Here is a 60,948-nt window from a genome sequence, read left to right on the forward strand (position 1 = left end):
AGCCTTGAGTGGGGCAAAGGCATTGGCCGGGGTCCCATCCAAGGTCCACTCTTATGGAGTCAAATGGCCTTAGGCAAATCTTTTCTCTCTCTTTGCGTCTGGAAGTCTCCATTTATAAAGGAAGGTAATTGGACTAGAACACTTTTAAAACCCCATCTATGCAAATATTCCATTATTCTATACATTCAAAGGCCACAGATGTACCTAAACAGATGATTATATGAAAAACATATTTTGGTAGAAGATGCAACTGTTTATCCAGTGAACCATTTACAAAGCAATGTTTTTCCTAGAGCGATCAAAGCAACATGATCCAGAAACATCAAAACAGCACATATTCTGAGAAATGGTTCTGTTTATACCATTCTGATCACACTGGTCATTAGAGTTTACAAATTATGTTTCGAGCTACATTAAACTGTCAGCCTTCACTATAAATCAGCGTGCTTCTCATTAGGATAAACAGAGGCATGGCATGGATGACAGCTCCCTAATTGCCTTGACTAGTCCAAGAGAATAAAGTTGGATCAAATTACTGTGTTATTAATCCTCTTAAATTTTTTATTTGGGAAAATTACTATGAACCACTATGATGATGCTTCACCAGAGTCTGAGAGCAAATCAGTGCTTCACATTAGCAATGTTAGGTTGGTCACATATGGCAGTTAGATGCTTCTGTTGCTGTCATAAATTTGGAGTCATCTGTATTCTTTGAACAAGACTTCCACCAGGGATAAGGAGAGGAGTGTTGATTACACTTAATCTTAAAAACACAAGATTCATTATGGTTCTGAGAGGCTCCTCCAAAATCATCATCATCTAAGTGTACAGTGACTAGAACGAGGCATATCGCTGGTATGCAGTTTGAAGACAGCAGTGGTATTTTTGAACTATGTATATAATAAGTCTAAAACACTTACCTCTGAAATTTAAATCTCAACCTTTTCAGCCTTCTCTCCTGCTACCCCACTTCCTTCTCTCCTCAAGCTTTAGTTCCTCTGAAAAATCCACCATTTCCAGAAAAAAAGACTCCATCTGCCCCAGTGCTCTTTGTCATGCTGACCCCTTAGTCTGCCTTTGTTCACCTTGTCTCATGATTAGGCCTATACATATCTTTCTCCTCTACTGGATTATAAGCTATCTGCAGGCAGGAACCGTTAATCTGTTTCATCTCTCTCTTCCCCAGTGTGCCATTGCGCTTAGAGCAAAAAGCCCGCCATGGCTTATTGCACATAAACTCTCAATGATATGTGAATTGCATTGTTGAATGTGGGTAATACATACCCACAAGCTTACTGTGAGTATTTATTTATTTATTTATTATTTCTGTCTGTGTTGGGTCTTTGTTGCTGCACGCGGGCTTTCTCTAGTTGTGGCGAGCAGGGGCTACTCTTCCTTGCAGTCGCGGGCTTCTCATTGCGAGGGCTTCTCTTGTTGCAGAACATGGGCTCTAGGCATGCAGGCTTCAGTAGTTGTGGCACACAGGCTCAGTAGTTGTGGCTCGCGGGCTCTAGAGTGCAGGCTTAATAGTTGTGGTGCACAGGCTTAGTTGCTCCGCAGCATGTGGGATCTTCCCAGACCAGGGCTCGAACCCATGTCCCATGCATTGGCAGGCAGATTCTTAACCACTGTGCCACCAGGGAAGTCCCTTATTGTGGGTATTAAATGACAATTATATCCCTGACATACAATAAATAATAAATGGGGGCTATTAGATAGAATTCTGCCAGAAATTAGTGAGGACTCTCTGTTCCCTATCTAATAGGGTATTATTCAATACAAAGCTAAGCAGATGATACTTTGAAGGCGTTCTGACTTAATCCAAATATTATATCATATGAATTTTTTCATTTAACTATATCATGGGAAAGCTACTGTGCCCTTAAAGAGTTCATAGCCACTGGAGGAAGAAGACACAGTAGATGCATGAATGCAAAGCAATGTTAGCAATGTTTTTGTTAGTTTCTTCAAACCAACGGATATTTATCCCAGACGATGTATGCAAAAAGCTGTGCTAACCACCAAACTAAAGCACATTTATTGTTAGTTGTTTGAAATGTACTTAATATTCATGTAACTGTACACTGAAAAAGTAAGCTTTCCAATTTTTCTTATACTTATCTTTTCTTCTGCTTTCGTTATTGACCAAATCTAGGGTCCTTCGCCTGGGACAGAAGTCAGGGGATTCAAGAACTTGATAGGGAAAAAAGTTACAAATTTATTTTCACTAGTATCTAACTGAAATTTAGCATTTCTTCCAGTTATGAATGTAAGTCACAGACCACAGTAGGAGAAGCAGTACCTGTGACTTTGTCACTAATAGAAATCACAGGTATTTTCATGTTACAATTGTTGCAGATATGTTGACATAACTGATATACCCATCGCAACTTTGAAATTAACTGTAGTTATTTGATCTGCTGTTAGGCTTGATATTTAATGCATGAATAAAGTACATGCCTTACTATATCACATTTAAAAAATATATTTTAATGGCTGTATTTCAGTGTGTTTTAAATTTTGTAATCCTACACATTTTATGGGATTTTTTTAAGGAATCCATAGGCTTCATTAAACTGCCCAAAAGATCTGTGGTACCAAAAAAAAAAAAAAAAAAGGTTTAAGGACCTTGATCAATGCCCTGATAGTAGTTATTCTTAGCACACATCTGAGATCTTTCTCTGAGGTAACGTCCAAAGGCAGGGCTGAGCTTTGGGGCGTAACTGCACGTGGACTGTTCTCCTGCTGCGGAGCAGTGATGGGAGCAGGTGTGAGAGCACAGTCTCTGCCTCCACCCACCCCCCTCCCACCGTGTGACTGTCCTGCTCTGATCACCCATGAGAGGAAGTGGACCCATCTGCAAGTGAGTCTGGGCCTGTCTGTGTGTGACTTGGCTTCAGTAACAGAGAATGGAGTTTAAACATAAGCTGCACCATTTGAATCAAAACCAAACCATACACATTGCAGGAAGAAACTGACTCAGCAGACGCAGCTGTAGCCAGAACCACCTGGGAATCTAGGTGAACCATAAGGCAAATGTGAGTCATCGATGAAAATTGGTTAGTTCCCAGAAATAAATGTCGATAAAATATAAAATAACATCATCACGTAAGAGCTGGAAAAAAATCTCTTCTTGCATGAACCTAGAGAGACGGGATTACTATTCCATTTTACAGATGAACACTTCAGAATGAACAAGGGGACTTTACCAAGTCGCACAGCTAGTAAATGAAGCAGCCTGTCAAACATAATTAGGGAAGTGACTCTATAGTACAGTATTTCCACCTCTAGTAACAATATTTCTCATTACAAAGAGCATCTCCTTGCCTAAAAGTAATGAAACACTCTAACCATCAACGAGAGGAGTTTCTTAACCCTTGTGGGGGGGTGGATTTTTAAAATGTGGGTCCAATTGTAATGGAGAACACTTACCTCTGAGTTCACACACCTGGACACTAGGCTAAACTAGATGACTGCTGAACTTCAGAATTCTGTGCTTTGGGGTTGCTCTGTATCTCCCAGCAAGGTATGAAAAAGCCAAATATAAATTAGTCTAGATCATACTCAGGTGGCCCCTGAAGGCTGGAAGTTCAATTACTTTCCAAAGATCATATACGAAGAGTTTCCAAAGGCAAAAATCAGTGACAGGTATAAATGGGTTCCTTTCCCAAGAGGAAAGTGGTAATTTACTTCTGCCTGGTGAGGGCAAGGTCTGCATCCATGAAACAGCAAAGAACAAGGGCATCTGGCTGGTGAAGGAACCAGCTCTTCACAAGAGTTCTACACACTGACTGTTCCCATTCTCATACCACTAGTCTCTTAGTGTGTCTTTGCTCTTTTCACTTCTGAAATAGCTTCCCTCTAATCTGGTACATCTACAGAATGAAAGCATTTTCATTTAAAGTAGTGCTGTCAACAGGATGCCTTCCACAGCCACAGCTTGGTCATGTGCAGTCTGGAACACTCGCAGGAAGAATCCCCAACAGAAAGCTGACTGGAACACTCGCAGGAAGAATCCCCAACAGAAAGCTGACTGGAGCTGACACAGAGGTCTCCAGTAACACAGACCCAGCCCTTGAAGGACTTTTTGGTGCCTGGAGATTTCTAAAATGATGTTCCAGAGGTGAGGAGGGGCTTCTGTAAATCAGATCTATCAGGGCAGATCTAAGCCCTAAACAGGAATCTGCCTTTCCCATAGTGCCTTTATCAGAATTCTTGCCTCAAAAAGCTTTCACATTGAATCTTACACTTAGATAAAAGATTTCAAAGCAAACATGTTATTACTTGCTGGAAAAAAAATATATTGATTCCCAGCCACCTCTGACTTAGTAACCATTACACTCATCAAGCCAAACCATCAGCAGTATAATTAAATTCTGGCTTACCTCTAGCCAGGAAAAAAAAAAAAATAGGGCTACTATAACATTTAGGCCAACAGTGATATCCTCTTCCCAGAACTTTAATTTCCTCTGTCTATACCTTGTCTCTGCTGGACACTAGGAAGGCCCAGAGATTATCTCTGCTAGATAAGTATGTGCCCTGAGAATTGGTATCTATTTGAAAATCTTAATGACTTTCAAATAGATGAAAACCAACATTATCAGCTCTCAGTACCAAGTGCTTTTTTGCTTCTCTTAGATTGAGTGTAAAGCACAGTCAACAATGAGAAAGGGAACTGAAACAGATCATTTTTTTCATCCATTCTGAAATGAAATGTGGACCATGTTTATCTCAGGGGTTGGAAAGGGTGTGAAAATTAAGGGTGAAACCCTGGACAGAGGTTATGTGAGGAACTACTGCAGTGTAAGTAATAGGACCTATGAAAGTAGTTGGAATCTTTTAAGTATTTAGTACCTATTAAATGCCCCTCACTGACACTTCTTTCTGTAAAAGGTAATGCATATGGTTGTTCTGTCATCCACTTTCAGTGAGGGGCACTGCAAGGAAATTCCTGTGGGTTTAATGTGGGAACATTGAGCATTCATGACAGAAATTTCTCTCAAGCCTTGGACATAAGAAAAACTGTTTTCTCCTTAATAACTAGTTTTTTTTGTTTATTTTTCATTTAGGCATTCTGAATCTTGTAACCAATTGCTTTCCATCTTTGTTCTGGCCACAGGCAAGCCTAGTGCCAAATGTGCGGTCCACCTTCAGCAAGTGAACAGAACCATGTGACATGCATTTGCTGTGTCCTAATCCTGCTCAGCCTTAATCTATATTCCCAAACCTAATTTTCCTATTGTCTTGATTTTATCACCCATTTCTTTTTATCCAATTGTATTATTAAAATAAAAATCTATTAAATCACCTCAAACCTTTTTAGAATGAACCTGTTTTTACAAGTTTGTTCTGTTAATGTTATTAATGTTAATGAGTGCCTGCTATAGTTTGGGGGCCTGAGGTAGAAGAGACCTCTTTCTTAAAATGAAGGACAAAGCCAACATCATCCTTAGTCTGGAAAGAATTTTATGGCCAAGTCAGACCTTATGTTAAAGTCCTCTATGATCTCTGCAGCAGCATAATTTCACTTAAGAACTAAGGGATCCAAAAAAAATCTCTGATTTGGGTCCTGTGAACCACAGAGTAAGTGGTTTGCCAATAAATTTGCCTGTTCCTCTGTAGGTCCACCTCTAGGAACTAGCTCATCATTCTCTCTCCCATATTGATCTCACTTGCTTCCTTCCCTTAAGAATATAAATGTATTCAAGTCTTGCTCATGAACAAAAGAATCCTCCTTTGATCCTACATAACCTTCTAGCTACTGTCCATTAGCTTTACTTTCAAAGTCAAATTTCTAGAAAGACTTTTGTGACCCTTACTTTTTCCCTCTCATTCACTCAGCCCATGGAAATCTCACTTCTACCCCCATCATTCCTCCAAAATTTCTTTGCCGAAAATAACCAGTGGATACTAGTACTCAATTCCAGCAATCGAGTTTCGACATTCATCTTACTCAATCTTACTTAATACATACATTCAGTTTACATACTTATGACTTACCTAATCTGAAACATTTGACACTGTGAACTGTTTTCTCTTACTTGAAGCACTTTACTTCCTTAGATTCTGAGATACCACTCTTTCTGCGACATCTTTCCATCTCTCCTTGCGTGTTCCTTTTCCTTAGCCTGAACTTAAAATGTTGGTGCCCCTTGGGGATTTATCCAGGGTCCTTTTCTTTCATCCATATCCTTGACTTCAACTACTCTATGTTTTCCAAGCCCATATCACTTCTGGCTTACTCCAATCACTTGGCCAAATTTCTACCAGTTATTCCCTTGGATCTATCTGAAAACTCTTAATGATTATAATTAAATCTAAAAGTACCTCACATGTTAATGATCTTAATAAAACACAGGAGCCTCAAACTCAGCAAGTATAAAACTGAACTCATCATCTGTTGTCTAAATCTACTCTTGCCTCCTGCTTCCCTATCTTAATGATACCAATATTCACCCAATTATCTCTTCCGTGTCTTGCAGTACGTTTCTCATTAGCTACACTCCAAGATTACAGTGGACGAACACTAATTCCTCTCTGTTTCCTTCCCCATTTTCCTGACACAGAAGGCATTGAATATATGCCTTGAAATGAACAGAGGTAAAGCTGCCTGATCTTCGGACTGCACAGTCAATCAGGCAGAGAGTGAGGGAGGGGGAAAAACTCTCTCGACCTTGTTTTGGGGATGTGAGGCTACTCCCTTTCCAGAGGCAAAGCATAGGTAGGACACTGAATGCTGTCCTCTTCCCATTTCCATTGGCTTCATAATTAGTGGAAATTCCTTCCAGCGGGTGACAATATGACCCTTTCCAGAGGGTCATTTGTCTCAATTTGGGGTGTTGAAATTTTTTATCTTTTTAGTATCTTCTAGATACTTCAGTAAGAAATTTTGTAGAGCAGATTGCCTTAGGAGGTGCTAGGCAGATACCACGTAATGTGGGCGTCCTCTATCATCATTTCAATAACTTCTGTAAGCACCATGAAAGTGAAGACAATGTGAACTGGAGTCATGAAGAAAAAAACAGTCAACTGAAACAGGCCCACAGAAGACCCAGATACTGGAATTAGAAGATAGGGACTTTAGAATAACTATGGTAAATCTGTCAAAGGAGCTACAGGAAAATGTGGGTATAACAGGTGAAAAGATAAGAAAATTCACAGACATATGGAAATTAACAAAGAACCAAAAACAAATCCTGGAACTGAAAAAGAAGATATCTGAAATTTTAAAATTCACTGGATGTGATTAACAGCAAATAGGACAATGCAGGGAAAAGACAATGAATGTGAAGGTGGATCAAGAGAAATTATCAAAAGGGAAGAAAGATACAAAGAAAAAGATTTAGAAAATCATGATCATTGCCTCAATGACTCATGGGACAATACCAAGCACTCTAAAATGTGGATAATTGGGGTCCTAGAAGAAGAGGATAAAGAATGGGGTAGGAAAAGTATATATGCTGGGAGTCCCAAACCTTTCAGAAGAAATATCAAGAAAACTATATTTAGGCATATCATAGTCAACCTAAGAAAGATCCCAATAACAAAAACAGAAAATTGTGAACAAAATAATAACATAGCATTGGATAATAACCTAAAGTATGAAATAAATATCCATGCTGGTATGTATAAATGATTGAATAAATAAATAAATGGTGGGGAAAGGATAAGCCTCCCTATAGAAGAATTCCAAATAAATTATCCAGTACCCCTCCCTCAAGGAGGTGGAGCTTAACTCCCTACACCTTGGAAAAGGTAGAAAAGTAAATTTACAAAGAAGAAACTTGACAAACACTACCTCGGCCAGGTGACCAAGGTTAACATCATCACTGATGAGTCATGTTGACTGTTCATACCCCTGAGATGATGTGATGAGACTGGCACTTCACCTCTGTAGTCTTCCTCCAAAAAGCCATAATCCCACTCTAACCATGAGAAAAACATGAGACAAAACTAAATTGAGATAAATTCTATAAAATACACGACTAGTACCCCTTGAAACTGTCATGGTGATTAAAAAAACATAGGAAGTCTGAGAAACTGTTACAGAATGGAGGAGGGTAAGGAGACATTATGACTAACCGTAATGTGGTATCCTAGGTGGGATCTTGGAACAGAAAGGGGATATTAGGTGAAAACTAGTGAAATCTTTATCAAGTGTGGAGTATAGATAATAATAATATTCCAATGTTTGTCCTTTAGTTGTGACAAATGTACACTAGTAATATAAGATGTTAACAACATAAGAAACTAGGTGAGGAAATATATGAATTCTAAACTATCTTTAAAACTTTTATATAAATCTAAACCTATTTTTAAATAAAAAATTTATTTAAATTTAAAAAGGGCAAAAACATAAGCAGGGTCTCAATGATTTATGGGATAGCATCAAGCACTCTGCTACGTGAATAACTGTTGTTCCAAAACGAAAGAATAGAGAATGGGTTTGGAAAAGTATCTGAAAAACTACATACTGAGAACTCTCCAGAACTCCAAATAGGAACTATCACAAGAAAATTACATCTAGGCACGCTATCACCAAACTACTGAAAACCAAAGAAAATCCTAAAAGCAACCACAGTAAAAATGACATTACATATAGGGTAACAAAGATAAAAATGACTGACTTGACAGAAATATTGCAAGTAAGAGACAACACAAGGAAATCTTTGAAGTACTGAAGAAAAGAAAAAAAAAAAACCCTGTCAACCTAGAATTCTATATCCAGCAAAAATGTTCTTTAAAAATGAAGTTAAGGGGTTTCCCTGGTGGCGCAGTGGTTGAGAGTCTGCCTGCTGATGCAGGGGGACACGAGTTCGTGCCCTGGCCTGGGAGGATCCCACATGCCGCGGAGCGGCTAAGCCCGTGAGCCATGGCCGCTGAGCCTGCGCGTCTGGAGCCTGTGCTCCACAACGGGAGAGGCCACAACAGTGAGAGGCCCGCATACCACAAAAAAATAATGAAGTTAAAATAAAAACGCAGGAGAATTTGTAACCAGTGTAAACACATTACATTAAAACCTGCTAGAGGAATTTCTTCAGGCTGAAGGAAAATGACACTAGATGGTATCTCATGAGCTAAAAAGGGAATCACAGAGTAATTAGAAAATATTTCAAACTAAATGATAGTGAAAATACAGCAAGTCCAAATTTGTGGCAAGCAGCTGTTTATGAGGAAATTTTTAACTTAAAATATTTATATTAGAAAAGGAGTTTTCATTTTAATATGTTGGAAAAAGAACAAAATAAACTCAAAGCACATAGCGTAAAAGAAATTAAAAAGGAATGGAAATCAATGAAATGGAAAGCAAACAATATACAACACAATAAACCAAAAGATGATACTTTGAAAAAATTATCAAAATTGATAGTTTTTTCTTTTTTTTTTCCTAATCAAGAAAAAAGAGAGAAAACACAAATGATATCAGAAACACCACTACAAATTCCTAGGCACGTTAAAAAGATAATAAAAAAAATTAAAAAAATAAAGAACAGGGGCTTCCCTGGTGGCGCAGTGGTTGAGAGTCTGCCTGCCGATGCAGGGGACACGGGTTCGTGCCCCAGCCTGGGAAGATCCCACATGCCGTGGAGCGGCTGGGCCCGTGAGCCATGGCCGCTGAGCCTGCACGTCCAGAGCCTGTGCTCCGCAACGGGAGAGGCCACGGCAGTGAGAGGCCCAAGTACCGCAAAAAAAATTAAAAAAATAAAGAACAAACAAACAAAAAAGATAATGAGAGCCATAAAAAAAATGAAATTTTGCCACATGCAACAACATGGATGGACTTGGGAGGGTATTATGTTAAGTGAAATAACTCAGGCAGAGAAAGACAAATACTATATTATATGACTTATAAGTGGAATCTAAAAAATAAAATAAATTAGTGACTATAACAAAAAAGAAACAGACACTGATATAGAGCACAAACAAGTGGGGAGAGGGAGGGGGAGGGGCATGACAGCAGTAGGGAATTAAGAGGTACAAACTATTATACATAAAATAAATAAGCTACAAGGATATATTGTACAAAAAGAGTTCATAAGAGAATATTATGAAAGACTTTATGTCTATAGATTTAATGACTTAGATGATATGGATAAATTCCTTGGAAAATGCAACTTGCTGAAAATAACACACAAAGAAATTTAAAATATGAATAGTCCTTTATCTATCAAAGAAATGGAATTTGTGGGACTTCCCTGGTGGTGCAGTGGTTAAGAATCTGCCTGCCAATGTAGGGTACATGGGTTCAAACCCTGGTCTGGGAAGATCCCACATGCCACAGAGCAACTAAGCCCATGCACCATAACTACTGAGCCTGCGCTCTATAGCCTGCGAGCCACAACTACTGAGCCTGCGTGCCACAACTACTGAAGCCCATGCGCCTAGAGCCCATGCTCCGCAACAAGAGAAGCCACCGCAAGGAGAAGCCCACGCACTGCGACAAAGAGTAGACCTCGCTCGTTACAACTAGAGAAAGCCTGTGTGCAACAACGAAAACCAAACGCAGTCAAAAATCAAATAAATAAATTTTAAAAAAAAGAATAAAACTTCATTAAAAAGAAAAAAGAAATGGAATTTGTAATTTAAAGCCTTCCAATCAAGAAAAATTCACCCCAAAAACTTCCACCAGTGAATTCTACCAAATATTTAAGGAAGAAATAGTATTAGTACTTCATAAATTCTTCCAGAAAATAGAGGAGGAAGACACCCTGCCCTGCTAGTTTTATGATGTTAACATAACACTGACACCAAAACCTGACAAGGGCATTACAAGAAAAGAAAATTAGGGATTAATATAGGGGGCCCGGGTTTGATCCCTGATCAGGGAACTAGATCCTGCATGCCGCAACTAAAGATCCCTCACGCCACAACTAAGACTGGTGCAGCCAAATAAATAAATATTTTTTTAAAAAATAAGAATTCCATGGGGCTTCCCTGGTGGTGCAGTGGTTGAGAGTCCGCTTGCCGATTCAGGGCACACAGGTTCGGAGCGGCTGGGCCCATGAGCCATGGCCGCTGAGCCTGCGTGTCCGGAGCCTGTGCTCCGCAACGGGAGAGACCACAGCAGAGAGAGGCCTGCGTACCGCAAAAAAAAAAAAAAAAAAGAATTCCATTGTAAAAAAAAAAGAAAAGAAAATTACAAGCAATATCCTTCATGAATATAGGTGCAAAAACCTTAACAAAATACTAGCAAAAGGAATCCATATGATTGTCTCATTAGATGTAGAAAAAAGTATTTGACAAATGTAATAGCTGTTCATTAAAAAACAACAATAACAACAACAAAAACACTGTCAGCACTCTAGAGAAAGAAAATAACATCCTGATTTTGATAAAGGGCATCTATGAAACGCTAATAACTAATATTTAATGGTGGAAAGGACTCCAAATGTAGACCTATTCATAAGCTTATCAACTAAGTGTAGGTGAGTTTCCTTCATCAATTGCAAACCTAAGCTTCCACTACAGTATAGGCAGACATTAGGTAATGATATTACCTCTGATCTCTGCTTTATGCTTATCCACCCTACAGATCTTTTATTCTATGAATCAAAAGCAGTGACAACCTGAGCTTTGAGAGTATCAACACAGGCCCCTAGCTACTGATGTATACCTGCATCAATAGCTATTGATGGTACCTGCATCTTAGTACCACCTATAATGTCAGGGTCTAGGGATACAGCCTTAGACATGATGAGAGGCAGGTGTGTGCTTTGGAAACAGAATAGAGCTCCATTTGGTTCCAGGGTGATGTCACCAAGATAGAAGCATGGGAGACCTGAGCCTCTGTCTCCCAACAAAGATCAACAATTAGCTATCTATGAACACATAGCTCTGGGAAAGGTCAGGAGTCTACTTAAGAAACTTCAGTAACAAAGTGGAACAAAAATAGCCAAACAAAAGGGAAGAAAGAGCAGCTTCATCTTGTCTGCATTGTCTCTTCCCCAGGCTTGCACCGCTCGGCACCAAGGGAACTTCCCAGCTAGACAGAGTTCCTCTCACTGGGAAAGAGATATTACAATGAACTACCAATTTCCCCACCCTTTCAGGGCACTACGTGAAGGACCCATTTGGTTTTCAGCCCAAGCTGAGATGTACAGAGACAGGAACAAGGAAGAAAAGCAGGGGCTACCAGGCAGTGGGAGTGACCGCAGTTCCCAGTGACCTGCTCTGCAGATGACCCAAGCCGCCTTCCCTACTGAAGCAAACCAACAGGCACCAAGGATCTCCTGTAGATTTCGCCCTACATGTTTCTACATCACAGATTGTCTGAGTCCCTCCCCAATCCCTCTCCCACACTTTCTCCTTTAACCTCCCCACCCCTGCCAGAGCCCAGGATGTGCACAGGCATCCGGCCCCTGCCTCTGTGGCTGTGGAGTGCAAGATGCCAGCCTATACCCCCAAGGATGACCAACCTCCTGATGCAGGCAAATTTGGGCAGTGGGTGACAAGGGCCAAAGCTCTTCCATCAGCCTGAGGGTTTTGGTCTTAGGAATCCTTATCATTCCCAAGGTAAAGATGGATGGGGGAAAAGGGAAAGTATCAAAATAAGACACAAATACACATTTTAGAAGGAGGCCTTAAAAAGAGAGTTACACACACACACACACACACACACACACACACACTCTCCTAATCTTTGCTTTTCCAGAGCATAACACTCCTACTTCTCTTGCACTGAAGCCACATGCACATCAACATAATATAACAAACACTTGTAATTTCAAGACCTGGAGTGAAACTAACAGGAAGGCTCATTGTGCAGCTGACACAGGCTGGGGAAGACAAATAGAGAGCCATTAAGCACTGTGCTTTAATTCGTGCAAATGTAATTAGGTTTGGAGAGTCATCATTTTATTAAGCAATCAAGAATCCATAACTAAACTTTATTCTGCATAGTTTAATTCTCAAATATGTACTGTCCTTAGAATATTTAGCTCCCATAACAAGGAAAGAGTTTTGGGGATAATTCTCACCTCACATAAATGAAAACCCAACTTAACTAACATGTTTAAATTATTCTTTATGAAATATATCACTCTTCCCTGGCTTTCAAAAGTAAGGATCCCTAAGTGTGTTGATCTTGTTCAGAAAACATAATACCACAAGCTTCTTGGTTTGAACATTTCATATTCATATTAACATGACTATCATATTTATAGAATCATAACTTGACATTTACACCAAGATGTTACTGATTTGCAGATATTTAAGGTAATTAGATTCACTAGTTATTTTTTAAATACTAAGGAAATGGCCAAAGAAAAATACTTTTAAATTTTAAATTATTTATGACCCCAAAACTTTTCAAATTCGTATTTAAAAAAAAAGATTACGTTTATTTACCTCCTAGACACTTTTATCACAACCCCCTATCCTGCCCTGACTGTCCAAAAAATAAAGACTTTATCTACATGGAACTGCCAAGTTATGCCAACTAAAATGAAGAGCCTGGTTTTTGCTCTGTAGATTGGCCTGTTTCACAGATTGCTGAACTCTTGTTCATGGGAGCAATCCCCTACCAGAAGGGTTGTCTGGGGGGAGGAAGTGTAAAAGGACGAGACCCTCACTTCCTGCATTATACACAGCCCTGTGCTGTGTTTGTGTGTTGTGAACACTGCTACTCAAAGTGTGGTCTCCAGACCAGCAGCATCATTATCATCTCCTAGGAAGCTTGTTGGGAATGTAGACTCTCCAATCCCACCCCAGACCCACAGAATCAGGATTTGCCTTTTAATGCTATTCCCAGGGGACAGTGTGAGTCTCTGAGGAAATAAGGCTTTATTGTTGGTGTCATCAACTTTAAATAACTGGATACCTCTGTCTTGGAAGACAAGGAAAGCACTGTAAGGATAGAGAACTTTCAAATTCTTTCTAGACCAACTTCTTTAGTACTTCCCTGTATGACTCATAGCCACACTTCAGCAGATCTTAATGCTTTTCAAAAGTTGGAGGCTTTGGACATGATTTCAACAAAGGTGGCTAAAACAAGTCAAGTATCCAAAAAGGTTTGGCAGTGCTTGGCAAATCTTCATGTGTTTTGCCTGTTTGTTTGTTTGTTTCAATTTGTTTGCTTTTTGTTCCTTGTTTTGTTTTGCTTTGCTACCTTAGTGAACCGTCCTCCCACGGTCATCTGAAAACAGTTTCTGATTCCTCAAGGGCTGAAAACCAGAGTTTCTGATTCCTCAAGGGGGCAGACGTTTACCACGATTCTGTAGCATGAAGGGTCTTGAAGGGCACCTCAGCCATAGGCTCAGCAGTGCAAACAAAAATATCTGAAGACTATCAATTATTCAATCTAGTTTTAATATTGGAATTGGCTTGGCTAATTTTTTTAGGAAGTGACTTAAGCAGTTGTAAGATGACTAGCCCAGACATTAAAAAACAAAGTGTTTTTATGCTAAATTAATTTCAGGGGCTAAGAATCAGGCTTGGATTTTGGCCCCATGTAGGATCTCTGAATTCCTTAGATTCATTTAGACTCTTGTCCCCTTGCTATGTGCTTCAGACAGTATCTCATCGAACCTTCCCCTAGCATAACACTTAGCACACTTTCTCATAATTACTTTTTCCTCATAGACTGTGGCCTCCGTGAACGCAGGAACCATGACATATTCATATTTGTATCACAGGGACCAAGAATAATACCTAGGCACATAGTAGGTACCTTATAATTATGAGTTGAACGAATGAATAAATGAACATAATTGACAGAGAAATGGCGGTACTGAAAGCAAGATAAGCAGTCTAAACAACTTACTTTCTAAGTATAAAATACTTATAAAAATAGATGGAGTATAATATCTTTAATTTAGAGCCCATTCATTCAGAATTTGTAAAATATATCTTTTGATTAGCCTATATTTTACGCTCTTGTGCTATCTGTGAAGAAGAAGAACAAGCAAGATGGGACAGATTTTATTGATTTGGCAGAATTTAGGAAGCATTCACTTATACGCTATTGATTAGTTAAATTATCACTTATGTTTAAACAGTAGGTCAAATACTATGAAGTTCTATGCACAAAAACAGAACTTTGACTAGTAAAGTTCCTTCCTCTAATGAGAAGAAATAAAATTTCATTTCTTTCAATACAACAAAATTCTAATTAAGCCTCCCCATAACTGAGATTGTTCTTCCTCTGAGCTGTCAAATGTGGGGAATGTTTATTGTAAGTCGTAGGAAAAACAACATTTTCAATGTGAAGCAAACCAACACTTTGGTTCCTTGTGGAATTGAAGCTTCTCCTTTGCAAGTTCATAACAATTGTCAACGTCTGTTTCATATTTTGGAGCCTTGAGCTCCAATAACCTGAATATGTAGACAAAGAAAAGTTGTCAGTTTCCATACATACCAGTAATGTGAAGTGTGTTTTTGTTAGACTTCAAACACTTCTATCCTTTGTGAGTTAGAATCCCAGCTGAAAATAGACGGCACACTCAAACTGGATAACTGAGGAGAGCTTAATAAAGGGACTGCTTTACAAAGACATGGTCAGAGTGAAGAAAAACCAAAGGGGATGGTGAAGCACCAGAGGCTAACAAAGTGGGGAGGCCAGCCACTGACACACCTTGTCCTGAAGGAGCAAAGGCAGGGGGCGGGGTAGGGGGGCAGTGATTCTCAGCACCGGGAGAGAACTAGAGCTATAGCTGTGGGTCAAGGCTGCAGGCAGGGGCCGTGGCCTTCACAGAAGGAACGCAGCCACTGCCAACCCACTCCCCTGCAAGAAAGGAGGTGATACAATAAATGTCTGACCTCACTTTCTTTCCACCCTTGGGTCTCCTGCTGGCGCCTCCCCTTGATCTAACCCAACAGGAAGCCAAAGGGCAAGAGAGCCTAGTTGATGCAGACACAGGGGCCAGCCTCCTCGGGCACAGAGAGAGCAGTGGGGGAAGGGGAGAGAGCGGATTTGATGGGTGAGACAGAGACTGTCCACTATGCATACCCTTTCCAAAACTCTTCCACTGCAAAGTACTTATAATCTTATTCATGAACTTATTTTGCCATACACATTCCTAAGAATTGATTGAAAAAAGATATGTATAACAACGAATTTTCCAATAACAATGACATCTGGCAGTTCCTAACATTATTTTCATAGGAGCACAAGATTCATTGATTCATTCACTCAAAGATACGGTAAAGGCAAGTTTTCTATCTCCCTGAAACCTGCTGAAATGAACTAAAAGAATGAAAAATTGGAAAGAAATATTGATCTACTATGAAACTAGCAAAGAGCTAAGATTCTCAAATCACAGACTATAAGAATTATCTGCCAAAAAGAGTATAAGTTTTATTAAATCCATGGACAACCCTAAAAGGTGATCTATACCTCTACACATCTCAGTAGGTTTTCAAATTTCTCTATAAGTAAGGAGAAAGTTCAGAGAGGCCCAGGGTTGCAATGGTGGGGCATGGCATGGGCAAGTGACATGGGGGACATGGGGAACATCTGTGTGGAGGGGCTGGTTCCTCACCAGAGTGGTGCAGGAAGTGACACGGAGTCTTCTATCTTCATTATCTATGAAAGCTTGAAAACTTAAACACTAAACATAGATAACTAGTCTGGAGGCAAGAGATGTAGGAAAGAGAAGAGAATAACAATTACCTTTGCAGATGAATTGCCCCCTCCCCTTTGTTTGGGATGCTAAACAGAGTCAACCATGTAGTGATAAATAAGCACCAAGTAGCTGTCTGTCTCCCCAACTCAACCCACATACACACACACACACACACACACACACACACACACACACACACACACACACACACACAAAGTGAGCTGGGATGTCTGACCTGTCCGAGTGATCTGCTCACTCATCACGAGGTATTTTTAGAGCAGAAGACATTGTAGAGTTGTAAGAAATTTTTATGAGACAAAATATCTAATCAGAAGTCACTGTCCTCCCCAAACACTGCCCTTATCCTTGACACTTACTCTTGAGCAAATAGCAGTTTTGGCTAGAATTACCTCCATTTGGAAATGAGTAATAAATGCAAAGTTGTCAACATGCACGGATTCTATATACTTAACTATTATTTTTAAAAAGGAGAGGAGAGATTTACAAGCAAAAGGCAGATAAATATATTTCAGAAAAATGACACAAGAAATCAATGAAATTTTCAGATAAACTCTTCTCCACACGTTCAAAGAAATTAAGGAAAATATAAACCCTTTAAAAAATCAGTGCAAAATGAACTGGCAGAGTTAGAAAACAAATTGAAGATTTGTTTTCAACAAAAATAAATAACAACAAAACCATTACAGAAGTGAAAGCTACATTAGAATGAGCAAGGACTAAACAAATACTGCCAAGAAACAGCTACCTAGGGGATAGATTTTAAAATGTAACAAGAGCTCATGGAAAAGTCAGGAAAAAATGAAAACAATTCAAAATAGTTATGGTGGGGGAGTGAGTAATAGATGTACCTGTAGCAGATAACAAAAAAAAATAAAATTCTTAATTGAAGGCTAGTAAGAAAACACCTTTATAAAAAATAAAGGAAAATATGAATCTTCAGTTCAAAGGAACATACCATTTTCCAGGAAAAACTGACACAATGATTTACAGTGAGAAATATCACAAAAAAGTTGCTAAACTTTGATGTTTAAAAATATTCTATCAGCATCAAGGCAAAAAAAAATGCCAGAGGAATTAATTAGGCTAGCTCCGGACCAGAGCAACAGTCAAGGCTGGAACACGATGGAACAATGTCTTATAGAATTATGGGGGGGGGGGGTGACATAAGTCTATAATTTTATACACATTCAATTTGTTTGTTCATAAAAGCAACAGAAAGGTATTCAGAATATAACATCCTTGGGCTCCACTTGAAAACAAAACCTTCAAACTGAACACTAAATCAACACAAAATGCTCAGGAAAGAGGGGGCCATTGGTGAAAGGGCTGGTGGTGACCTGGACTCCCTTTAGATCCAAGATGAAAACTAAGCCCACAAAGCATATTCCTGCCTCAGGACCTTTGCAACTGCTCTTCTTCTGCAATGGGTCACCCTCTCAGTTTGTTCAAGTCTCTATCCAAACTCTCAAACTCACCAACTCAGAAACATGTTTCCTGACTACTCTATCAAAAGTATCCCTCCCTTGGGGGTGGGAAGGGATGGATTGGGAGTTGGGGGTTAGCAAATGCAAACTATTATATATAGAATGGATAAACAACAAGGTCCTGCTGTATAGCACAGGGAACTATATTCAGTGTCCTGTGATAAAACATAATGGAAAAGAATATTGAAAAGAATATATATATATATGTATAACTGAGTCACTTTGCTGTACAGCAGCAATTAACACAACAGTATAAATCAACTATACTTCATTTTTTTAAAAAGTAACCCTCTCTCATCACCCTCCAGTGTCCTATTGGGTTTTACTTTTATTCTTAACATTTATCACTTCCTGACATTAACATATATATATAAAATATGTTCTCCACTATTAAATAGAAGCTCTGTGAGGACAGGACTTGTTTCAAATTTGTTCACTGCTGTAATCTCAGTGCTTAGAACAGTGCCTAGTACATAAAGGGCACTCGATTGAATGAACTGTGAGAATTATGTTTACAGTTCAAAACTGCAAATGTTAAAAACTTTGAAAATGTAAAACTCACAATATAACTGCAACAAATGGTAAATGGAAGGCTAAGCGATGCTCTCTCATTTCCTCAGCTGTCAGAATTAAGGAATCAATCAAGTCTAAATTGGACACACTCTACAATTTAAAGAGTTCCCATGCTATGTTCTCTTTGCTTTTTGGCTCCCAGCCTGTTCTAGAGAAGTGTCTGGCAAAGCCTTTAGGTGTGGTATCAAGTTAGTAACTGCATGTACTACAGTTCATGCTCACAAACATACGCTCTCACTCAACCCAACAAGGAGGGTAGCCAACTACAATCACCTAGGACCCTCTTGGCTTGTGATCTAGATTTTTTTTCTCATTTTAAGTAAGATGCTATTGTTTTATTAAAACCAAACATTCTCAGGAATAAATGACTGTGTTTTTATTTTAACTCAGTGTCATTTTAAATTAGTGATGTTGGCTTATTCAAAATGATCAGATATTGGCACACAACAGTCTGGCTTTTTAAACTGATAATCTCACACTTGGCTATGACACATTCATTTTAAATACCTGCAGAAGGAAAGGTGCAGAAAGCTCTTTGGTGGCTCCATGCACTTAGCCATCTCTGAACCACCATCCCCTCACTGCCAAAACTCCAGCCACACCTCCCTTCCTCCAGTTCTTCCAACTCTCCTGCCTCAGGGCTTTAGCACATGCTGCAGTCTCAGCCCAGAGTGCTTCTTCCCTCTACTTCTTACCTAGCCAACTCCTATTCATCCTTTAGATGTCACATTAGAACTCAGTCCCCCAAAGGGGGGCTTTGCTGACCCCTTAATCTAACCTATATCCCTTTTCTGTCATTTTCTCTGTGTTTTTTCCTTCCATGGCATTTATTGCACTATGTATTTACAGATTCACTTGTGTTTACTGGTTTAACATCTATCCCTTCATTAGACTACAAACTCCAGGTGATGAGACTCATGACTGTTTTCTTGACCAGTGCTAACCTCCACAAACACTTGTTGGTTACATGAAAAAATAAAAGAAGGAAGTGAATTTTATTCCCCTTTTTAATTTTTTCATAAACATAAGTTGGACAGAGTAAGTAAGGAGAATTGAGTCCCTAACCCACGCACATTTAAGGAGTGTCCTATCTAGGATGAGATTTGGGGAGGGTTTAGATTGAGGGGAAGAACAGGATGTGGCATATGGGAAATTTCAAGGTAGGACAGAAAAAGGTGCTATTCTGAAAGGGGATATAAAGAGTTAAAAAGTTAACTATATTAATGAAGCAAAGGGAGTGGGACAGAGAATAGATAGACAGTTGGAAACTCAGGAGGTTAAATGGAAGGTGAGGAAGGCTTTGGAATGTCACACGGGAATGGGAAAGCCAGGGCCAGGTCCGTTAGGGGAGAAGGAGGCTGGCTGAGGAACCAACTGGGATCCTGTGGAGGGAGCAGAAGGGTGTGATGGGAAAGACCTTTGTTCACAAGGAGTTCCAGGTGGGAGACGGGCACACCTGAAATAAAAGCTTAGCAGGGGATGGAGAGGAAAGGTCTGAGGAAGTAAACGTACAAATACTATACACTGTTACACAATTATTGAACTCTCACACTCTAAGTCTGGCAGACAGGTTATACATTAGAATATTAATATTAATGCGAGACCGTAAAGATGGAAATTACTGCCCCAGCAAACAACCAGGGTACCCTTTAACCTTACACAGGGGGATAACTAGACCTACATTCAATCTCTTATGACAGTTTCCACATCAAAATGGCAATGAGGAATGGGAATGGAGTGGGCCAGAGGCAAGTTGGCCAGCTTCTGCTATGTATTCCTCAAGGCTGCTGTGTCTTCTGGTTAAGTCTCTGCACCTTCAATGGTATCTTAAGAATTGTGCTAGTCCTGTGCCCTTGGGGAATTGAGTTTCTGTATCAATTGTCTGAAAAAAAGATAGCTTGCTGCCAACCTGAGACCCCATAAAATGTCAATGGGAAATGCTGGAGACCATAGTAATAATAATAGATAATAGATACTATTTATAGACTATTGATGCTAGTTATTGAGTTTAGTTTGTGCTAGGTTGTCCCAAAAACCTTGCATGTATCAACTGGTTTAATCTTCGCAAAAATCACATGAAAGAGCTGTTATTATTACTATTTCTGTTTCCAGAAATGAGGCCCAGACAGACTGACGTTATGCAGCAAAGTGTAGAAGGACTCAAACCCAGCAAACTGACTCCGGAACCTTAATCATTAGCTCCTTAAATTTGTACATACCTTACAATTTACAAATCTCTTTAGAAGAGATAGAAAGATTATCTAATCCTCTCAACATTTAAAAATGAGTAAGGGGGCTTCCCTGGTGGCACAGTGGTTGAGAATCTGCCTGCCAATGCAGGGGACACGGGGTCGAGCCCTGGTCTGGGAAGATCCCACATGCCGCTGAGCAACTAGGCCCGTGAGCCGCAACTACTGAGCCTATGCACCTGGAGCTTGTGCTCCGCAACAAGAGAGGCCGCAACAGTGAGAGGCACACGCACGGCGATGAAGAGTGGCCCCCGCTCGCCACAACTAGAGAAAGCCCTCGCACAGAAACGAAGACCCAACACAGCCAAAAATAAAAATAAACAAATAAATAAAATTTTAAAACATTAAAAAAAATGAGTAAGGAACATCTTTATCTCCATTGTATAAATAGGGAAACTGAGGCTCAGAGATATCAAATTACTGGTGTAGGAAATCAATAGCACTAGGACCAGCCAAGGCAGAGGTTGAAAGCTACAACTTCTCAATGCTAAAATGCCACACCATCTCTCACTTCTGTTTTAGTAGTCTTGTTGGGGAGGATTAAATTGCATCTACACAATCAGATATGGGGGGGGAATAAAAGCTGCATCTAGGGTTTATGGGGTTGGCATGAAAGTCCTGATACCTGAAAACAGGGCATTATCTCCAGGCTGAAATATGATTTCATACAGCGTCAGTGTCAGGGAGTATCCGTGGGAAGAGAAAGGAGGAGGAGAAGCTGACCAAGTGAGCAGGTATCTAATAGCTGGCTCCCAAAATGACCCCTTCTTGGAGCCTGTCGCCTGTCAGAGTGGCTTTGCTGCGGCAGCAACCTGGGAGAGTGACCAAAAAGCAACGCAGGGATGCAAAGGCAGAGGAGAGAGGAACACTAGTCCGAACCTGCAAGGGAGCCCTTTATTGTGTCTTTTCTGGTTAACGCCCCTCTTGCCTTCATGCCCTCTCCTCCACCCCTCCCATGCGGTGCCCACCGTACCAAACGTTGTAATTCAACCCCCGGCTGCCAGTCCTAGGGTTCTGTCTCTTTTCTCAATTACCCCAGGAACAAATCAATTATTTGGAGGTCCTCATGGTTTCTAGTAGCCAGGGCATTGCAGCTCTGGCTCATATTACCCACTAACTCATCATCCTTCCATTACACGCTTCACACCCAGCCACATTTGCTTCTGATCCGCAGTGACACCCGCCCCCCACACTCCTTTTTTTTTTTAACTGCAGTCCAATAGCGCTGACATGGTTAGGAATCGGAAGTAATGGCTATTGCGGTCAACTCCCTGAGTAGCGGAAGCTTGAGGCAGGGACGGGGAAGCCTAGAACGTGCCTCTCTCCTTAGCAACATCGTCCCCTCCCGAGGCCCTGCTGGCCAAGGGGCAGCGGCCAAAACCACGCATCCCGGGGCTCCTACCCCTTGGCTTCTGCCACCGCGGCTGCTGCTATGGAAACGCCAGGCGTACACACCGGACTGAAATTAAACACTCATCCGGGACCGGGACCGGAGCCGGGGTCAGCCTGCTGCCTCGGTCGCCATAGCAACATACGGAGAGGAAGGCAGCGAACCGAGCGCGCTGCGCGGGATACTCACTCCATCGCGGGGCTCCGGGCGGCCGGGCGCGCTGCTGCGGGGCTCTACGGCGCTGCTCGCTTCTGCCGGAGCCGGGCGCTCTGGTCGCGCCGCGCGCGAGGTGGAGCCGGGAGCGTCTCCCCTCCCCGCCCGAACCCCCTCCTCCCCTTGAGGGTTGAAAGTGAAAGCTCAGGCTCTCTCAGCTCCCAGCCTGCGAATAAAACGGGAAGCAATTGGATAATGTTGTTCGCTGGGCACTAGACAAGCCACTCCACTTAAGTGTTTGGGGAGGGAGCGCGCTGGCAGCTGCGCGCCGGGCGATGTGGCCACCAGCGCGCAGGGCCCCGGCGCCCGAGGCGCCAGGTGCGCTGGCGGCTCCCCTGGGACGGGCGGCGCGGCCCTGAGACGCCGGGGACTGGTGGGAGAGGGAGGTGCGCGGCTGCGGCGGGTGGCACAGCCCACAGGGCGCAGGAAAACGATTGAGTCATTGGCAAGGTTGCAGCTCGGAAGTTGCAAGAGGAAGAAGCATCTGGCCTCTGCAAAAAGCAAGTACTGCCCCCAACAGGCTGGGCACAGGTTCGGAAACGCAGCTGAGCCAGCTAAGTGGGCATCCATCTGAGTTTCCCAAGGTAAACTCCAGCTGCGCTGCGGCGCGTTAATGCGGTGTTCCATCTCTTTGGCTACCTCACGCCCTTCTTATCACTCCACGTTCTGCGTATTCCCGCCTGCCAGAAAGATACTGCCCAGCGTTATTTTCCCCAATTGGTTCCTTGAAAACAAGACATACTGAATATGGTTTCCCAAATTACCACTGCCCCACCCCACGGTTATAAGCCTCCCTGGGGCATATATTCCCTCCCTACACCCGCTCTGAGAATCCTCTACTCCTAACGGTTTCCCGAGTGGGAACCTGGCTCCCCATCCAGGGGCCCTGCACCTGCTGCAGTGAAGAGTAGATGGGACAAGCTTCAGGCTTTCACTGTATCTTACTGCCCGGCCCCTCTGTGAGGAGGTATCTGCTAGGTGCTGAGGATGCAACCCTAAGCATAGGCATCACAGTCCCTGTTTTGGTGGAGCTCACAGCCTAATGCAGAAGGACAAAGCACAGAGAAAGAAAAAAAATAAACATCATCACAGGCTGACGATACTGCTATAAAAATTAAGTAGTAAAATGCTGTGATGAATGTTTTTAAATTAACTTGTGATGATTACACAACCCTTGAATTTACTGTAAAGTATTAAATTGTACATTCTGGATAAACATAATATAATAATTGTATTTCATTATGGCAGTTAAAAAAATATGGAGAATCAAAGGGAAGAGGACCAGCTAAGGAAAGGTGTTCAGGAAAGCCCCCCTGAAGGGACTGGCATGAGAGGGGGAATGGCTAAGACATGCAAGCCACAGGGCAAAGGGCATTCCAACCAGCCATCAGCTTGTCTGGTGGCTCTAGATGGGGAAGAGCTCTACACACTCAAGGGACTGAAAGGAAACCAGCGCAAAGCGTTCTGGGTAGATTCATTCCCTTCCTTTCTCTCTGGAAAGTGAGCCACAAAGTCAAACCCAGTGAAGATTCACAGAGATATTTTGTGGAAAGAGATTATAGATCTTCTCCAGGTTTCCATTCAGAGAATCCAGTGTGAATTTGGAGATCAGAAAACCCTCCCTCAGGCCATGTCCCTCTGCAGCTACCATCCTATCTTTACTCTTCCCCTTCATAGTCAAGCCTCTTTAAAGGATTGCCAATACTCACCATCTCTACACCCTTACCTCCTATTTACTCCTTGCAGCATATATAATTAAGTTCAGCTGTGAGTAATCAAGAGCCTTAACCAGGAAACAGGTTTGTCTTTCTACCTCTTGTAAGTTCAGAGTCCTGGACCAGTTTAGCAGCTCTCAAAGAGCTAAGAGACCCAGACTCCTCCAAAATGTTGCTCTTTTATTTGTGGTGTCCCTTCCTAAAGTCATTTCATGATCCAAGTTAGCTGCTTAGGCTCCAGCCACCGTGTCTGCATCCCAACCAGCACAAAGGTGGAAGAAGCAAAGCAGAAGAGACAAAGGAAGCGTACCAGCTGCCTTTTAAGGAAGGCTCCCAGAAGCTGCCTCAGGACACTTTCACTTACATCTCTTTGGCCAGAATTAATTCACATGACCATGTGAATAGTCAGAAGCATAGCACAGCCAAAAGTCAGGGGCTCCATTCCCATGAAAGAAGGGGAAATGGATACTGGGGGGACAACCAGCAATATTTGCCATATTCCTTGATCCTTAGCCTTCTAGCTTCTGCCTCCTGGGTACCACTGACCCTGCTCACCATAGAGTCACCAATGCTGAATGCAATGGGCATCTCTCAGTCCTCTTCCTGTGTGACTTAAGACCAGCATTTGACATTCTGACCACTCCTTTTTGTATTTTTTACTTTAAGTTGGGTTTATTGAGGCAGAAGTTACAAACAGTAGAATTCATCCTTTGCAGGTGTACAGGTCTGTGAGTTCAGATACATTATACAGTCGTGTAACTACCTAGTAGTTACAATACAGTCACAATACAGAACATTACCATCACCCTAAGCAGTTCCTTTGAGTCTCCTGATAGCAATCCCCTCCTCTCATCTCCAGCCCCTGGCAACCACTGACTTGATTTTTGTCCCCATGGTGTTGCTTTTTTCCAGAATATCATATAAATGGAATCAAACTGTATGTAGCCTTTTGTGTTTGGCTTCTCTCACTTTGCAAACACTTTTGAGTCTCCTCCATGTTGTTGTGTGTATAGGCAGTTCCTTTTCATTGCTGAATTGTATTCCACTGTACAGAGGCGCCACAATTTATTTATCCATTCACCAGTTGATGGATATTTACATTGTTTCCACTTTGTGTCAAATACTAACAGAACTGCTACATACATTTGTGTACGGGTCTTTGTGTGAACATATGTTTTCATTTCTTTTGGGTCAATACTAGGGTCACTCCTGTTTTGAAGCACTTGTTCTATGACACCACACTGCCTCGACTCTAGCTACCCCTTATCTGCTACCTGTCTCTTAAATGTCGGTGTTCTGCTGGGTCTGTCCTCAACTCGCTGCACTTCTCACTGTGCATACCGTCCCTGTGCATTTCATCTCCTGCTGTGGCTTTATTTACCCACTGACATGGTGCTCACTTCCAAAACTAAATCTCTAGTCCACATCACTCTCAAATTTCAAAACTGAATATCCGAAGGCCACTGTAACATCTTCACAAACACCTCAAACCTAATATGTCTGAAATTCACTCATCATTTTCACCTGTAAATCTCCTCCTAATACCCTGCCTACCTATCCTAACAACAGAGAGGGAAGTGTCCTCACAGAAACCTGGGCATTGTCTTTGATTCCTAACCGTCCTGACTTGCTGTACGCCATCAGTCAGCAAGATTGATCCAGGCTACCTCCTGAATAGCCACAGAGCCATTCACTTCTCCCTATCCTCATGCTGTAGATTAAAAAGCCTCCCTCCTGGCCTCCTGGCCTCCAGTCCCATCTTGTTCCAACCCATTCAACTGAACAGCCAGAGCAATCTTCCAAGAACACAAATCTAATCATATAATCCCCTTGCCTAAAACCTTTCAATGGGCATCTTTTAACTTTAAGATAAAGGTTAAATTGAATTGTAGGTGCATCTAAGTTCTTTGAAGTTAGTAGATTGACTATTACAATTTTAAAATGCACTAGAGAAACAAGATTTAATATATGTTATAGGGCTGGCTTAGACTTTGTTAAGAGTTACAAATACATCATTTGCTATGTCTAATTTTAGGAAAAAAATAACAGGCTTTAGAGTCAAACAGACTGATTAAAATTCCAGCTTGGTCATTCACTAGCTTTGTGATTTTGAACCTATTACTTAACTTTAGTCTCAGGTTTCTTCACCTATAAAATGAGGACAATAATACTTATCTTTAAAGGTTAGTTTGAAAGTTAGATACAATATGTATACATTGCCTAGCACAGTGCCTGGTACTTAGTAGATTCTCAGTAAACAGTAGCTATAGTAAGTTATCTCATCATCATCATCATTACATTGTAACTTTCCTCTGAAATCTCATATATTTTAACAGCCATCTTTATGTGTCTTCACAATATCCCTTTGAAGAGGTGAAACCAATACAGATATAGATACTTCGATGATCAATTTGTTTATTCTCATTGATTAAATGAGAATGTTACACTAGATAATATATTTATTTATTCATTAAAAATTTACATATATATGCATATATATAATATATATATATAGTATAGCTACAAAGTAGCAGGCTATGGCTAGGTGGATCCATTGATACACATTCTCTAATAGTTTATTCATTTAAGCTGAGCTCACCAGGTACTGTCAACACACCAAATACATATTAACTGACTTGGAAGTCAATAACTTAACAGATCCAAAGTCTTCAGCCTCCTGGTCTAAAAACAGAATGACCAGCTCTGAGAGAGTATCTACCAGGATTTTTATATAGGTATAATCAATAAACTTTAGAACAGGAATTTTTAAACTGGGGATCATGGTGGGCTTTAGAAATCTGCCTGAGATTATAGGCAGAATTATGAATTGGGGAGTGTGTGAGGGATAGAGGGTAGGGTGTCCATAACCTACATTGGGATCTCAGTGTTTCCTAATTCAAAACAAACTCTTAATATGACTACTTTAGATATAATTCTGAGCATATTTGGTTAAATGGTTTTCTGGTTTACTAAAAATAAAAACACACAATTAGAAGGGGTTGGAGAGAAACAGGAAAAAGTGTTACCTCAGGCAGTTTAGCTAACAGTGAGGAAGAAAAGTGTGAAAATGGGCACAAGACAACAAAACAAAATAACAAAAATGTCAGTATGGAATCCTTCAGTGTAGGACAAGCAACCCTACACACCACAGTAGCTCCTGAGACCATCACAGGATAATCATATTCAGCGATTTGTGTTAAAGACTAAATGGACTTTCAAATTTTTCCATGTATATTAGGTTGTTAATTTTATACCTCACCTAGGCTGAAAGTTTAGTTACTTGGAAAGTATATTCAGTGCTCATGTTCACTTTCCTTCCTTGTCAATGTTGGATAAATGGAGATATTATTATCATTTTAAGTCTATCTGGGGAGGAAGAAAATAAAAATAAGCACAGTCACTTTGTCAAGTTCTAGGTACCATTCCAATACATTCACAAACCCAAAGCAAACCATTAGATTAATAATTAAAATATAAAAACATCAGTCTTTTAATTTGCTTGGCATTACTGGATTTCAACTATACTCCTAGAAGTATTATGTCCTGTGGAGCTTTACGTACTTTTTATATTTTATAACAAGGATCATTCTACCCTTTTACTTTCATGTCAATAATGTTACTATTAGAGAGATGTAGGAAAGAAAGCTATCTCTCACAGAAGTTGGGTACTTGTTCATCTGGAGCTGCTCATGTGTGTGGGGCGGGTATAATTAAACAGTTTACAGAGCTGCATTGATCTGCAGACCCACCCCCCCACTTGGTTTACAGAGCTGGAATTAACATGGTGGACTCACTGTTAGCCTTCATTTCTCAATCTTCTTCCACCATTAATAAGTTCTCTCTGAAAATATGGCACTTCCAATAGCTTCTCGTGATCCTACTGATGCTGGGTAAAATTAGCCCACAGATCGTGACAGGAAGGATGTCACGCAAAGAGCTCTTTTCTTTGGTTAAACATGGGCAAAGGTAATCTCTCTTTTTCATAGTCTTCTACTGATTTCTCTCTATATTTATGAGTCTGCTCCGACAAGACACCGATAGCATTGACTTCTGAGTCACGGATGATTCTTGCAATCACAGTCTATTGATGATGGGAGGGGTTCTGGGGGTTACCTAGTCCAACAGCCAACACAAACTTCTATGATTGACCTGGGATCATCTTCCTTGTTGAAACGCATTTATTGTTTTCTTTTAGCTCAAAAAACTGAAAAGCCCTGTTTGTTTTTTGTTTTTAGAATCCTCTCATCCACTCACAAGATGACGTATGTGTTCAGAACAGCCCATGATTATGCGTGTACAGATGTAGCAAGAAAACTTATTTCACCACTGCCAAGTCTGACCTATGATGGAAGATGAACAATGACCTCTCAGAGATAACCCAGTGCCACCACGGACTCATCAAGGGGACTTTGCCAAGGAAAAACCGCCCCTTAACCACACATGGGAGAGAAACCAATCCAGTGTCACCCAGACACACTGCACACTGGTTAAGCTGAGAGCCAGAAGAGCTAGATGAAGTTCAATTGCTATAAGGCTATTAATACTAAATTTAGTATAATCTTATCAGCTCTCCTTTGCTGAATAAAGCTGGAGAAGCTAATTGGTTACTTGGTGGTATCTTTAAAGGCAGGCTTACGTATATCGTCATTAAATACTTTCATCTCCTGATACAGACATTAAACGTCAACATTAAAAGTAGCACTACCTAAGATAGACCTCAAGTTTTTTTGGAATATGCTTTGCTGAGGCTCATTAGAAAGATGGAAACCATCTCTCTCTTCTGAGAGCTGGAAACCTGGATTTATCTTTGAAGTAGAATGTTCTTTTGCTCTAGGAAAAATGTGAGGAGAACATTTACTTATGCAAGTGCAATCAAGTACCCATTAGACTGTAAGTCCTATGGGGACAGGGATTTATTTTTCCATTTTGTTCACTCATATGTCCCCTAGAACAGTGCCTAGCACATGGTAGGCTCTTAATAAATATTTGTTGAATTAAAATAATGAGAAAATTCCTCTTAAGCAAGACCTCAAGAAGTTGTACTTTCTTGGATATATCTTTTGTCAGATCCAGGTCTTTACAGTTGACGGTTCCCAAAGAAATGCATCTTTCTCTAAGTATGCATTGACTGCCCTCTGCCTGTATAGTACTGTTTGTGTATGTATGTTGCCATCTAAGGAATCAGAGACATGGTGCAGATCTGTCTTCTCTTCCTTTGATGCTGGAGAAGTTTTGTAAAGGAACTAGATAATGCTCTAGGCAGTACAACTTGGTCTAGATTTCGATGATTCCCCTATGATATCAATACTCAATAAACCTAGACTTTGGGAATATGTGTGGGGCCACATATTATGTTTAGTATCTTTCAGGGGTCCACAGGACAGAATTCCATTCCTGTAAGTAGGGCAGGGTTTCCAGTGAAGGAAGGAGGTAGTCCCACTGTCAGTCACCCTGGGAATGGGTCAGCCTTAGGATGGGAAATCTGACCTGCAGAGAGCAGTGTTAACAAGGGTTAGGGGAAAGACACTGTGGTAGGAACTGGGACTACAGCAATGCATGAGACATGGTGTCTGCCCCTTAAAGAGCTCACAATTTCATAGAGGAAAGGCATATATATAATCAAAATTGAAATACAATGTTTTAAGTGTGATTACAAAGGTGAGGCGTAGTAGAGAAATAGGAAAATCTTGCTGGAGACGTTGATGCTTGGGCTATGTCTTTAAGGATGAATAACATTTAACCAGAAGTGTGCATGTGTGCACATGTTTGTGTATATCTTGGTGTGTCTGTGTGTCCAAAGAGGTAAGGAAAAGTAGAAAGAAGATGTTCCAGAAAGAGGGACCAGCAAAATCAAAGACAAAGAAACAGGAATCAGCAGGGTGATGTCTACATATTTCTGGCATTTGCTGGAGTAGGAGGCAAAGAGAAGGACCACAATATCACTCCACTCCAGAGGCCCCATTTACATATAACACAGTATAATGGTGCCCCCTGGAGTTGTGGTCCTGAAGGAGGAGAGGCCTGAGGCTGGAGAAGGTCACTAGAGGACTTTGCCTGCAGAAGCTTAAGTAAGGGACAGGATGACGTTGGCAAACACAGCATCCCTTCTTACCTCCAAATCACAAGCAGGGCACTGTAACTGGAGACACTCAGGGTCTCTTAGTTTAGGATGGACAGCTAGTTAGAAGCCTAATGCCACAGTTCAGACAAGAGATGATAAGGTCTTAAATTAGGGCAGCCATAGTTGGCATGGAAAGGAAAGAGAGTCAAGAAATACGCCAGGACACAGAATGTGTGGGTAAGAGAAAGGCACCAAGCCTCATTCTCACGGCTCGAATGACTCACTGAAAGATAAGACCAACTGAGACAGAGCATTCAAGAGCAGCCTAGAGGTGCCACCAGGGGATTCTGACCTCAACAAACGAGCGGCTGATCCTCATTTCCCTCTGGGCTGGGACCACCTTGTACTTTGTTGTGTGACCTATGAAACACATTAAGCTGCTCCCAGGAGGGCTATGCAGAGAGGTCAGGAGAGAAGTAATATCTGAGGAACCAATGGAATTTAATTCTCTGCCAATCTGGATTGCTGTGAAAGTACGGTATCAGAAGACTCAGGGGAAAAATAAGTGATACAACTGATTATTCAAACGTTGTATTTTTGGTTATATGTTAATCTAAAGAACTAGGTAAGATACTCCCAATAAGAAATCATTTGATTTTCAGGTAGCAAACTTTCCATCATTAGAAAGATCAGTAAGTTAGTCCAGGCATCCTCCCAGCTACCAGTCGCCATTTGTCCCCTGTTAAATCTCCATTCGCAGATAGTTTTTTTTTTTTTTTTTTCGCAGATAGTTTTTAAATGTTCTCCTTTGAACCAAGTGAACTGCACCAACCTTTCCCTCCCATCACCTTTGTCAGTTACACTCACTGACACGCCTCAAACCTCTGTAGGCCGGTATCATCCTCATATCATGTGAATGTTTTATACAAACCGTTTCATCATAGCTTCTTGACCTCCTCAAACCCAACAAATTTACTTCCATTCCACTGAAGGCAGCTACACCCACCAGATTTCACGTTGAAAAGCCAAACATGAACGTAGCCTATTTTTAAAGAAAAGGTAAGTAACAGTCTTGTTTTACTTTCTCGGATTTCCAGAATCCACATTCTTCCATATCCACTTTTTTCCCCTCTACCCCTACAAACATACTGCACCATGAAATTAGCAGGGGGTACTGCTGGGTTGAGGTCCAAAGCTCAGGAAAGAGACAGTGCAGTGGCACCTCCACACTCTTCTGGCTGTCTCTCTCCCAGCCATGCTGGATGTGTGAGCCGTCCCTGGGGGCACAGATTTGGGGAGCAGAAGCTGAGGAAAAGTATGGGACCACAACAGTTTCCCTTCTTGCTTCCCAGACCTACTATTCTTGGTCCTGCACCTCTCAGACTGTTTAGGAAAAATGGAAGTACACCCTGGCCTCTTTCTAATGAGTAAGAGAGAATGCTTCCACTTACATCTCCAATGTTTGCCCAATGAGTATGACACCAATGAAATGCCGACCTGGGCAGTGAACCTGAGTCAGTGAGAAGGTCCAAGTCTGGGTCAGGCTAAGATTTGTGGCCTCCAGGGAGATAGTGTCTCAGTTAACCATTTGAAATAGGGTAATCTTTTTTTTTTTTACAGCCCCCCCCACTCCTTTTCTATCTTCTGTGCCATTTTATCTAAGATGCTAGCCAAGGATAGTTTCAGGTGAGTTTTTCAACTCAGCTCACAAAAGACCAGGCATGTATTTTAAATGAGTAAAGAGGGCTGGGTAGAGGGACAATAGGGAACCGTGGGGACTATGACCGACCGTGGGGACCATACTCCATGTGGAAGTGGTACCCTCTACTCAGCCCCAGCCAGCTACCACCATGTACAAATATAGGTCTGGTATGCCTAGAACTTCTCAATTTTCTCAAGGGAAACAAACACAAAACCTTTATTTTTGTATAAAATCTCCCCCAAGAAAGTGGTGAATGACTACTAAAAATTTTTAAATAATCCTATGGCTCAGAGGGCCATATTTGGCCCTTTCCAAGCCCTGGTTTAAGGGACCAGCTGCGATGAGTCTGAATTTCACAAACCACATGGATATTTCACAGTTTCCCTGTAGAGTCACACACTTGGCTACATGGCTATCTAGTGGTCAATGGGCAGCAGAGGAGGCCTCTGGACTTCTGTGAAAGATGTTGGTTGATATGAAGGAGGAGAGGTCAGGGCATACACAAGTTTTCTTGAGGGAGTTATGGGTTTCAGGACAAGTCAGAACAAGCCACTTAATGCAGATAAGTGACAGGAGGGGAGTAAGAATACTTCTTACCAAACTCAGGGGCAGCAGCAGTCCTCGAATATCCCACCCACCGCCATCCCCCACTCCTTCCATGGAGATGACTGGCTCGAAGCCCACTCTCTTTGGACTGTATGTACCTCTGACGTACAAGACGGCAGCCAGAAGCCCATATGTCCCAACTGTCAGACCCTCTGCCTAGGGTGGTATTTCTGCCTCCCAAGTTGTCCTTGAGGCCTCTCTGACCTACTCCCCTGTTCTCCAGGATCCCTGCCTTGACTCGTGGTTCCAGGTAATGTTACAGGTAACTTTTCCCCTGGGCATTCTGTTCAACTTGACCTACAGCCCTCTGTGCCAGCATCTTGAGCAACTTACAAAGAACTTGAGCTAAGTGTGTTTGTCTCCAACACCACAAATGACTTCCTCCCTTTTAATCTTCCATATTCATAAGCATCATTTCCACAGCTCTCCAAAACCATTAGAAAGTGTTTAAGTTAAAACAAAAATAGTGACCAGGGGAAAGGATGGATCTAAAAAGTGAAATTGATCTCAAGAACCTCAGAACCTTTCCCAGCCTCACAATCCTCCCACAGAGATTCCTGTTTCCATGGAGGGCACTTAAGGACAAAAAATATTTTAAAGTTCCTTTCCTCATCAAATGAATCTCTGATGCTCGGATTTCAGACACTGTGACTGGTCTTGGGAAAAATATTTGGGTACCGGGGTAGTCTTTCAAATAATACTGATTTTTGAATGAATATTAAAGTTCCAGTATAAAGGAACAGATGGACCAGATCAAATACAACATTGTGCAAATCACAGGATTCTCCCATCCAAATAAAATGCTAACAATCAATGCTTTTTAGACTACTTCTGGGCTTGGACTTCCTGTGCTACAAAGCAAAAGTGTTCTAGAATATGTCTTGCTTCTGTGCCATGTGTCTTTCAATTTCCTTATGAAAACGAAAAGAGGTCTGTGCCCCCATCAGCCCCGCAGGAGCCAGGTCAAGCACCAAACCAAGTGCAGACTGCCAATCTTAAGAGGGGTGAGGGGAGGACACAGACTCGGGGGCAATCTGAGGTCAGAACCAGCAAACTTGACGAGTGGCAGGGTGAGGATACCAAGAAACCCAAGAAAAAATGTGTAATCTTATAAGTGGCTGGATCTGAGTACAAGGAAGTAGAGATGGTTAGATGGAGGGACAAGCAAGTCTCAGGGGTCCTCCTGTAAACATTTCACATAGTGAGACCACAGGAGGAGTTTTCAGGTGTGAACTGTGTTGCTATTATTAGAGTTAAGTGTAAAGAGTAAGCGCTTCTGGGGCTTCCCTGGTGGCGCAGTGGTTAGGAATCCACCTGCCAATGCAGGGGACACGGGTTCAAGCCCTGGCCCGGGAAGATCCCACATGCCGCGGAGCAACTAAGCCCGTGCGCCACAACTATTGAGCCTGCGCTCTAGAGCCCGCGAGCCACAACTACTGAGCCCACGTGCCACACTACTGAAGGCCGTACACCTAGAGCGTGTGCTCCACAAGGAGAGAAGCCACCACAATGAGAAGCCCGCGCACCGCAACGAAGAGTAGCCCCTGCTCGCTGCAACTACAGAAAAGCCCACGTGCAGCAACGAAGACCCAAACAAAGCAGCCAAAAATAAATCAATTTATTAAAGTAAGCGCTTCTGAAAATTTGGACAGTTTTGGTTTTTAACACACCCATAACCCATTCTGCCTTGCCAGAATCCTGGAGCCCATAGGGACAATGGTTACTTGTTGGCATATCACATATTTGGGGCATTTTCTTTAGTTTTGACTTTAATCTTAATTACTAAGGTTTTCTTCAGTTGTTGAAGTGCCTCTAATAAGTCATCACCTTTTTTTTTCTTTTATTTTGATACCATATCAAAATCTCAACCAATAAAGAAGATGTGGTATATATTGATACATACAATGGAATATTAGCCACAAAAAAAGAAAGAAATCTTGCCATTTGCAGCAACATGGATGGACCTAGAGAATATCATTCCAAGGGAAGTAAGTCAGAAAAAGAAAGACAAATATTATAAGATATAACTTATATGTGGAATCTAAAAAAAAAAAATACAAATGAATCTAAAAAAAAAATACAAATGAATCTAAAAAAAAAAATACAAATGAAAAAGACAAAAAAAAAAAAAAAAGGGCTTCCCTCGTGGCACAGTGGTTGAAAGTCCGCCTGCCGATGCGGGGGACACGGGTTCGTGCCCTGGTCCGGGGAGATCCCACATGCCGTGGAGCAGCTGGGCCCGTAAGCCATGGCCGCTGAGCCTGTGCGTCCGGAGCCTGTGCTCCGCAACGGGAGAGGTCACAACAGTGAGAGGCCAGTGTACCGCCAAAAAAAAAAACAGAAAGAGACACACAGACACAGAAAAGAAACTTATGGTTACCAAAGGGGAAAGGTACGAGGGATAAATTAGGAGTATAGGATTAACAGGTATATACACTATGTATAAAATAGAGAAGCAACAAGGATTTACTATATGGCACAGGGAACAATATTGAATATCTTGTAATAACCTATATGGAAAATAATCTGAAAAAATTTATATATATATATATAAATATATATATAACTGAATCACTCTGCTGTACACTTGAAACTAACACAATATTGTAAATCAACTATACTTCAAAAAAAATCTCAACCAACCCTGAAGACATATCCACTATTGGCAGAGATGCTAATTCTCGAGCTTCTAATAGGTGGCTGCCTGAATAGAATGAGCTACAGTTAACTATATATATAATAAAATATTTTAAAATTATAGTATTGATATATCAGAACAAGCTACACCTTGGTTGTTTTCAATATATGAGGCTTTATCAAGTAATACCATATTAGGATTACCATCAGGGTTGAATACAAGGCAGGTCAAAAATGAAGATGGTGGCACAGACTGGAGATTGGTCACTTATAGGAAGATTGAACAAATAAGGAGATACATGTGGATAATAGGTTTCTCAGTATCAGAGAATGAAGTAATAAATATAGAAAGGAAAAAAAACAGAATAAAATCTGTGGTGTTGGACTGAAATTAGAGGTACTGGTGCTACCTCATAGTTTTCAATTTACATAGAGTTATATGTAGAGATAAATATAGATACAAATGTGTGCACATGTAATATATACACACAAACATATATTCCCTACCTCCACCCACTGTGTGGGAACAGTGACACCCCAATAAAAATGAGGACATCTAGTCCTCAGGTCTGGGTTTCTAGATATCATTCTCCACTATAAGGACCAGTGCTTCTTGGAGAAATGTCTTGTTCTAAAACTGGGACTGGAAAAGTACAAGATGAGCCTGAAACAACTTATGGCAGAAAGCAAAGAAGTACTCAAAGAACTATGGAACATATTGAAAGGACCCAGGCACCAACCTGAACTGATTTGGTCTCAGGGGCCATGTTGGGGGCAATAGAAATAATGATAGAAACAGATTATAACCCACTGAATAAAAGAGAAATCCATGAGTCAATAGTGGTGGAAAGGACAGAGGGAGGGAAAGAGAGAGAAAGCAGCTTAGCTGAATGATAAATGGGCTATTGAGAAGAGAATTTTATAGAGGAGAAGCCTTAAAGACACCGCTTCAACCAAGTGATCAAAGTAAACATCCCCAGTAATGGGACCAAATGACACCCTTCTCCACCTGATAGGATGCTGTGAGAAAAGTAAGCATCACTTCTGTGCTATTCCTGCCAAAGATGCATAACCTGTGTTAGTCATAAGGAAGCATCAGGCCAATTCAGATTGAGGGACACTCTATGAAATAAATGACCTATAATCTTCCAAGGTGTCAAGGTCATGAAAGTCAAGGGAAGTGTGAGGAACTGTTCCAGACAAAAGAGACATGACAACCAAATGCAACTCTTGATTCCGAACTGGGTCTTTTTCCTACACAGGATATTATTAGAAAGCTTGAGTGTGGTCTGAGGATTGTACAGTAATAACATATCAAAGTTAATTTCCCAATTTTGATAGTTGTATTGTGGTTTTAGGAAATATCATACACATTAGACAGTGATAGGACATCGGGTTTGCAAATTACTCTCAAATAGCTCAGGAAATAAGAGGTTTTGGCAGTATTTCCAACTTTTTTGTGAGTTTATGATTGTTTCATCTGTTAAATATATACGACTATGCATAAAATATATAAAGTTTGTGATGTTAATAAACTGTAACAATTCCCTTGATAAACAGACAAAATATATCCATTATCTTGTGTACATATATTTATTTTTTAATAATTATACCAGTATAATCTCAGGATTTTTAGTAATTGCTGTCTTTAACCAGAGCAATCAAGTTTTTTCTCTAGACACAGAAAACGTGAAGCAGAAAAGCAAGAACTATATAGCTATTTTTGTCCACAAGTCTCTTTGGATAAAGAAATTACCTTTTATAATTTAACTCAGGTGAAGACACGATTTTGTGATTTTGTAATCTTTTTTAAAATTTTTACTGAAATATATAGTTGATTTACAATATTGTGTTAGTTTCAGGTGTGCAGTAGAGTGATATATATATATATATATATATATAAAATTTTTTTACATTCTCTTCCATATAGGTTATTACAAGATATTGAGTATAGTTCCCTTGATTTTGTAATCTTAAACAAAGTGATTTTAGGTAATCTAACTAGCTGAACTAAGAGAGAATTTAGGAAATTCAAATTAATTAGGCTTTCCATGAAAAAAATCTATCCAAGACTGGCATAGAGGGAAGAGACAAAGTTGTTTTTAAACTAATTTATTAAGTCAGTTTAATTTTCAGAGTCATCTTGATGATGAATATTTCAAAAAGCTGTTTTCCATACCTTTACATTATGATATGTTAAAATCTCCAACATGTTTTTTTTTTTTGCTGTACGCGGGCCTCTCACTGTTGTGGCCTCTCCCGTTGCAGAGCACAGGCTCCGGATGCGCAGGCTCAGCGGCCATGGCTCACGGGCCTAGCCACTTCATGGCATGTGGGATCTTCCCGGACCAGGACACGAACCTGTGTCCCCTGCATCGGCAGGCAGACCCTCAACCACTGCGCCACCAGGGAAGCCCTCCAACATGTTTTAAAGCAAATTTTTCCATTTGACTTTCTAATCTAGTATCCAAGGCTGTAAATGAAACTCACACTTAAGCCTTTTTTTTCCTAGGTTACAGCTTTAGCAAAAAAAATTTCTTATATAGTCAACATATTTAAATCATATTTCGAATTTTTAGTTTCTCTTATTTTAAATTTATACAAGCACTTAATATATTGAAATTTTTATAGAAGTTAACCAGAAAAGGTATTTGCTCCTGATGGAGCAAAACCTATGATTTTGAGATCTTATAATCTAACTTATCAACTCTCTCTAGAGGTAGACAAAGTATCTCTATTTGCTCAAAAACTATTTCATATTTATAAACTGGCAATTTTTATCAACTCTTATACAAGGTAGAGGAGTTTAAGAATTTAAGGTAAAAATATAGGCACTAATATTTATTAAGGATATTGATCAGCTGAAGAATAAAAACGTGTAATTAATCACCATTTGTTCTTCTTGGGAAACACAGTGTTGAAAATCTGTGTAATTTTGTGATTTTTCCCTCTGAATTTACCAAAATAGTCTTTCTCTTTTTTTTCTAGGTCCATTATTTTTTCTTTTCTTTTTTTTAACAATAGTGATAATCTCCTTTCTTTTGCCTTATTTTATAAATCCTGAAGAAAGTAATTTTGGCATTATTCAATTGTTAAGAAAAACAAAAGCAGACGGTTGAATACTAAGGATTCAGCTTCCTTTTAATTTTGGTGCAGGAATTTTAACCTAGCAGATTTTGGCACAATTGGGACCACAATAAATGCACATGAAAAATCACCAGAATTCTGAAAGAAGTAAAAAGGCTCTGAGCTTGAGGGTCAGAGGAAGCCAAATTGACACAAACCGAAATACATAAACAGAGAGAATCTAGGAAGAAAAACACCAAAAACTTTTCAAACTTGCATTCAAGTGCCAGGAACAATCAGAATCCTCAGGCATACAACCAAAAAAAGGTCATAGAAGTCAGATTACAGAGTCTTATCAACTGCCACTTGACAGAAATCACTCAATGGCCAGGCCACAGAATTAAAACCCAGATGCCACCGCTGTTGTCACCAGGGTAGATTCAACCCACCCTATTCACCTAGAGCAAGAACCAGAAGCAGAAACAAATGTGACCAAGAATCAGTTTAGTGTGTGAGAGCCAGAGAACCCAATCGCCACATAAGCATTATGACAGGAGCCAAGAGAAGATGAGCCAAGGACCCAAGGGGTCCAGGACCAGAAAAGATCCAGGTTCGCTTTAATCTACACATTCACAGTGGAGCCTTCAGAATAAGAGTCAAAGAATAACTCAAAGACATATGGTAAAATTATTAGCATACTATTTAATTATGCACAAGGGAAAACAATACATTAATTTCCTCTAAAAATAAAATAAAATAATACAAAATAAAATGACTTAAATATGAGAAAGAGAACTAGAGGAGACAAAAAAACAAAGCCACTTTGATTTCTTGCTTCGGTGGTAAAACGCTGATCTGCCTGCAGCCAGCAAAAAGGCCTGTCAGGTGATTTTTGCCCTCAGGCAGCCAAATGGGTCATCAAAGGAAGCCATTTCAGTTGTTTATTCTGCAGAAGACCTGGGGGGTTAACTTGGACACATACAAAACAGGCAGTCTCTGCATTATGTCCTGCAGTGTATCCTTTGCCAGCACCCACAACTTTAGGTCTGCACCATTTTCTTATTCAAATTGTTCACTGATAATCGAAAAGGTAAATTAAAAGAAGTCAAAGCAATTCAGATTTCAAATGAAATTGAAGAAAGAAAAAAGCATCTCTATTACTGTAGGTGCAGGAAGCCTTGATTGGTCTTGCTTTCCCCCATCAAGACTCTGCCTCACCACCCACTACTTCGCCTTGTTCTCCACTGTTAACAATCTTGCCATCCTGTTGTTTTTCTTCCAAGCACACAAGGTGTGCTTGTGGTGGCTACTGTTCAAGTGACCAACTTGCTCTGGGTTTCCTGGGACTTTCTGATTTAGCACTGAAAGTCCTGTATCCAGAGAAGCCCCTCAGTTCCAGGCACAGTGGGACAGTTGGTCACCTCAGTACTTTCCCCTTGAATTGTAAGAATTAGGTCCACACTGCAAGGGTAATAAGATCCAAGAAAGCTGCACTTTGAAGAGGTTTCTGGAAGTATCTTGCATTTTCTATCTTTTTTAATTGTGGCAAAACATACATAACATAAAATTTACCATTTTAACCATTCTCAAGTGTACAGTTCTGTGGCATTAAGCACATTCACATTGCTGCGCAACTATCTATCTCCAGAACTTTTTTATCCTCCCCAACTGAAACTCCATACCCATTAGACACTAACTTCCCTTTCTCCTCCCCCAGCCCTTGGCAACAAGCATCCTATTTTCTGTCTATGAATTTGACTACTCGAGGTACCTCATATAAGTGGAATCACATAATATTTATCCTTTTGTGCTTTTGGTAATTTCTTAAATTATAAATTGAATTTTACCGATTTTCAATTATAATAGCTAAAATAACCAGCTGTTGACCGAGCGCTACTAGCAGATGAAATCAATATCCAACTTTTTTTGGCCCTCTACTCACCTTTAAAAATTTATTTAGTGAATGAATGAATGAATGAATTGGTTTCCCTACCTCTGCCTCAAAACTTGGGCAGGGCCCAGGACTTTTGCTGGTCACTCTTAAGGAGTAAGCAGTTGGTCACTTTCAGTAACAAACAAAAATCTCAACTCCAAAATCTGGGCACATGGGATGTCTTCTCAGAAATCCTGCCATCTTCTTACTCATTTGGTGGGTGTTTTGTGTTTGTATGTTGATACCCACTTGGCCTCTTGGTAAGAGTGAAACCCCTTGTAGCATGCACACATTGAGGAAAGAAGAAAGCAAACAGTCCATCATCTCAAATCATTAGCAAATCTAATCTAAAAGACATTGAGCACAGGCATTTGATGGGAGGCCAGTTGGAGTCCATCTACCTCCATACCTAGCCTCTTCCTTTAACTTTAAAATACCAGAGACTCTGGTCCTGAAAGCTGGAATTTCCTTGCACTTATTACATACTGTAATATTCTTTAATTTTTATACCAAAAAATTATAGGTTCACTGTTAACAGGTAGAATACTACACAGATATAAAAAATTAAGTTCATAATTTCCCACACCAATCTAATCTCCAATTCCCCAAAGGGGGAAAAAATATTAACAGGGTAGAGTCTATCTTCACCTCTTTTTCCTCATAAAAATATTGCAGCACAGTATTTCATAAAAATCATTAAAATTTTGCATCATAAAAATATTACATATCTATGTACATATAGATGGATGTTATATTATAGTAATTATATTATATTCTCATCTTGTATCTTGCTCTTTTTTCCTAAGCAGATCATAGACTTCCCCCTCTGAGTCTCTGTAATTCCAAACTTCGGTTTGTTTTCCTCAAGAGAGAACAACAGTGGCTACTCAGGGTGTGATTTAAAGGCATAAATATAGAGGAGACATTGTCTGGTTGTCCCAAGCTGGCTTTGTCTAGCTATGAAAGGCTGCTGACTTTCATTCATAAAGCATAGGTGACTATGTTCTTGAATCAAAGAAAAGAAAGGAAATGAATGCTCCTTCGATGGAGGAGATGAATGACCAAATTAAGTAGCCAGTTGGTTTAATTACAGCTTTCAGTTTTCCCTCATTTAATAAGCATTGCAACCATTCCACCTCTGGTCAAAAATAACAAGTAGGTGGTATTGTGTTTGTGATTATATATCTGAAATCTATGAAGGCAAAAACAAATAGTAAATTCATTCTCTGCATTTTTCTTCTTATGGTTTACATGTGATCTACCTATTTTGCTAAAGTCTCACTGTTTCTAAACGGTGCTTTTTAGACCTTCAGCATCTGTAATGTGAGGAATGCTAAGTGTAAATTCAGATTCCTAGGCCATGTTTTGACCTCTCCTGGATCAAAATATCTGCAAATAGAATTTGTATCCAAAAAAATTTCCGCAGGTAATTCTAGCATATGCTAACTTGTTTGAAAACTACCCCTAGGCCTCACCACAGGCTCAGAGATTTGCTGATCTCATCTTTTAAAAGACTCTAATCATCTTCTCTAGACTTCAGATACCTAGCATCCCCCCACCTCCTCCCCTTTTCTGTCCACCACCCCCAAGCATGTTACGAAAACAGGAAGCTTGCATACTCTTGGGTCCAGCTCTATGCAGGCAGGCTCTGAATAGCCCCTGGGTCCCCAGAAGAACATGAAGAAGGAGCTGCTGATTTAACTGGGCCTAAGAATTGCCCTTGACTCTTTGTGTTCAGACCTAGGAAACAGTAGTTCTGAGTCTGCTGGGACCCTAACAAGCATTGGAGATAAAACGTTTTCTGTCTCTAGGAGAGGCTAGAGCAGCATGCAAACACCTTTGTGGATGCTAAGAAGAAAGCCAAGAAGGGAAAGAAGAGCGAGGATTAATAAAGGTAGTGACTGCCTTTTGCATCTTGTCATTCTCAATACCAACAGTCAATGACAGTTCTCGAATGGTCAACATGTGAATGAGTGACTGGATGAATTTGTTTCATACTTTTTGGTGACCGAAAACAACAACAGCAACAACAATTTCCTAATCCCTGAGATTATTGCCCACTTGAAAAAGACACGTGGGTGCTTCATATTGGTCTACAGTCAGAATGTCATCTGTAACTTTTACTAATGTCTACAAGGAACACTGGTGGGAACCGATTCAATAGGCTTTAAAACTCCAGAGAATAAAGCATGGAATCCCCTGGAAATGCTTTGTCATGAAGACACTGCTAGGAAGCAGCTCTGGAGCTCTGTGGGTGCCTGATTCAGAGCCTCATAAACATAAAAGAGAAATAGTAAAACTGAGAAAAGCCAAGGTCAGAAAGCTGCCTTGAGCCAACACATTACTGCCCACCTGCTAAATTCTAGGCTATTCTGCCCAGCCTCAAGGACCCTGAGCTCTTTCTAGGTTCTAATTTGACCAGGCATTTATTAGGTTATAATAAAAGGAGCAATGAAAGAAAACAGATTCTTTGGAGAGAATGGACAACAACATTTCATGGGAAAAATGAGAAAATTAGCCAGAAGAAAGACATAAATTTGCCACCAAGACATCACAGTTTCTTCAAAGATACAATTCGCCTGCTGAACCTATCCACAAATATTTTTGAAACTCAGAAACATTGCAGCACATTCTCTATAAGAGGATATTACTGTGACTCGCTCAACCAGGGACCCTGTCCTGCTGGTGGACTGACACTATGATAGCTCCCAGTGTTCACCTCCTGGTATTCACACTCTGTGTAATCCCCTCCCTTTGAGAGTGAGAAGGCCAACAGAATACAGCAGAAGTGATGGGATGTCACCTCCATAATTATGTTATAATCTCTGTCTTGCTAGATTTTCCATATTGCTTTCTCTGCTTGCATACTTTGATGAAAAAAGTGGCCACGCTGGAGAGGTCCACATGGCAAAGATTGGAGAGCAATCTCCAGCCAATAGCTAGGAAGGACCTGCAACCCTCAGTCAAACAGTCCTCTGGGAACTGAATTCTGCCAGCAACCTGGATGAGCTTAGAAGTGGATCCTTCCCAGCTGAGCTTTCAAATGAGACCACAGCTTCAGCTGGCAACTTTATTTCAGTCTTGCAAGGAACCCTAAAACAAAGGAATCAGCTAAGCTATGCCAAACTCTTGACCACAGAAACTGTGAGTTAATAAATGTATATCATTTTAAGCCACTAAATATGGGGTAATTTGTTACACAGCAATAGATAACTAATGCAATCCTGATCCAAGCTGAAATATCGAGGAAAGAGTGTCTGGTTTTCACAGTTCTGAACAATTACTCTTGCTGCCCTTGCCTTGCTGGAGTCTGTGAAATAAGACACACTCTTCCAAGCTGCCTGTATCCAGCACATATATGACAACCTCTGCAGCCAGGGGGGTAGGGGGTGGGGGGAGGGGCGTGCTCTGAGAGGTGCCGAATGGGAAAGTCATTTAGCCCATGAAAAGATACTGATTTGTTAAAACAGAAACTTGTATTAGCTTGTGTTCTAAAGAGCTTTTAAATCTCAGAGAAGAGGATGATAAATTGAGTGCTACGTCCACATTTTCAATCAAAGGCTTTAGTTGTAAGTAATTCCACATGCTGTAACCATCAGCAGTATGCAAGGAGGCTGCCATATGAAATAAACCTTCATTTGCCTGAAGCCAGAATTTATATTTTCTTTGAGATTCACATCAACACAGACACACGCACACGTGTGCGTGCGCGCGACTGTTTTTGTGGGAGGATGGACTAACTGAACTCACTTTTCAATTGCATCAGCTTCTTTTTTAATGTAGTGATGAATGGATTCAATTAGATGAAAACCATACTTGTGGTTGACATATCAGGAGTGTTATTTCTTCCCACAGATTTCATCATGCACAATGACTAAAGGCACTGCCTCTCTTTGCTGTCTTTCCAGGTTACACTTATAGGCAGCTCTCTGACCAGAAGAGTGTAGATGATTCTTAATGTGACACTGGCATAAAGGAAAAGAGAAATCCTCTGAGACACTGGTCAAGAGACAACAGGTTCTTTATTCTCTGTTTACTCTTCAGGTCTCCCTGGACTCAGCTGACCAATAGAGTATAAGACCTGAGTCACATAGAGCTTCTCTTTGTTGAATTTGTATATACCCTCAATGCAAAGTTCGGGGGTCTACAAGGCCATCTTTACCTCTGTTATCAACTGCAAGTTAGAGAGCCCCCAAGATCACCCTCGAGTTTGATAATTTGCTAGAAGGACTCACAAAACCCACTGGAAGCTGCTGTACTCACAGTTACAGTTTATGACAGCACAGGGACACAGATTAAAAGCAGCTAAGGGAAGAGGTACACAGAGAAGGGTCCAGGAGAGTCCCAAGCATGGGACCTCTAGCACGGGACTCTAGTGGAGTTATGCAGACACTGTTTATTTCTCACAGGTGCAATGTGTGACAATATGCATGAGCTACTGCCATCCAGACAAGCTCACGTGAACCTTGGTGTCTAGAGGTTTTATTGGGGCTCAGTCACATAGATATGGCTGACTGCCCATGTGGACAACCTTAGTCTCCAGAGGTCAAGTTCACGCCTCATGACCCAAGGATTCCTACTATAAATCACACTGCTAGTATAGACTAGCTGGCATGGCCAAAGGTCCCCAGGTTAAACAAATCAGGCAGGACATTCCAAGATCTTAGAGGTTACCTCCCAGAAGCCAAGGGCAAAGGCCAGGCCTCTCTGGGGGAAAGGTTAATCCTTTACTAGGTACCATACCAAAGCCTATGCAGACTTTCCCGTTCCACTTGGCAGAACTTCCCTGCAACAGCTCTCCAAACTTACACCTCCCCTAATCTCCTCCGTCCTCAAGAACGGCACCAACAACCGCCCAGGTGATCAAGCCACTACCACCCTAATCCATGGAGTGTTTCTGGTGAGCGCAGCCGCGTAGGTGAGGGTAGCGCGGGCCGGGGACTGCCGGGTGCCGCCGGGATGCTGAACCCCGGCCCTCCTCCCCTGAGTAGGACCCCAAGCGAGCCCCGCCCGACCGCCGAGCCTCCAGCCATGGCTCCTCTGCTCACGAAGTATGCTTACCTGCAGGGCCTGGCCAAGAAGATCTGCTCCCAGCCCAGAACCGAGCCGCAGAAGCGCAAGTCGGCTGGCAAAACTCGAGTCTTAGAAGCTGCTGGGCTCCTAAAAAAGGAGAGGAAGAAAGCACTGAAGAAATCCCAGGAACGGGAGGAGAAGGCTGCCGAGGCCAAGGCCCGGGCCCCTGCGGAGAGTCTCAGGTCAGGAAGCCGGTGACAGCCGAGGAGGAGGAGGCCTCCAGCTCCACCGGGGCCCCTGCGCACGGCCTGGACAAAGAGCCTCTTTACCTGCCTTGGACGTCCTGCGGCAGCGCCTGCCTGAAAAGATACTGGAGGCGCGGGGCCAGGGCGGCGCCAAGGAGCTGTCTCCCGCCGTTTTAGAGAAAAGACGTCGGAGGAAGTGGAGGAAGCAGGAGCGCGACCGGGAGGAGAAGCAGCAGCAGGAGCTGAGGGCAAAGCGGAAGGCGCCAGAGGCCCCCGAGGGCGCGGAGCACGCTGAGCGGCCCTGAGGCGGCCCTCGAGGAGGCGCAGGGCCGGCCGGGGCTGCTCTTCAACAAGGTGGAGGTAACCGAAGAGAAGCCGTCCCGCAAGGCTCAGCGCAGGAAGGAGAAGAGGCAGAAGGGGAAGGGCAACCTGACGCCGCTAACAGGCAGGACCTAGGCAGCAGGTGAAGCGCCTGCGGGCGCGGCGGGCCCGGCTGGAGGAGCTGCGGGCCGCGGACGCGGGCCAGGCCCAGGAGCTCGAGGCAAAGATGCAGTGTGCGAACCTGCTGGACAAGGCCGAGAGCGTGAAGATCCGCGACGACGAGCACCTGCTGCAGGAGGCCCCGAAGCGCAAGAAGAGAGGGGTGCAGCGCCAGCGCGCGTGGGAGAAGCGCACTGCGCGTGTGGCGGACAAGACGCAACAACTGCAGGACCCGTGGCGGCAGAACTCGCGCGAGAACAAGGAAGCCGAAGCTGAGCGGCGCCTGGAGAAAACCCGGAAGAGGGGCCGCATCCTGCCCCAGGACCTGGAGCCGGCTGGCCTGGCCTGAGGGCCCGACTGCCCGACCCCGACCCCGGCAGGCTCAGGCTCCCAGCGGAAATCGGACGCTGCCCCGCTGCCCTCACCGACTTTTCGGGGCTCAGGCCGCACGTGCAGAAGAGCCTTCAGATCCGGGTAAGGGGTGACCCAGATCCGGGCTCCAGCCCCCTCTGGTGAGGCCAGAACGCTCCCTGAAAATTCCGGGGTGGGGGACGAGGGAGTGGTGAGGAGTGAGTGGCATGGGGAGGGGCTGGGTCTTCACTGGCCCCCTCCTCCTCTCCCGAGTTCACAGGAGCAGGAAGGGAATGGCCTGTGTGGCTGCTGTGTCAGCCCCAAAGTCTCTTGGACAAAAACCCAACTCCTGTAGCCAAAGCTGAAGGCGGAATTGACAGGCTTGGTAACTGGGGAAAGGCGGGGCCATCCTCAGGCTGCCTGGAATTGAATTATTCTAAATTTATTTGTAAGATGGATAAAGATTATCATTTAAGATAAACATGCACATTAAAAATCCTAAAATAACCGCTAGAAGATAGAAACAGTGTTACTAAACTAGAAAGAAGAAAAATGGAGTGGGGTGGACAGTGTCAGTCTAGGAGGAGGTGGGAGAGAAAGTAAAACCTAAAACTAAGCCGGGTGAATGGAGGATACACAGAGGCAGAGTTAAGTCCAAGCCCACAGGCAGCCAGAACGAATGCACGTCGACAAAACTCAGATGAATTTTATGGTATGTGGATTATATTTCCAAAAAACTGTTAATAAAATTCTTTTGACTAAACTCCAGTTAAGAAACAGATGGTAACCAAAAGGAAGCTGGTGTTGGCTGTATTATAAGATGAAGTCGACCTTAAGATAAAAGGCACTGCTAAGGAGGACTATCACCACGTAACGAAAAGGGGTTCAAATCACCTGGAAGGTAGAACAGTCGTGCACCAGGAACATAGCTTCAAATCTGTCTAGCAGAAACGGACACAACTACAAGGAGAAATCAATTCACAAACCAAAGTGGGAGATTTTTAACATCTTTGTTAGGAATTGATAAACCAGGCAGACAAAATCAGATGGATATGGAAGGTCTGGATGAGAGTATTTATAAGCTTGATCTGTTGGACACACAGAACAGTGTATCTGAAAACAGTATGTACTTCAAGCACACATGGAACAGTGGTGAAAACCAACCATCTCCTAGTCCATAAAGCAAGTCATATTTCAAAGCGTCAGTGTCATACAAAGTATATGATCTGGCCACAGAAAAATGAAAAAACTTAAGAGGTAATTGTTAAAGTTTTCTGTTTGGAAGCTTAGAAACACTCTTCTAAATTACCTGTGAGTCAAAGAATCATCCCTGATGGATGTTAGCGAATATTTAGGACTGAAAGATAATGAAAATGCTATGCCTCACAACCCTTTCACAATGACATCCAACGCACTTAGCAACAGCTATTATTTTTCTGGTTTGTTTGCCTCCCACCCATAAAAATATAATCTCCATGCAAGCAGGCACCAGTCTGCCTTTTTCATACCTGTATTACATGCTCTTAGAAGAAAGTCTAACATATAGTAGGTACTCAATAAATATTTGCCTGACAAATGAACGTATGCCTTTTTCTTGAAAGTCAACTGGTAACCACTGGTTTATTCAACAAGTATATGAGCACCTTCTCAACAAAAGGCCAGACACAGGTGAGTCTAGGCAAAGCCCGCCCTCGAGAGCATAAAAGAGCCTAACAGTAGTATCAGTAGAATAAATAGCGATCATCTTTGTACCTTCCACAGCATAGAGACAGTCTTGGAGCTCATTAAAGAGTGAAAGGACAAAAGAGGACTCTGCTAAAATGGTATTAGAAATTCAAAGGGAGAAAAGAGTTCTTAAAAATGAAAGGGGGCTTCCCAGGTGGCACAGTGGTTGAGAGTCCGCCTGCCGATGCAGGGGACGCGGGTTCGTGCCCCGGTCTGGGAATATCCCACATGCCGCAGAGCGACTGGGCCCGTGAGCCATGGCCGCTGAGCCTGCGCATCCGGAGCCTGTGCTCTGCAACGGGAGAGGCCCCAACAGTGAGAGGCCCGCGTACCGCAAAAAAAAAAAAAAAAAAAGATGAAAGGATCCCACCTGAAGCTTAACACAATATTGCAAATCAACTATACTTCAATAAAAAAAAATTTTTTTAATGAAAGGATCAGGAAAGATTTCACATAGGATTTGAGATGATGGGAAACGAGGCTCGTCTTTCTAAGTAATGGGAGCAGTACAAATAAGGCACAGAGGTAGGAAGGGATACCTTCTGGGCAAGATTAAGTAGTTCCATTTGGAAGAAGTATAGGGTGTATAAAGAGGAATTCTAGGGGATAAAGCTGGGAAGGTTGGTTGGGATCAAAATTGATAAAAGTCCCTATAATTACAACTCTAGACAACATGGAACCTCTGAAAGTTTTTGAAAAAGGACTTACCATGACTGAAACCGTGCCTTAAAAGGGTTGAACTCAGGCAGGATCAGCTTCATGAATATGCAGACTCTGCCGTCACCGAGGACCCTGAGCACAGAAGGGCCCTGTGCTTGGTGTGATGTCCTGCTGCCAAGGTGTTGAAAGTTTAAGTAATTTTGAATTAGGGGCCCTGCGTTTTTCATCTTGCACTGGGACCTTCAAACTATGTGGCTAGTCCTGAAGTCAGGAGAGAGTGATTATGAATGATTAAAATGAGGGGGAGTCAGGAGGCAAGGAGACCAGATAAGAAACCATAATAATGGTTCAAGGAAAAGCTAATGAGGACATGAGGTGGGGAAGCCTTCCTACTCTTAGTAGATACTCTAAGTATTTAGAGGTAATAAAGAAACTTGGGTCATAGTTTGGGTCACAGACCCAAAGATATTCTTCGAAACTCTCAGCTCCAAACTACACAGAATGATTCTTAAAATGTAAGTCAGGCAGAAGTTGAAAGTTTATAGGAAGCCATTGGAAGTTTTTGAGCAGGGATTTTATATAAGATTTATTTAACAAATATTTATTGAACACTTGCTATGTGCCAGGCATAGTGGTGGAATTAGAAACCTACTGGGTGCCAGAGATTAGTGTTACCAAACGAAAGCTCACTGCCCAAGGCATACAGAAGCCCATACTCTGGCATCGGCTTTTGAGAAAAGAAAGCTTTATTGCGAGGTCGACCTGCAGAGCTCAAATCTGTCTCCCAGATCCAAGGTTCAGGGCGAAATTTAAGGAATTAGGAGAATTTCAGACCTGGAAGCTGACTGGCTCATCTTGAATCAGTCCATGTATGGTAATCAAGCTACTCTTGCTGCTGGAAGCTGGATTTTCCTCACTGAAGGAGTTCTTGCTTTGTAAAGAGCTCTGGTGGCAACATTTCTATTCTTTGAATTCCGTAGACTGAAGATCCTTGGTTCCGGGGTCATCCTGGAGACACAGGTTTCCGTGTTGCACATGCGCAGTGATGTCTCTGCAAAATACATTCAGGTTTCATTAATCAACAGCCTGTTTTTATTTTTTTTTATTTTTGGGGGTTTTTTGAGGGGAGGTTGCCAACCTTTTATTTTTCTTTTTTAACAGCTTTATTGGAGTATAACTGCTTTACAATGGTGTGTTAGTTTCTGCTTTATAACAAAGTGAATCAGTTATACATATATATATGTCCCCATATCTCCTCCCTCTTGCGTCTCCCTCCCTCCCACCCTCCCTATCCCACCCCTCTACGTGGTCACAAAGCACCAAGCTGATCTCCCTGTGCTATGCGGCTGCTTCCTACTAGCTATCTATTTTACGTTTGGTAGTGTATATATGTCCATGCCGCTCTCTCACTTTGTCACAGCTTACCCTTCCCCCTCCCCATACCCTCAAGTCCATTCTCTAGTAGGTCTGTGTCTTTATTCCCGTCTTACCCCTAGGTTCTTCATGACCTTTTTTTTTTTTCTTAGATTCCATATATATGTGTTAGCATATGGTATTTGTTTTTCTCTTTCTGACTTACTTCACTCTGTATGACAGACTCTAGGTCCATCCACCTCTGACTTACTTCACTCTGTATGACAGACTGTAGGTCCATCCACCTCACTACAAATAATTCAATTTCGTTTCTTTTTATGGCTGAGTAATATTCCATTGTATATATGTGCCACACCTTCTTTAGCCATTCATCTGTCGATGGACACTTAGGTTGCTTCCATGTCCTGGCTATTGTAAATAGAGCTGCAATGAACATTTTGGTACATGACTCTTTTTGAATTATGGTTTTCTCAGGGTATATGCCCAGTAGTGGTATTGCTGGGTCGTATGGTAATTCTATTTTTAGTTTTTTAAGGAACCTCCATACTGTTCTCCATAGTGAAGAGCCTATTTTAAAAAGCAAAATCATTTTAAGCTGGTCCATGTTTTACATGCTATTTCATAACAGTCCCTTCCATAAACACTGCCAGAGTAGGAAGAATTTTGTATACAGATATTTTTCAGTTATGGTCACCATATAATTTGATCACTGTATAAAGTGTTACACTGAAAGAAAATGTAATGGTTTTCGGGGAGAAAATGTGAAAGCATCTTTCTGCTCTTAAGAAGGCTTCAAGGACATTTCAGGAAGAACCTGGGGTGGTAGGTGAAGAACTGGCTCCAAAATGAACTTAAACCTCATGTCAAGCAATGCACCATTTCAAAATGCAGTGCTAGCTTCCAGGATTTTCGAATCAGATCAGCACATCTCCATTACAAAGAACAACTGCACATTTTCTTTTCTAAGACTAAATGCCTCACCAGTACATTCTAACTGGCTTTTTCTTTGGTTTATTCTGCTTACCCCAAGTCAGCGTTCAAAGCTGTTGGTTTATATAACCTGGAAAACAAATCTAATGAAAACCATTAGGTTGTCATCAAGGGAGAGCTGGATAAGAAGCTCTTGAACTCGTTTCACCCTCTCAAAGGGCAGGACTTATTTTTCTAACCATGAAAACAGCAGATTGGGGAGAAAGCAGAGAGCGATGCAAACACAGACATGGCTGCTCTCTGAGATTTTTCCTCTCCTCAGAAAGCAAAGTTAACACGCGTGGCTCTTGGTACTGTTCACCTGCTTTGTTCCTTCCTGTCCTCTTCCCTTATGGGAAGAAAGTCTTTTAACATACTCATGCATCACAATTAAGGCTTCCAGGGTAATGGATATTAACAAGAGAGAGGTGAATCTGTCTGGTAGGTGCCTCGTTCTGAGGAATACAAAGATCCACTGTTATTTCCCCAAGATGCAGTGACCTCAGACCAAAGGGGCACAGAGTGTCCTGGGCTTGGCCAACCATGGTAGCAGCTGGTTGGAACCAGAACCTTGGGAGGTGGAGTGGGAGGTCGGGCAGAAGGCAGAGGAGCAGAGAAGGAAGAAGTGGGGGAAACTTGGAAGGGCTCTCTGGGTTCCAACCCAACGTGTAATGTACATATGTTACACCTTTGGTTAACCCCCTGGGATGACAGGAATTGGTTCTGAGGGAGACCCAGGCCTCCCTGGCACAGAGCTGGTCCTACATGCCCCTATAACTGGGGCTCTGCAGAGCATCATGACCCCCAGTTATACAAATTTCATAACAGGAACTCTTCCCAGCCTCTAGGTCTTTACATATGCTATTCCTCTGCCCCCAATTCTCTTGCTCTGTATTGACAGCCATTGAATCATCCTTAAGACCCAACTGGCACTTTATCTCCTCTTGGGAGCTTTCCCTGACGTCTAGAGACAGTGAGGCTCCCCTGTTCTAAGCTGCCAGGATATCTCATTGCACTTCCTGGGCATCTCTAACATGTTGTACAGTCACCGTTGCCTATATAATTGTCTCCTTCACTACAGTGTGAATTGCTCAAACGCAGACTGAGTCTCGTTAATCTTACATCCATACTAGCTAGGTAGCTAACACAGTGCATAACAGGTGTTTTATTAGTGTTTAGTGAATGAAAAAAAAAAAAAAGCCAAGAATAAAGGATCAGTTTTTGTGAGGCAAATGTGCTACCCACTTGGCCAGATGTGCCCAGTGAAGGGAGTCTTTGAGGGACCTAAAAGTCATACATTCCACAGTGTCCTGTGAAATTCAAGATAAAGGAAGCCACCATCCTGAACCTAAGAGCATACCTGGTTGATTCTCCCCTCTAGGGAGCCCCAAGGAAAGAAGATCATTATGAACTGCCATGAAAAATGGGAATCATTTGACTGCCCAGGAAATCTTATCATCCAGTTGCAATCTATAGTATTAGAGGTTTTTTTGTTTGTTTTTTTGTTTGTTTGTTTTGTTTTTTAGTATTAGAGTTTTTTGTGCTCTTTTGTGATGATCAATTTTCTACCTGTCAACTTAGAAAGGGCCGGCAAGAGGCAGAGATAATCCTGCTTGGTGTGACTGAAAGTATTCCCACAAGTGTCTAAAGACAAAATAACCTACGCATCTAGACTCGTAGTTACATGAAGGTAACTATTGGGAAGTTGTGCCAGGTGCTGCCTTGGCATGGCCTTTTCTCCAGTGCCTTACATATTAATTTTAAAAGGTTCTTGACATTTCGGTAGAACTGATATAATCATTTTCAGAAACAGGTGCCTGTCCTCAGAATGGGTGTATTTTATTTTATTTTATTTTTATTTTATTTTATTTTTTTGTGGTACGCAGGCCTCTCACTGTTGTGGCCTCTCCCGTTGCGGAGCACGGGCTCTGGATGCGCAGGCTCAGCAGCCATGGCTCACGGGCCCAGCCACTCCATGGCATGTGGGATCTTCCCGGACCGGGGCACGAACCTGTATCCCCTGAATCGGCAGGCGGACTCCCAACCACTGCGCCACCAGGGAAGCCCTGTATTTTATTTCTGATCTAAGTGATATGAGTTAGAATTATTATTCTACCCAAAAAAGACATGGCAATAAGCTGAACAATCTTTATCTATGAAACTTTTTTTCACATTTCAAAATATTTTCATATATAGTATCTCCTTGACATTCACCAATAATCCTATGGAAGTAGCCCGAACTGGGGGTTATTACTTAAATATTAAGAAAAGGGAATTGGACTCAGAAGGCATAAGGGACTCATCCAAAAGTACCAGGCAGTAAGTGGCAGATTTAGTCTCTAGATTCCAAACCCCTAATAAAAGTTTACCTGGTTGGAGGAGGGAGCAGCAGTGAGCACAGGCTCCCAGAGGTGGGGGAGGTGTCAGGGGAGAGGAAGGGTAGCCCAGAGGAGAGGAGGGACCCGTGAGCAGCCGTGTGGTCACAGCGGCGACCTGCAGAGGCCATGGCAGCTCCAGGACGGAGAGCAGGCTCGAATAGTAAGTGGCAGTGATTTAGATGCTTCCAAATTCTCTGCACTACAGGCGTTTGTGGCCGTGTGGATGAAAGGCTCTTGGTGCTGCAGCCAGGAGTCAGTGCTGTGCCTTTGAGGTGGGAGAGCCAACTTCAGGACACTGGTCCACAAGAGACCTCCCAGCTCCACATAATATCAAATGGTGAAAATCTCCCAAAGATCTCCATCTCAACACCAGCACCCAGCTTCACTCAACGACCAGCAAGCTACAGTGCTGGACACCCTATGCCAAACAACTAGCAAGACAGGAACACGACCCCACCCATTAGCAGAGAGGCTGCTTAAAATCATAATAAGTCCACAGACACCCCAAAACACACCACCAGACGTGGACCTACCCACCAGAAAGACAAGATCCAGCCTCATCCACCAGAACACAGGCACTAGTCCCCTCCACCGGAAGCCTACACAACCCACTGAACCAACTTTACCCACTGGGGACAGACACCAAAAACAACGGGAACTACGAACCTGCAGCCTGCAAAAAGGAGACCCCAAACACAGTAAGATAAGCAAAATGAGAAGCCAGAAAAACACACAGCAGATGAAGGAGCAAGATAAAAACCCACCAGGGCTTCCCTGGTGGCACAGTGGTTGAGAGTCCACCTGCCGATGCACGGAACATGGGTTTGTGCCCCCGTCTGGGAAGATCCCACATGCCACGGAGCAGCTTGGCCCGTGAGCCATGGCCGCTGAGCCTGTGCGTCCAGAGCCTGTGCTCCACAACAGGAGAGGCCACAACAGTGAGAGGCCTACGTACCGCAAAAAAAAAAAAAAAAAAAAAAAAAAAAAAAAAAAAAAAACCACCAGACCTAACAAATGAAGAGGAAATAGGCAGTCTACCTGAAAAAGAATTCAGAATAATGATAGTAAAGATGATCCAAACTCTTGGAAATAGAATAAAGAAACTGCAAGAAACATTTAAAAAGGACCTAGAAGAACTAAAGATGAAACAAGCAATGATGAACAACACAATAAATGAAATTAAAAATACTCTTAAAAAAATACTCTAGAAGGGATCAATAACAGAATAACTGAGGCAGAAGAACAGATAAGTGACCTGGAAGATAAAATAGTGGAAATAACTACTGCAGAGCAGAATAAAGAAAAATGAATGAAAAGAACTGAGGACAGTCTCAGAGACCTCTGGGACAACATTAAACGCACCAACATCCGAATTATAGGGGTTCCAGAAGAAGAAGAGAAAAAGAAAGGGACTGAAAAATATTTGAAAAGGTTATAGTTGAAAACTTCCCTAATATGGGAAAGGAAATAGTTAATCAAGTCCAGGAAGCACAGAGAGTCCCATACAGGATAAATCCAAGGAGAAACACACCAAGACACATATTAATCAAACTGTCAAAAATTAAATACAAAGAAAACATATTAAAAGCAGCAAGGGAAAAGCAACAAATAACACACAAGGGAATCCCCATAAGGTTAACAGCTGATCTTTCAGCAGAAACTCTGCAAGCCAGAAGGGAGTGGCAGGACATATTTAAAGTGATGAAGGAGAAAAACCTACAACCAAGATTACTCTACCTAGCAAGGATCTCATTCAGATTAGATGGAGAAATTAAAACCTTTACAGACAAGCAAAAGCTGAGAGAGTTCAGCACCACCAAACCAGCTTTACAACAAATGCTAAAAGAACTTCTCTAGGCAAGAAACACAACAGAAGGAAAAGACCTACAATAACAAACCCAAAACAATTAAGAGAATGGTAATAGGAACATACATATCGATAATTACCTTAAATGTAAATGGATTAAGCGCTCCCACCAAAAGACACAGATTGGCTGAATGGATACAAAAACAAGACCCATATATATGCTGTCTAAAAGAGACCCACTTCAGACCTAGAGACACATACAGACTGAAAGTAAGGGGATGGAAAAAGATATTCCATGCAAATGGAAACCAAAAGAAAGCTGGAGTAAATTCTCATATCAGACAAAATAAACTTTAAAATAAAGACTACTGGGCTTCCCTGGTGACGCAGTGGTTGGGAGTCCGCCTGCCGATGCAGGGGACACGGGTTCATGCCCCGGTCCGGGAGGATCCCACATGCTGCGGAGCAGCTGGGCCCGTGAGCCATGGCCGCTAAGCCTGCACGTCCGGAGCCTGTGCTCCGTGGCAGGAGGGGCCACAACAGTAAGAGGCCCATGTACTGCAAAAAATAAATAAATAAATAAAGTAAAATAAAATAAAGACTATTAGAAGAGACAAAAAAGAACACTACATAATGATCAAGGGATCGATCCAAGAAGAAGATATAACAATTGTAAACATTTATGCACCCAACATAGGAGTACCTCAGTACATAAGGCAACTACTAACATCCATAAAAGGAGAAATCGACAGAAACACATTCATAGTAGTGGACTTTAACACCCCACTTTCACCAATGGACAGATCATCCAAACAAAATAAATAAGGAAACACAAGCTTTAAATGATACATTAAACAAGATGGACTTAATTGATATTTATAGGACATTCCATCCAAAAACAACAGAATACACATTTTTCTCAAGTGCTCATGGAACATTCTCCAAGATAGATCATATCTTGGGTCACAAATCAAGCCTCGGTAAATTTAAGAAAATTGAAATTGTATCAAGTGTCTTTTCCGACCACAACGCTATGAGACTAGATATCAATTACAGGAAAAGATCTGTAAAAAGTACAAACACGTGGAGGCTAAACAATACATTACTTAATAACGAAGTGATCACTGAAGAAATCAAAGAGGAAATCAAAAAATACCTAGAAACAAATGACAATGGAGACACGACGAGCCAAAACCTATGGGATGCAGCAAAAGTAGTTATAAGAGGGAAGTTTATAGCAATACAATCCTACCTTAAGAAACAGGAAACATCTCGAATATACAACCTAACCTTGCACCTAAAGTAATTAGAGAAAGAAGAACAAAAAAACCCCAAAGTTAGCAGACGGAAAGAAATCATAAAGATCAGATCAGAAATAAATGAAAAAGAAATGAAGGAAACGATAGCAAAGATCAATAAAACTAAAAGCTGGTTCTTTGAGAAGATAAACAAAATTGATAAACCATTAGCCAGACTCATCAAGACAAAAAGGAAGAAGACTCAAATCAATAGAATTAGAAATGAAAAAGGAGAAGTAACAACTGACACTGCAGAAATACAAAAGATCATGAGAGATTACTACAAGCAAGTCTATGCCAATAAAATGGACCACCTGGAAGAAATGGACAAATTCTTAGAAATGCACAACCTGCCAAGACTGAATCAGGAAGAAATAGAAAATATGAACAGACCAATCACAAGCACTGAAATTGAAACTGTGATTAAAAATCTTCCAACAAACAAAAGCCCAGGACCAGATGGCTTCACAGGCAAACTGTATCAAACATTTAGAGAAGAGCTAATACCTATCCTTCTCAAACTCTTCCAAAATATAGCAGAGGGAGGAACACTCCCAAACTCATACTACGAGGCCACCATCGCCGATACCAAAACCAGACAAGGATGTCACAAAGAAAGAAAACTACAGGCAAATATCACTGATGAACACGGATGCAAAAATCCTCAACAAAATACTAGCAAACAGAATCCAACAGCACATTAAAAGGATCATACACCATGATCAAGTGGGGTTTATTCTAGGAATACAAGGATTCTTCAATATACGCAAATCAATCAACGTGATACACCATATTAACAAATTGAGAGAGAAGGAGAAAAACCATATGATCATCTCAATAGATGCAGAGAAATCTTTTGACAAAATTCAACACCCATTTATGATAAAAACCCTGCAGAAAGTAGGCATAGATGGAACTTTCCTCAACATAATAAAGGCCATATATGACAAACCCACAGCTCAATGGTGAAAAACTGAAAGCATTTCCACTAAGATCAGGAACAAGACAAGGTTGCCCACTCTCACCACTCTTATTCAACATAGTTTTGGAAGTTTTAGCCACAGCAATCAGAGAAGAAAAGGAAATAAAAGGAATCCAAATCAGAAAAGAAGAAGTAAAGCTGTCACTGTTTGTAGATGACATGATACTATACATAGAGAATCCTAAAGATGCTACCAGAAAACTACTAGAGCTAATCAATAAATTTGGTAAAGTAGCAGGATACAAAATTAACACACAGAAATCTCTTGCATTCCTATACACTAATGATGAAAAATCTGAAAGTGAAATCAAGGAAACACTCCCATTTACTATTGCAACAAAAAGAATAAAAGACCTAGGAATAAACCTACCTAAGGAGACAAAAGACCTGTATGCAGAAGACTATAAGACACTGATGAAAGAAATTAAAGATGATACAAATAGATGGAGAGATATACCATGTTCTTGGATTGGAAGAATCAACATTGTGAAAATGACTCTACTACCCAAAGCAATCTACAGATTCAATGCAATCCCTATCAAACTACCACTGGCATTTTTCACAGAACTAGAACAAAACATTTCACAATTTGGGGCTTCCCTGGTGGCGCAGTGGTTGGGAGTCCACCTGCTGATGCAGGGGGCGTGGGTTTGTGCCCGGGTCTGGGAGGATGCTGTGTGCCGTGGACCGGCTGGGCCAGTGAGCCATGGCTGCTAAGCCTGCGTGTCCGGAGCCTGTGCTCCGCGACGGGAGAGGCCACAGTGGTGAGAGGCCCACGTACCGCAAAAAAAAAAAAAAAAAAAAAATTCACAATTTGTATGGAAACACAAAAGACCCCGAATAGCTAAACAATCTTGAGAACAAAAAATGGAGCTGGAGGAATCAGGCTCCCTGACTTCAGACTATACTACAAAGCTACAGTAATCAAGGCAGTATGGTACTGGCACAAAAACAGAAATATAGATCAATGGAACAGGATAGAAAGCCCTGAGATAAACACATGCACATATGGTCACCTTATCTTTGATAAAGGAGGCAGGAATGTACAGTGGAGAAAGGACAGCCTCTTCAATAAGTGGTGCTGGGAAAACTGGACAGGTACATGTAAAAGTATGAGATTAGAACACTCCCTAACACCATAGACAAAAATAAGCTCAAAATGGATTAAAGACCTAAATGTAAGGCCAGAAACTATCAAACTCTTAGAGGAAAACATAGGCAGAACACTATGACATAAATCACAGCAAGATCCTTTTTGACCCACCTCGTAGAGAAATGGAAATAAAAATAAACAAATGGGACCTAATGAAACTTCGAAGCTTTTGCACAGCAAAGGAAACCATAAACAAGACAAAAAGACAACCCTCAGAATGGGAGAAAATATTTGCCAATGAAGCAACTGACAAAGGATTAATCTCCAAAATTTATAAGGAGCTCATACAGCTCAATAACAAAAAAACAAACAACCCAATCCAAAAATGGGCAGAAGACCTAAATACACATTTCTCCAAAGAAGATATACAAATTGCCAACAAACACATGAAAGAATGCTCAACATCATTAATCATTAGAGAAATGCAAATCAAAACTACAATGAGATATCATCTCACACCAGTCAGAATGGCCATCATCACAAAATCTAGAAACAATAAATGCTGGAGAGGGTGTGGAGAAAAGGGAACACTCTTGCACTGCTGGTGGGAAAGTGAATTGGTACAGCCACTATGGAAAGCAGTATGGAGGTTCCTTAAAAAACTAAAAATAGAACTACCATACGACCCAGCAATCCCAATACTGGGCATATACCCTGAGAAAACCAAAATTCAAAAAGAGTCATGTACCAAAATGTTCATTGCAGCCCTATTTACAATAGCCAGTACATGGAAGCAACCTAAGTGTCCATCAAGAGATGAATGGATAAAGAAGATGTGTCACATATATACAATGGAATATTACTCAGCCATAAAAAGAAACGAAATTGAGTTATTTGTAGTGAGGTGGATGGACCTAGAGTCTGTCATACAGAGTGAAGTAAGTCAGAAAGAGAAAAAGAAATACTGTATGCTCACACATATATATGGAATCTAAGAAAAAAAAAAGTCATGAAGAACCTAGGGGTAAGATGGGAATAAAGACACAGACCTACTAGAGAATGGACTTGAGGATATGGGGAGGGGGAAGGGTAAGCTGTGACAAAGTGAGAGAGTGGCATGGACATATATACACTACCAAACGTAAAATAGATAGCTAGTGGGAAGTAGCCGCATAGCACAGGGAGATCAGCTCGGTGCTTTGTGACCACCTGGATGGGTGGGATAGGGAGGGTGGGAAGGAGGGAGACGCAAGAGGGAGGAGATATGGGAACATATGTATATGTATAACTGATTCACTTTGTTATAAAGCAGAAACTAACACACCATTGTAAAGCAATTATACTCCAATAAAGATGTAAAAAAAAAAAAAGTTTACCTGGTTTATGGGCTTCCCTGGTGTTGCAGTGGTTAAGAATCCGCCTGCCAATGCAGGGGACAGGGGTTCAAGCCCTGGTCCGGGAAGTTCCCACATACCGTGGAGCAACTAAGCCCGTGCGCCACTACTACTGAGCCTGCGCTCTAGAGCCCGCGATCCACAACTACGGAAGCCCGTGTGCCACAACTACCGAAGCCCACACCCCTAGAACCCGCGCACTGCAACGAAGAGTAGCCCCCGCTCGCCACAACTAGAGAAAGCCCACGAGGAGCAGCAGAGACCCAACGCAGCCAAAAATAAATTAATTAATTTTTTAAAAAAGTTCCCCTGTTTTTTGCCTAAAGGATACATGCTGACATTTCCAGATAAGATTAACATGTAGCACAAGGATCTAACTCACTGCACCAAATATTTTGGGTACTCCACATGGTGGGTTTGATTTTTCCTACTCCTTGAAGTGAGGTGTAGCTGAGTGATTCGCTTTGGTGGGCTGAAGTTTTGGAGTCCAGTGCACAAGTGGAGACACTCTTTCCCTCTGCCATTTAGGTGGTAGCTATGCCATCAGTCTCGGTCCCAGAGTAAAGCCAATGAGGAGAAGAGCCCCCAGCTGACACATCATGGACCCAGGCAGGGAATAAACCTTTGTTTAATTGAGGTGTATTGTTACCACAGCACAACCTGACTTACCCTGCCTGATACACTACATGCAAGAGCTTACATGCAATGACTTTATGGAAATGACCAAAGAACCATAAAAATGGGGGCAGTTGCATCTCTCTGGAAGTTAAGGAAGTGTGCCATCCATAAGCCGTTAAGTTTGGAGAAATTTCAACAAGATAAAATAAGCTTAAGGAAGGATAACAAGGGATGACTCAATACTCCTTTAAATAAATTAGTAACCTAGAAATGTTTACTTTTTCATGCTAAATAGGGACATGGTGAGGAGGCCCCCCTCACCAAAAAATAATAATAATAATAATACTCC

The 60,948-nt window shown here is 41.6% G+C and overlaps 1 pseudogene; it reads left to right on the forward strand.

The window, feature by feature from the left end:
• Positions 1 to 45,243: 45,243 nt before the first annotated feature.
• LOC132523447 (surfeit locus protein 6-like) lies at positions 45,244 to 46,299 on the forward strand (annotated as a pseudogene).
• The last annotated feature ends 14,649 nt before the right edge of the window (positions 46,300 to 60,948 follow it).

The sequence above is a fragment of the Lagenorhynchus albirostris genome, chromosome 7, assembly GCF_949774975.1.
Source record: "Lagenorhynchus albirostris chromosome 7, mLagAlb1.1, whole genome shotgun sequence".
NCBI classification, from domain to species: domain Eukaryota; kingdom Metazoa; phylum Chordata; class Mammalia; order Artiodactyla; family Delphinidae; genus Lagenorhynchus; species Lagenorhynchus albirostris.